Raw genomic sequence first — 60,368 nt, 5'->3', positions numbered from 1 at the left:
ATATGGGATCCCGGGGCATTCAAGGCGAGGACTTTAGCCGTTAGACCACTTCGCCGGGCCCAAACTGCAAATTTTTGTTTCAGAAATTTAAAAGGCAGACAGACAATGGGCCTTCCATCCACCGGTTCATTCTGCAAATGCCTTCAATAGTTGTGGCTGTGCCAGTTCAGAGTCAGGAACCCAAAACTAAATATCTACTTCTCCCATGTGGGTACAGGTACCAAAGTACTTGGGCCATCACCTGCTGTCTTCCAAGGTCTACGTTAAGAGGAAGCGGAGCCAGTGCAGTCCCAGGCAGAGCAATGGGATGCTGACATCCCAAACAGCATCATCACTGGGCCAGATGTTGCCCTGCCAGTAGTATAATGTGGTATGGCAAGCTTGTTATTTGATGTGAGGCTTATGGAGTTGCAGATCAGGACAGCTACTACCCTGCTACAGTCCTCAAGTCAGAGCCTGGCTCATTTTGCAAGCCAACTTCTTCATGCATTTTGGGAGGTGGCAGATCTCAATCGCCAGTGTGGGAGTCCCAAATGGAGTTCTTGGCTCTTGGCTTTGACTCGGTCCAGCCCTCCTGGCTTTTGTGGGCATTGGGGGAATGTGAAGACAGATCTGTCTGCTTTTCAAGCAACACAAATACATAGGTACAACAATCTGAAGCCATTTAAATAATTGTTCATTTACCATTTCTAAATGTTTGAATCATCCTACACCAATTTATTTTATAACATCTTTTTTGTAAGCATAGTAAGAACTTTCTATACACCAGGAAAACTAGTTCACCGATTTAAAAGGACAGGTAGGATGAGGAGGCCCTGGGCCCAGCGGCTTGGCCTAGCACCTAAGGTCCTCACCTTGAACGCCCTGGGATCCCATATGGGCACCGGTTCTATCCTGGCAGCTCCACTTCCCATCCAGCTCCCTGCTTGTGGCCTGGGAAAGCAGCTGAGGATGGCCCAAAGCTTTGGGACCCTGCACCTATGTGGGAGACCCGGAAGAAGTTCCTGGTTCCTGGCTTCGGATCGGCATAGCATTGGCCGTTGCGGCTCACTTGGGGAGTGAATCATCGGACGGAAGATCTTCCTCTCTGTCTCTTCTCTCTGTATATCTGACTTTGTAGTAAAATAAAACAAAAAATCTTAAAAAAAAAAAAAAAAAGAAAAGAATGAGGAGGCCCATGCCAGTTCTTGGGCATTTGTCACATGGAACAATTCCTGATGAACTGGTCAGAGCTCCAGAGACTCAGGTAAGTGCTTAATGAGAGTATAGCAGGACAGCATGGCATCCCAGACAATGCAGTATTATTACCAATGTAGTTTTAACTCTCAGAGTCATCCTGATCTGGCTGACTGGCTCTCAGTGGCTACAGGATGGCTCTGTAGGCCAACTCCTGTTCTCTAGCAAATGGCTTGTTTCAAGGCCAGTGCTACTGCTGGGGGCCACGTGCCCTGAACTACTTTATATAGAACATCTTCCCTTAAGACTATCCTGGAGCAACCGAATTTCCCAGAAGCACAAACTGAATAAAGCAGCAGGCTTTTGAAATGCTTTATTAACATGAACAGGGGGGTAGGGAAGAGGAGGGAACCAAGCCATGCCCTTATCTCTCCACAGAGCTGTCACTGCAAGCAGCACAGAACATCCTGGCTGCTGCTGCGGCTCGTCAGCCTCTGCACTGTGGAGCGGAGATGAAGGCGAATACTCGTGACAACTCCAGGGCGACTGCAACTGCACATTACCCAGGAAGCTGCAGGTAGGATGGCACACATGCGATCTAACAGAGGGCAAAGCAGCAGTGTGGCATGGTGTTATGGATGCTGTAAAACCTCGGCTGATGCCTACAACTGAATTTTCTAGTATTTATGGAATAACTGTCACCTCCACACTCACCCACTACACAGTACCTGCAGGCTCATCACAATACTGTTAGCAATAGTTGTTTCATTAGCTGCTCATCACTTACACAAGTTTGGCTATGCAGGCATGACTTGTTTTTTTTTTTTTTTTGGAAAGTTCAGTTGAACTTGGGAATTAGGGCTGAAGAAATGGGCAAAAGGCTGTGCTTTCAAGAAGCACAGCAGAATAGATGGTAAGGATTGTTTTGGAATAGGCAGAAAGGTAGGGTAGAACGGCCACTCTTAAAATCACTTTTAGGTGCTTAAAATCCTCTTCACAGACATGATGATGTGCCTGGCACTGATGCCACACACATCCAGCAGCTCGCTCGGTCTTCCATCCTGGGGCAACCCCACTACTGCCAGCTGGTAAACGACAATGCTCGCTTCCATGGCGACGGCAGAGGAGACGGCTTCCCCGATGCCACCTGGGGAAAACCAGGGGAGTTAGGGTCCCTTCTGGAAGTAGTTGTTAAGCCTAGAAAAGCCCCAGATGCAGAGGCCTGGGAATTTGCTTGTCCCCAGGGCAAAATGTCTTCACTCTTCATTGATTCATGTCCAAGTGTAGGGAAAGACCAGTCCATGGGTTGTATAAGGCCCATGAAATCATTTGGTGTGTCCCTGCCAAGGCAGCTACAGGTTGGGCTCAAGACGATGCATGTGGCACAGCAGGCTCATTTGTTAGGTCACTTTCCACGGCCCTCAAATGCCTTTCCCAAGGTCCAAATGGCCCTTGGCAGGAGAAATAGTACCGCAGCCCCAGCCCCCAAAGCAGCCCTCGTCTGAGTGGCCCCATGCTCAAGCAGACATTCCCCACCTGTCGCTGCTCCCTCCCCCTGCGGCACGGGCTGCTGCCCCCCATCTGGGCTCCCTGGACAGGGCTGTCTGTGAAGCCCCCATGCTGAAGACCACGAGGCCCGCGGCAAAGACAAAAGCAACTACGGACCAGGGCACGGGAGAGGGAGCGGCAGGCCAACCTAGGCGCTCATGCCTGGCCCCAGCTGGAACTCTGCCAGGCACTTGGCAGAGGGTGACCCTGTGACAAGTCCCCAGTCATAGCCGAAGGGGCTGTCTCTGGTGGGTGTCCCTGAACAGACACAGTCTTTTGGGGAGGAGCCTGAGGGGTACTGGATGAATGCGAGGCTAGCAGTGATGGCCCAAGTTCAGCCATTTTCCAAGGAAACACACGTTCCGCCCAAAAAATCCTCCAAACCACTCGAGACGCTGGACATACCCTCTGCATAGTGATCCTCCACTGTGATAATCATGCCACCTGTTGCTTTTGCATTGGAGATGATCGTGGCAGCATCCAGCGGTTTAATAGTAAACAGGTCGATGACACGGATAAAAACATCTGGAAGAAAGGGATGGGCCTTTATCCTAGTGACACACTGGAGTGCTCTGCCTTTGATGCTGTGGGTTTCTGCCAATAGTCCAACAGGCAATAGTGATGGTTTAAGAACTTGGATTTCTATCGTCCACATAGGAAACCTAGACTACACTACTGGCTTCGACTTCGCCCTGCTCACACCGTTATGGACACTTTTTATAATCGGATGGGAGCTGTGTTTCTCCAATAAATAAAAATTTTAAGTGCTAGTTGAAAAAAAAAAAAAACCTGGAGAACAATAATAACCAGCCCGCTGGTTGAATGAAGCTGACTCAGAGCAACCCAGACAGGAGACCTAGAGTGAGTATCCAGTTGCTAGCTTTAGACTGGCTCAGGCCCTGCCATTGTAGACGTTTGGAGGGGTTGAACCAGACAGCCTTTCTTTCCCTGTCTCTGCCTTCCAAATAAAATAAGCTGCTTTAAAAAATTATAAAACCCTTGTTAAAAGAGTATGTAGGTATAGAACTAGAAAGACCAACCAGAGCACACCAGGTAGCTGGAGTCCTACATTTCCCTAGCTTGACTTCAATGTTGACACACAAGCAACTCACCTTCTTTAGAAAGATCTTCAGCAGCCATTAAGGCCTCATGCAGAGTAACTCCAGCTCCAATAACTGTGACCTTGTCATTGGCACTTTGGCGGATGACCTAAGGAAACACCAGTAAAACAAAATGCCACAATTACCCCATATACAGCACATTTCATAAGAGGACATTCAACTGCACGCCCTTCTCCAATCCCAACATTCTCACTCTTTAGTAATTCACTGTAAGCACATACTCTGGCCTAGCAGGTACATCACATGACATATCCATAACCCACACAGGAGTGCCGGGAGTTAATACCTGTTTCTTTCTCCTGACTCTAGCTTCCTGCCAATGCAAACCCAGGGAGACAGTGACAATGGTCCAAATAACTGGGTTGCTGTAACTATGGGAAGCCAGTTCCCGATCCAGCTAGCCAAACCTTGACTACTGTGGGTGCTTGGGTGAACCAGTGAACCAGCATATAGGAGCTATTTCTGTTTCTCAAGTCAAAAAATGAATTCTTCATTAAAAAAAAAAAAAGAATCAGCTGGTTTTAAAATCTAAAACAAACTCTTTCCAATAGGCCTTATTTCAGATTTTGCAAATGGAACCACCTTTCCTCTTGACTTACAGTGCTACATTGCTAAGATTTTCTATGAAACATATACAGAATGAACCTTTAACAAAAGGGAGGACGGGTATTCAGCTCGCATGTTAAAAGGCCTGCCAGCTCTTATCACAATGCTTGGGTTTGAGTCCTGGCTCAACTCTTGGTTCTGGCAATACCTTGGGAGGCATTCGGTGATGTGCATGCTGCTGGATTCCTGCCACTTACATAAGCCACCTGGATTGAGATCCTGGCTCTAATCTCGTCTAGCCTTGGTGGTTCTGATCATCTGAGGAGTGATCCAAAGGATGAAAACAGCTCTATTCCACTCAAATGAATGAAATATGCAAAAACATTGGTATAAACTGTGGTAGCTGCTTAGCAACACAAAAAGGTAGACTTCAAAGTAGGATGTAAAAGGCAGAGGGTCATACTAATAATGTGTGACGCGCAGCCTAGAGCATGAATTTATGTGCACAGATGCACGCTTCAAAAACTTAATGGAATTCACATACAGATGAAACTGCAGGAATTACCAGGGGAATAGGGACTGTACTAGGGCCCTGGCAACAAGTTCTGTGCCAAGCACCTTGCACTGTAAGCTCACAGCACGCTCAGAGCCTCCTACTAAGCTCTGTGCAGTTGTGTGACAAAGGTGACACGCCGTACCGCCTTTCCTGTAGCTCAACAGAACCCTTGCTGATAATATATAACCTCAGGGTTTGTAAGCCCTCTTGTTCTCTGAAGATGTCCTAGCTTTGAAGACTGCACATGGGGGCCAGTGTTGTGGTGCAGTAAGCTGGTGCTTGGGACAGCTACATTCCATATTGGCATGCATGCCAGTTCAAGTCATGTTTGCTCCACTTACAATTCAGCTTCCTGACAATGAGCCTGGGGAGGTAGTGGATACTGGTATAAGTACTTGAGTCCCTGCCACCTACACGAAAAACCAGGATGAAATTCCTGACTCCTACCTCTGGCCTGGCGCAGCTCTGGCTGCCACAGTCATTTGGAAAGCAAATATGCAGATGGAAGACCTCTGTGTTTTTCCCTTTCCAAATAAAACAAAAATGAAAGCAGTGGCTATGCTGTAATATTGCACATTAAAAAATACTGATTGCACTGTACCATGCTCTTACCAAGGCAATCGGGGCGTAAAACCTTCCTACACAGTATGATGTCAACTATACAAGAGTATACACAGGTGCTTAGGAAAAAGCCAAGACATACCAACATTTCTGTGAGCCACATTCTCTGGGGGGTTAAGTCAAGCCTTTCATATCCGCCATAGAATTTTCTAGTTTTCCCCATACCTGGCTCAAAAAGAGAGGCAGTGCAGGAGGTGGACAATTTAGTGGGCTCACTGCTTGGGCCTGAATCCTGCTCTTGCCACTTGGGAGCTATGAATCCTCTAGCTGATGGCCTGGGAAGTGCCAGGCAGTGACAACCTTGAGCAGCATGCCTGGGGGTGAGGCTGTCTCAGCAGGTACAAAGTGGCCACATGCGCTTTCCCTTTGTACCTGGACTCAGTTCTGTAACATCTGAAACTAACAGATCTATCATTCACATGCACGAATCACGCCCGAAGACACTCAAGTGCCTTCAAATTGCTACTGCTTTAAGAGGCTGAGAAAAAGGCACATCGGTTGGCAAGCAGAGAAAGATAAAGGTCAAGCAGAAGCTTATACTCAGTATCTCTTCCTTAAAGTAGGCCAAGTTCACAAACGCTGCTTTGGAAAATGAGAGCAGAAACAGGAAGACGCAGACTACTGCAGGGACAGCCAGCAGAAAGTTTAGAGCAGCCGTCTGTGTGTGGAAAGACACTGGCCCACGCTGCAGAGCCGGCCCTCACCTTGGCCTGTCCGACCTTGAAGGTTTCTTCTGGGTTGTAAATCACTGCAGTTTCTGGTTGGCTGGTGCGAATGAAGCACATTCCCTAGATGAAGAACAAAGCCACAGTTTAGAAACCAAACTGAAATCTTGAACTCAGAAACTTTGGAACAGTGTGAGGCAAGAAAAGCCTAACAGTTCTTTTTCAAACTAAAAATGGAGTAGATACTTTGGGGCGAAGGATGAGCATTCCAACCTCAGTCACCTGACTGCAACTGAGCCAGGCTGCGTGCGAGCAGCAGAGTGGAGCAGCACAGCGTTCCTGTGACTGGCTCAGGAAGGGCTTCCGCAGAACAGAAACACAAGCAGGGATACGGCCTATGTAAGCTAGAAAGCCCAGAACACAATGCGGAAAAAATTCCATTTTTGTTACACTAATGACATTCATCTTCAAAGACCTCAGATATCGGAATATGAAATCTGACCCTATATCCAAGGAGAAGATGTGAACACATTAGCACCCTGAACACAAACACGTAATGGTGTACTAGTGAGATGTCTAGCTAAACGAACGCAGATTTAGATATGCACTGTAAACCAACACCCCAACAGGGAAATACTGTTTCTGCTCACTCCCTACTATAAGCCAATTTTCTTCAATGTCATTTTGATGTGTAATGTAGCTGCAGGAAAAGGTACAGACCCTAAGCTCAGCATGCCAGAACTTTTGCCAAGGCAGCAATGTGTAGGCATGACCCAAATGTGGACACTATGTCCCCTGCCCTGAGAGCTCCTGCAGGCCACACTCTCCACCTGTAAGAAGTAAACGCTACTCTGATTTCTACTAGTTAGGTTGGTTTTGGCTCTATGACATGATAAATTCATGAAACAGTTGCCCAGACCTAATAAGTAAAATTAAACAAAACAATATTGGGTCCGGCGGCATTGCCTAGCACCTAAAGTCCTCACCTTGCATGCCCGGGATCCCATATGAGCACCGGTCCTAATCCCGGCAGCCCCACTTCCCATCCAGCTCCTTGCTTGTGGCCTGGGAAAGCAGTGGAGGATGGCCCAAAGCCTTGGGACCCTGCACCCGCGTGGGAGACCTGGAAGAAGTTCCTGGCTCCTGGCTCCAGACTGGCTCAGCTCTGGCTGTTGTGCTCACTTGGGGAGTGAACCATTGGATGGAAGATCTTCCTCTCTGTCTCTCCTGCTCTCTGTATATCTGACTTTGTAATAAAAATAAATATTAAAAAACAAAACAAAACAAAATGGAACAATATGTATAGTGTGGGGCTACTTATTAAGACGGGATCAGGGCCGGGCATAGCACTTGGGGTGGCTGGATGCCCTACAGAGTGCTTGTGCCTGAGCCCTAGCTCTGCCTCTGATTCCAGCTCTTGTTAACATGTGACTGTTAAGTACTTGGGTCACTGTTGTCCACTTGGGAGACCTGGATTGCCCTAGCTGTTTAGCGGCTTTAGTGGGCCTCAGTCTTGGCTGTTTCAAGCAATTGGGAAGTGAACCAGACGATGGGGGTATCTTTGTACTAATATATATATATTTCAAAATCAAAGAAATATTTCTATGTTGTTAAGTGCTTAGAAAGGGATCTTGTATGACCTGCCCTAGTTGCGCCCACGTTCCAGTGCAGGGGTGTGGGTGGAGCTGCTGGAGGGGCTGGAGAAACAAAGACTACATTCCCTAAGCTAGGATTCTGGACACATTCCTTTCTGTCCCTCTGCCACCCCAGGGCGGCAGGCTCTGGGAGGTGTGTGCATGATGCCTACCGCCACATTCCATTTCGTTCGATGGCAAGAGCGGACAGTAGCTTCTTGACCCCTGCCTGGAGCAAGTGGAGTGTGTCTTATGTCCCATAACCCAGCAGCAGCAGCTCCAGCTCCACCAGTGAGTTAGCAATTCATCCTGAGCCTCGCCTGGAGCCCACTCCTAGGACTGCAAGTATTTTTCACTAAATCTCTTTATAGTTCAGCATGCTGAGTGTTCCTGGTTCTTGCACTGAGCTCTCCAAGACTGTGGCCGCCAGTTTTGTTCAGGATCCTGCTGTGTCATTTGAGGTTTTTATGATACAAATATGCACACATAATCACTTGTTTTGTGAAAGTTTTAAAGTTCTTTTCTAAAACAAAAGAATCCTGCTACCGTATTTTCTATAACTGTAATGTTGAGAGGCATCAATCCGGTGGTGATGTAAACTAGGTATTTACATTTCCGTAAATACCTTGGTGTTGGCTGCCAGACAGACAGCATGTTCGGTGGAGACAGCGTCACTTGGATAGAAAATAGTGCAGTTGGGAATGGCTCGGAACATGGCCAGGTCCTCCAGGGCCATCTGTGAAGGGCCATCTTCACCTGGGAAAGGCACAATCCAACAAAATTACGAGCATACAACAACTCTCACCCAGAGCCTGCTCCCACCCATTCACCGCTGAAGGTCAACTGCAGAACCCTAAGAAATAATCCAGTGCCAACAGGGCTGTGGCTCATGATAGCTGGCTTATATGCACATGTCTCTCCCTTGAGATCTTCCTGCTAACATCTGTGGGTATACAAACCCTTGGCCAGCCAACAAAGCCATCTCTGTGGGTTGGTCACTTGGCACTCCTGTCCAATCAGACTCCGCTCTCTCCCCTGGGGGCTGGTAGCCTAGGACAGTGCCAAGTCCCAGGCCCTGTCTTGGTCTTCCAAGGGTTCTCTCAGGCTCTGTCCTTCCTCTCTGCTTTTCCAAGCCATCTTGTTCATTTCTGAAGGCCTCTGAGTAATGGAGTGTAACACACTTCAGCGTGCCCTTAGGGTTTGTTCAGAAATGCTACGTGAAGACAAACCTGAATGTCGAGCAGCAGCTCAACAACTTCCAGCTCACAAGGGACGAGCACTGTGCGTGCCACTTTGCCCAAGAGCCGTGCATCATCTGACACCTCGCTCCAGCAGACACTTGTGCACTGACTCCAGTCCTTGGCAGCCACTCTGTGTCAGGTCCAACTGCTGTCAGCTGTGGTGCTGCTCTGCCATCCACTCTTTCTGTTTCACACACTGAGCCTGGCTTTCTGCTCCAGCCAAGTCAGATTACTCAGTGTCATTCCCCAGGAAGTTGTTTGCTCCCCATCATGCATCTCTGTGGATTCTGGCAGCAAATGCATTTAGAGGGCATCTCAAGCAAGTCGTCTTTCCCAGGAGCTCATTTCTGTCACTCATTAATAAGATCCCCTGACCTTTCCAACTGTTCACATGGTATGGGACCCTCCATTTTCAGCAGTGTGAGCCTTTTTCTCATTTTCATGTCCACCCTTGAGTTCTCGGCTCTACCAGCAGAGCATACCTGGTTCCAACTCTCAGCTGTCCAGGGTTCCCCTAATCAGAAATGTCTAGCCTATCCTACAAGGTCAACAGCTGAGCACGGTGGCCATCCTGACAGCGGTATTGACTTGTTCTGACCTAGCCTGCCTTGAGGGCTTTATCCACCCCGTCTGCTCTGAGGCTGTCTAGCTGCTCCAAGGTTCCCTCCCTCCCCTCTGTGCATGCTACTGCTCTCATCCCACCACCGCCACACTGAGGGCGCAAAGGAACCCTGGACCTCTGTACTACCCCTAACCCTCTCCAGTAGGCAGTAAGGTACAGAAGAGGCATGAAGGACAGACAATTACTTCCTGGTGAGCACCAGAGTACACTAGTAGTCACTTCAAAAGTTGAACATTTTAAAACCAAATGTAGCTTTAAAAAAAAAAGGAACTCAAGTAAATTTAGACAAGTTATCACAAGAAAATCTTTGTAAGCAGAGAAGCTATGAAGATGACGACCTTTACAACACATACCCACAGACACGCCACAGTGGGAGCCAATCAGATTGATACTGGTTTCACAGAAGGCTCCCGTGCGGATCTGATCAAATGCTCGGGTCAGAAAGGCAGCAAAGGTGCTTGCAAAAGCAATGGTTCGACCACGGGTGGCACAGCCCAATGCCACACTCACCTGCAACACAAATGAAGTTAGTACATCCCTGCTCCCCGTTTAGACTGTGTGGTCCCAGCATGACAGACTCTGCACTTACCTAACTGTTCTGTCCTTCCAGCCTGTTTCTTCCCCATTCTCTCAAGCTTTCTGCACCTTTCTTCCCCCACTCTTCCAGTTCAGGGGAACCCTCATGCCTCCTTGGAGAGTAGGAAGGGAAGTGGCAGTCTGTACCCACCCCTGCCTGCCCTCCTTTGTGCATGACTGTGAACCTCCCTAAGGGATTCATCCTGAAATCTCACCCTTCTCTGGTTTGAACAATGGCGTCACGTCTTTCCACTTGCACCGAAATCGCCAGCATCCCATCTCTGAATCACTCCATTACCAAAGGGACAACAGCGCGTCTCATCTCCACTCTCCCACTCGGCCTTGGCCCTCTTCCAATGTCCCACTATGATATGTTGTTCATCACAGAAAACCCAAAAAGCTGTTCAGTCATTGTCCCTGCTTTTTTTCACTTTTTCATAAGCTCACTACTTCATCTCGGTTGCTATCCCGAGGAGGGACCTTGAGGCTGCCACCTTAGCTGGCGTCTCATGTGACCTTCCCCAGTAGCACTTGGCACTACAACCACCTTTGCCTTCCTGCAGGCATTTCCCCATGTTTTTGTGATATGGCAAGTGGGCCAATCCTGCTGCCTTGCTGTATCTGCTGGAGCGTGCACTTCTTTCCCATGGACTACTGCAGGGAGCGCTCAGGACTCCATGCTCCCTTAGTTTTGACGCTTCTGGAAAGGTGCAATGTGATACTGGTTCTCTGATCTGCATCATGGTAACGACTTTTACTTTCAACTTACCTCCCCTTGAATGCCACACTCATACACTGCAGTGGGCTTCACAATGGAATCTGAATTATCACTGAGGGTGAAAAAAAAAGCTTTCCAAGTGGGATGTGGTCATGACTTGTTTCAAAGTCAAAATTCACGACTCCCTATTGACTTGGTTCTATGTTCATCTGCCAGAGAAAGGGACAGTGGCTTTCTTTCCTACTTTCTCCTAAGACACCTTCTATTGTGGCATTATCTGGTTAAGCTACCCCCTGAGACACTCGCATCCCATATGAGCACTTGTTTGAGTCCTAGCTGCTCCACTTCTGATCCAGTTCCTTGATAATGAGCCTGGAAAAGCAGCAGAGCATGGTTCAAATTCTTGGGTCCCTTTACCCACATGGGAGACCTACAAGAAGGTCCAAGCTCCAGCCTGGCATAGCCCTAACCATTTCAGGAGTGAACCAGCTAATTACAGATGTTTCTTTGTCCCTTCCCTCCCCTAACTCTTTCAAAACAAAACAAACAAAATATCAATACAACCCCAAAACACCAGACCTGGTGCAGTAGCCTAGTGGCTAATGTCCTTGCCTTGCATGTGCCAGTATCCTATCCTCTGGTTTGTATGCTGCTCACTCCATTTCCCTTCCGGTTCCCTGCCTGTGGCCTGGGAAAGCAGTCAAGCATGGCCCAAAGCCTTGGGACCCTGTGCCTGCATGGGAGACCCAGAAGAAGCTCCAGGTTCTTGGCTTCGGATCAGCTCAGCTCTGGCCGTTGCAGCCACTTGGGGAGTGAACCAGCAGATAGAAGGATTTTCTGTCTCTCCTTCTGTCTATAAATCTTACTTTCTGATAAAAATAAATAAATCGTAAAAAGAGGGCAATTTATTCATGATGCTGTTGAGAAAGTCAAGAATGTAAATGACTAGCGGACAGATCCTTTTGCAGCTCATGTACTTGCCAATTGTTTTCTTTCAACAAAATCGAAAGAGAACCTTACGGTATTGTCAATTCTATGAACAATTTTATCAACAATTTTATTTTTTCAAACATTATCTACCTATTTATTTCAAAGGGTGATCAACAGCTGCTGCTGCACTGCCCCAAATGTCCCACAGTGGGGCGGGAACTCCACCCAGGCCTCCGCTGCTGGGCGGCAGGACCCCAGGCCTGGAGCAGAGGTGCAGCAGGGAACGAGCCGGCGCCCTGAGCCGGGACGCCTGTGTCCCAGCCGGCAGCTCGACATCTGAACAACTTAAAATCAAAGCTCACCGGAAACTGTGACTTATAATTGGCAAACAATTCAAAGAACTGAGTGGCGAAACTCCCTTTCTCATCTGCTTAAGAGGGAAACAGAAACACACAGATCCAAGAATGTCAAAACTGTTTTCTACCAAAAGATAGACTTTTTTGTTTCACATGAACTTTTTCAAGTGTCTTGGTACTTACACAAATAAGATTTCTAAGCATTTAACATCATTACGATGAAAAACAGGAACAGAACATAAGTCATATTTGATTCAAACCAAATATATTTACCCACTGATGTGTGAAGGTACTTCGGAAAGTTCATAAAATGTGTGTATTAGGAAACAAACTACATGGATTTCAAATTTCCTATATAAAAAATAAGATCTTGGGTTTTTTTTTTTTTTTTCCCCAATTTGAGAGGAAGGGCTGGAGAGGTAGACACAGTGAGAAAGATCTCGTCTGTCGGTTCCCTTCCCAAATGACTCCAATAAGCACACCAAAGCTGTAAGCTGTGGGCCAAGTCAGGTCGCCCACGGATGGCAGGAAAGCAGACACTCAAGCACCCTGCCACCTTCCTGCGTCCATATGAGCAAGGCAAGTATGAGATGCAGGTGTCTTTACCAGCGATGCCCCAATAGGTAGTCTATATTTTAATTTTTATTGCAAAGTCAGATATATAGAGAGGAAGATCTTCTGTCTGCTGATTCACTCCCCAAAAAGTCACAATGGCCGGAGCTGAGCCGATCCCAAGTCAGGCGTCTGGAGCCACTTCCAGGTCTCCTACCTGGGTGGAGGGTCCCCAGGCTTTGGGCTGTCCTCAAGACTGCTTTCCCAGGCCACAAGCAGCGAGCAGGGTGGGAAGTGGAGCTGCCAGGATTAGAACCAGCGCCCATATGGGATCCTGGCACGTTCAAGGCGAGGACTCTAGCCACTAGGCTACCGTGCCAGGCCCTAAAACTTTTTAAAAAGATTTTTTTTATTATTAGAAAGACAGATTTTACAGAGAGAAGAGATACAGACAGAAAGATCTTCCACCTGCTTGGTTCATTCCCCAGGTGCCTGCAATGGCTGCAACTGAGCTGGTTCCAGGCCAGGAGCAGGAGCTTCTTCCGGGGTCTCCCACATGGGTGCAGGGTCCCAAGGCTTTGGGCCGTCCTCCACTGCTTTCCCAGGCGACAGGCAGGGAGCTGGGTGGGAAATGGAGCAGCCAGCGCCAATATGGGATTCTGATGTAGTGCAAGGCAAGGATTTAGCCACTCAGCTGTCACATGGGATCCAAGATATACACAACTTTGAAGAAGCTATCAATTTATGTGCATATTTTTGTCGCAGACAGGAATGACAGGATGATCAAATAAAATGCTTTAGTGCATAAAGGAATGCCAGAGGAAAGGGAATAAGAAGAATTCGAATAGAAAAAGGGATTCAATTTCTGAGAAACAATTGTCTTGGTAGAATCTTTAATTCAATAATTTAAATATTAATTGAATACAAAAATGTTAGTATGTAAATGATTACATCCTTTGCAATTACTTAAATTTGTGATTAAAAACTTTGGGGCTTAAATTGTGACACAGCAAGCTAAGCAGCCACTTGCAGTGCCAGCGATGGATACTGGAAGACTGGTTCGGCAATCCAGCTGCCTGCTAACACACCTGTAAAAAGCAGAAGATGATCCAAGTGCTTCAGTCCTTGCCACCCATTGTCCAAGACCAGGACAAAGATCTGGGCTCCTGGTTTTGGCCTGGCTGCTGAGACCATGGAAGATCTCTGTATCACCCTTTCTTTGTGTTGCTCTTTCAACTGAGTGAGCAAATAACTATTCAGCAAAGAGAAAGGCTGCTAAGAGAAGCGATGGCTGATGCAGAAACACGTCAGTACGTAGCTAGAAATGACCTAATTCTCATCTTCCCTCAGGACCGTGCCCTTCCGCAGTCCTGCCAGGCTTGTCACTCGCCGGAGATGACACCTTTCTCGTCCTCTGTATCATATCATACCCAATGCTGCCATCTCAACGGCCAGGGAGGCAAACACAACACTCACCATATTTTGCTCAGCAATGAAGCATTCAATGAAGCGCTCAGGGTGTTCTTTCTTGAAGATTTCAGAGAAAGTGGCGTTTTTGGTGTCCCCATCTAACACAACAACTCTGTCATTTGCATGGCCCAGCTTGGCAAGAGCCAAACCACAGGCTTTCCGAGTAGCCACCTACAAGAAAGGAAGCGTGCAGTCCTATGAAACGCAGAAGGAAAGTACCATTTTGTAGATTTACAAGTTGTCACCAATCTTGAGAAAAGGTAGAGTTGGGATTCACAAAGATCTTTTTCAGGATCATAGACATGAATTACTAGCCTACTTAAAACCCATACTTGGTTTATCGGGTACCAATTTCTCAAAAACATCTTCCACATAACTGATGTGGCACTAACTTGCTCTAAATTTGCATTCTTTTTAGTTAAGATCCTCCCATCTCTAGTTGTCAAGCAGGTAATATTCCGTAAATTTCACATGCTCATGGTTCCTGCTGTTACATTAACTAGAATCTCATCTATGACTTTACAGATGGAATTTATTTTAAATATCTATTTCAAATAAGTTTATTGTCTGTCCCATCTACATAAGTAATTATTAAATAGTTAAAATTTATTTTCCAAAATACAAATGCCTGAGTGCCTTTTTTTTTTTTTTAAGTTACAGAGCCAGGGACCTGCATATGGCATGGTAAGTTATGCCACCCTGTGCGATGCCTGCATTACATATTGCAACGCTTGGTCTCAGTCCCAGCTACTTCGTGCTTCCAATCGAGGTTTCTGATGATGCATCAGTGAGGTGGCAGATGACAGCCCAAGTTCTTGGGTCCTGGCTGTGGGCTGCCTTCAGCCTCACCTCACTGCGATTGTTGTAGGCATTTAGGATGGAATTCAGCAAGGGAAGCAGAGAAGCCATCTCTGTCTCTTCTTCTCTGTTACTCTGCATTTCAAACAAATACTTAAAACCATATACAATTATGAAATGGATCATATTCATTGCAAAACCAAAATATATAATTTTACAATCATGATATCATTAATAAGGAATTCCTTTAGGATAGTCTTTGTGACTGGACTTGATTCACAAATTTAGGGGAGAGCTGGCATATTTACAATGTTAACTTTTTAAAAAAATTTATTTATTTTTATTGGAAAGTCAGATATACAGAGAGGAGGAGAGCCAGAGAGGAAGATCTTCTGTCCGATGATTCACTCCCCAAGTGAGCCGCAACGGCCGGTGCTGCACCGATCCGAAGCCAGGAACCAGGAACCTCTTCTGGGTATCCCACACGGGTGCAAGCTCCCAAAGCTTTGGGCTGTCCTCAACTGCTTTCCCAGGCCACAAGCAGGGAGCTGGATGGGAAGTGGAGCTGCCGGGACTAGAACCAGTGCCCATATGGGATCCCGGTGCGTTCAAGGTGAGGACTTTAGCCGCTAGGCCATGCCGCCAGGCCCTACAATGTTAACTTTTTCATCAAAAAACAAGGTTTAGCAATCCATCAACTATTACACATAGAATTGTCACATGATCCAGTGATTGTACTGGCCTTGCCCAAGCTAGGGGCCAGGACCTTCACCCATGTCTTTCACGTGGGTATAGGGCCCCAAGTACTTGGGCCATCCCTCACTGTTCATCCACGCACATTACCAGGGAGCTGGATGGGAGGCACAGTAGCCGGCAAGCCGACTGGCACCAACAAGAAGTATTACTATCACAGGCAGTGACTAAACCCACTGCTCACAACGCCGGCCCTGAGCTGGCCCACTCCTAGTTGTTGCATGCATTTGGAAAGCAAACCAGTAGATGGAAGGCATCTCTATTACTTTGCCCTTCAAATAAGTAAATCTTTTTTTTTTTTAAGATTTATTTTTATTGGAAAGACAGATTTTACAGAGAGGAAATACAGCACGAAAAATATTTGTTTGCTCACTCCCCAAGTGGCCGCAATGGCCAGAGCTGAGCCAATCCGAAGCCAGGGGCCAGGAGCTTCTTATGCATCTCCCACATAGGTGCAGAGTCCCAAGGCTTTGGGCCATTCTCTACCACTTTCCCAGGCCACAGGCAGGGAGCTGGATGGGAAGTAGAGCCGCTGGGACATGAAACAGCACCCATATGGGATCCTGACACTTACAAGGCAAGGATTTAGCCACTAGGCCATTGCTCTGGGCCAAAATAAGTAAATTAAAAAAAAAACATAGATAAGAGATGAAATGCTTATATCACTGGTGCCGGCTGCACTGGCTGTGCCACAGGGCCTTCTCTAACTTCCAAGAAGGGCTTGAATTATTCTGCCAGATTAGTAATGAATAATTTCACCTTTAGACATGAAAGGGATAACAGATTTCAGTTATCTGCAGCTATAATCAACCTTGTCTCTCAAGCAGCCCTATGCTGAGAAGAGAAGGTTTTATAACAGGAGCTTGGGGCTGATGTGGTACACAAGCTGGTCCCCTGCCTGTAGAGCCAGCATGCCGTCTGAGTGTCAGATCGAGTCCTTTACTAAGACTGATTCAAGCTTTAAGGTTTTAAAATCAATATTCATAAGCTCCCCCTTTGGGCTAGCTTTGTCGCTTTTTGGCTTCATAAACGAATTGGGATGGCATTTTTGCTCTCTATATTTGGAAAGGTTTAGAATTGTGTAGCAATTACTGCTCCTTAAAGGTTTCAAATAAGTCATTGTTATAATTTTGTGAACTTAATGCTCTGAAAATGGGGCTCTGATAGTTTTCTTAATTTTTTCTTATGTGTTTCTATTTTAGTCAATTTTTATTTTATGGATTCCTAAGAAAAAGCCCCCTTTAAAAATTTTTCATACTCATTAGCATGGAATTGTATGTGACTTTCTTTAATTCTTTGAATGCTCACTGCATCTCTGGTTACCCTGCCCCTTGCTCATCTCCCGGGGCCGGCAACTTCGGCAGCTGAAAGCTAAACACTCAGGAATCCTCTCCCCAAAGACACTCTGCTGTGCCCTATGCTAACGAATGATAATTGTTTTCAGATTGGCTACACAAAAATGAAATTCTACGCTATCCTGCATTGTAACTTCAAAAATATCCAGTCCTAATTTGGGCAAGATTTCAGCCTGAGCTATTTCCAAATTTGGCATCACAATTAATATTGCAACCAATATTCATCCTGATTGATCTATATGCATTTCTCTTTTTTTAAATATTCATTTTCGGGGCCCAGCACAATAGCCTAGCGGCTAAAGTCCGAGTGTTCAATATGCCAGGATTCCATATGGGCACCAGTTCTAATCCCGGCAGCCTTGCTTCCTACCCAGCTCCCTGCCTGTGGCCTGGGAAAGCAGTCAAGCATGGTCCAAATGTGGGAGACCTGGAAGAAGCTTCTGGCATCGTATCAGCTCAGCTCCAGTTGTTGCGGCCGCTTTGGGAATGAACTACTGGATGGAAGATCTTCCTCTCTGTCCCTCCTCTTCTCTGCTATGTGCCTTTCCAATAAAAACAAATGAATCTTAAAAAAAAATAAATATTTTCATTTTTTCATCTACTTGAAAGCAAAATAGAGAGATGTCTTCCATCCACTAAGTTGCTCCTCCAATGTCTGAAACAGCCAAGGGCGAGCCAGGCCCAATCCAGGAGCCCAAACCTCATGAAGGTCTCCCACATGGCTGGCACTTGATCCATCATTACTGCTTCCAGGATGTGTTAGTAGGAAGCTGATGTGAAGGCAGAAGTAACTGAGACTGAAACTGGCACACTACTGTGGCATGTGGGCGATCTAGGCAGAAGCTTCACCTGTGGCACCGCAACACTCCTCTTGTATCTGTTTCTGCAGGATGGCTGTAAATTCTGCTGCTAACTCTAAGGGTATGAATGGATAAAATGTTAACACAATCAACGCTGGGTCTGGCACTGTGGTCCAGTATGTTCAACCACCGCCTGCAGTGTCAGCATCCCATAAGTACTGGTCTGAATACCAGCTGCTCTGCTTGCCATTCAACTTCCCATTTGTATGCCTAGGAAAGCGAGACAGGATGGTTCAAGGGCTTGGACTCTGACACGTAAGAGACCAGGACGGCATTGCAAGCTCCTCGTTGCAGGCTGTGTGGCCAATGGGAACAAATGCATGAAAGAGATGAGACTCTCTAACTATGCCTTTCAAATCAACATTGTAAAAATACACACTCAGAATTTCCTCTCTGTATTTCTGATCTGCCTTTCTAATAAAAGCAAATAAATCTTTTTTTAAAAAACATGGAACAACTGGCACATAAACCAGTGAATATGTGGGATGCTGGCACTACTGGTAAATATTTAGCCTGATAGGCCACTAGGCCACTGCCCGCCCTCAGCTCATGAACAGAAACCCTGGATCAGAACTGTAGTAGCTGGAACTGCAACTGGCGCTGTGACACAGCACATTGGTGTCATAAGCAGTGGCCTACCCCTCTGCAGCATAATTCTAGACTCATTACTCTTTTTAAAGAATTATCTTCGATAAATTGCCCTGCTTGCTGGTTTAAACACCAAGAGAGGGCTCAAAAGACCAGCCCACTCAGGCCCCCCCGTTTGTGCACACTCAGAACTGTGGCGGTTTTATACACAGCAGCTATCAGGCCACACTCATAAACAGCAATGGAATAGCCGGGAAAGTCAGACCTAAGTGTGAACGCAGATAAAAAAAGGGCAGAGCTAACGAGAAGGGGGAATCCACCTTTTGCTGCTTGTAACCATTAACTGTCACACAGTCGAGAAATTGGTTCCTTCAGAGAAAATCAGAATTAAGGACTCCCATACATTTTAGAAGAAAATGCAAGCAATGGCTATTCCATTCTCCACCTTATTGCTTACCTGGTCGCCAACTTTGTAAGCAGGTGAAGAGCTCATTTTGACATCCGAGATACTGATTTGAGGGATGTCCTCAATGGGGGGTTTCGGCTCTAGATTCGTGTTGGTCTGTATCTGGCTCTCAATTAACTTGATTATCGCATCTGCTCTCTCTTTTGGCACTGGCTTTCCATACCAACTTTCCGCATCTTCGACATCTGCGACAAAGCAAACAACAGCCATTTCTCCCATAAAGATTTAGAGAGTCTTGTAGGTCGTCTAAACACATCCTGACATTGAGGCAAAGGGAACCAGAATGGCACTGTATACAGAATACACATTAAAGTCCTCCAGCTTTTGACGGGGCCACTGGCCTGGCATACTGGTGAATGGAGTTAAAAAGTGGGAGAGACAAAACTGGAGAGATGTAGAGCAGCCTATGGAAGGTGGGACTTGTGGGCAGACGAGGAGTGGAGTTTATGCAAAACACTTTGGAAAGTCCTCAGAGGGTCTGTGTGAGGGAACCCTAGTGGACAATACTGTGGAAGATGTGTGCTAGCAGTGGGAAGCCATTACAACTCAGTGATATGGTGTGTGCTTGCCAACAGTCATTGGTAGGAGAATCTTTACACAGGTAAGTACGGGGTCAGGTAATAGAGGGAAAGGAGTCTGCTAGCACACCAGGGATATACCAGTGTAAAGCTGTGTTTTGGGAAGAGATACAGAACAATTTCATCCTAAAATGTTTATATAGCCTCCCTTCCAAATGATTATTTATTTGAAAGGCAGGAGGAGAGGAAAAGAGAGATCCATCTGCCACATGCTGGCTCACTGCCCAAATGCTTGCAATAGCTAAGGTTGGACCAGGCCAATGGCAGGAGCTGTGATTGGCTGGGATTTGAAAGCAATCAAATAACCAATCTTGAGTTGAAGGTGCCCCCAAAGCAGCAGCTAACCTGCTACGCCAAACGTCTGTTCCTAAAATGTCTATATTTTAAAATACAAACATTTGCATGTGAGATGAACACTTTGGATGGATGTGCAAGGAGTTACTCTTCCAGATCCACAGCTGCCTTTCTCACAGGTGACACTTTATTCTTTCCCATATTCTCTGTCCTACTTGGACACATATATGTGAACATGCTTCTAACCCTACAGCTGCTGCTGCACACAGCACTTCCTCACTGTGCAGACCACTTTCCGAAAGCCCCTCGACTTGGTAAGCTTATTCCCTCTCTCACTGCTTATTTGGTAACCAGATACAAAGTCTAGTGAGAGCAAGAGGGAGAAAGAACCTTTATAGCATCCACTATAAGCATTGTCACTGTTGACTTTTAACTTAGTGGCCTGCCTGCCTGTCTACACTCTTCTGCCTCCTCGGCTGCAGGGACAGAGACAGATGTTTTAAATAAGCAACAGGAAAGAAATACTTACTTGGCATGCCTCGGCCCCTGAATGTCTTGGCAACCACAGCAGTGGGCTTGCCTTTCACTTGAGCTGCCTTCCAGAACACCTGGCACAGTGCCTCCACATCCCGGCCATCCACAACGTAGGTATTCCACCTGTCAATGGAAGGGCATTTAGGTTCCATGACACCAAGAGGGATGGCAGAGAAAGCAGGTAAAGTAACAATGGATGTGATTACCCGAAAGCCTCACAACGTTTCTGGTAGATCTCCATGCAGTGCTCCATAGGCAAGATGCCGCCATGTCCTAGACGGTTCACATCAAAGATTGCCACGAGGTTGTCCAGACTGTAGTGGGAAGCGAAGGCCATTGCTTCCCAGACAGAGCCTTCAGAAGGTTCACCATCTCCCAAGAGGCAGAACACACGGTAGCTGGGGTAAGCCAACAATAGATCAGAGCCTGCTGGGGGACTCACGTGAGCCACTGAAGCCAACGCATTTGGGAAGAGACAGATGAGCAGAGAAGCTGCTGCTCCTGGCTGGCAGGGGCCTGGGGGCACAGCCTCATCGCAGGGTCCACATGCAGCTGCTGCAGCGATGCCGTATTAAGCACTCAGGCCTCAGGAGTCAGCTTAGGGCCTTTGCTACACTAGCTGCCAGCTAGTTTCAGGTCCTCTGCCCTCTCTTCTTGTGTACAGGCAAGAGGGCAATTGGACAGAAAGCAGCTCGCTTGAATCCATCCGCAAGCAGCATCCCCATAAGACAGAACTGGGAAGGCACTGCCCTTGAGACAGACCAGTTTCCGACAACCCGGTTTGCATGCTTCAGAGGCACCCAGAGAGCCCAACAGCCTGCACAAACATGCTTTCTTCACTACTGGAACACTTGCTAACCCCAGTGTCTCCAAACACAACTGTCTCACCAAACTCATAACCTACATAGCCACTGTGGTGGAGGCAGGGCAGTTCAGAGGTCTCTGGGTAGGTGCCTTACCTTGCCTTGTCGAAGTACTTGCCATTATATGCCATCCCGCAGGCGGCCCCCAGTCCTTGGCCAAACCAGCCTGTGGCCACATCAACAAATGACAGTCTCTGAGAGGAGAGAGAGGGCCTCGTGAGCTTGGGAACAGCTGCAGGACAAAAGCCTCAAATCTACGTTTGGCAGGGCACACACACTGCTCCTGCAGTCCAGGGAATACCCCTGCCACCCTGCTCCATGAACTGCCATTCACCATTCCCATATGCATCCCAAGCCTGAGACCCGTGTTACAAGTGGACTACACAGCAAGCCAGGGGTGACCTAGGAGTACACGAGATCCACAATGTGGCAAAGGCAAGTGGAACTTTGGGAATCCAGAGGAGGGAGTCTATGTGCGAGGCAGAATGTGTTAAGCTTGATCTTTGCCATTTCACTAGGGCTTCTATCGTAGCGCTGTAACAACCCGCATGTGCAACCTTTTGCCGAATGCGGGTTCTTGAGTAGAAGCCACTGACAGTGAAGACTCCTGAATTCTCTGGTTGTCAAACTCAGGCCAACTGAGATCTGAGAAGTGGGCACCCAGAAGCAGTGCCACCAGAAGGAATCATTGTCCACTTCCACTTACCTCCTCCCTTCACTACCATCCTGCTTGTCTGCCCAAGGTTACCACTGTCACACAGCGGGAAGCATATCATACCAAAGCGCTGTCCCACAAGCCCACTCCTAGGCTTCCGGAGACAGTACACTGACTCAAAAGCTTCTGCTGCCACCTTCTTGGCCTGGTCACAAGCCCGCTTTGCCTGTGTCACTGTAGCAGCCTCCTTCCTGGCCTCCCTGCCTCTCCCCATAGCCATTTTCAGTGTAGACACCAGGGGAGGCTGTTCAAACTGCAGGCAGCTCATCACATCAGAACTGTTTGAAGGCTTCCCACTTCGTGCTTCCCCCAAGCATATCTTCTACCCACCTCCCAGCGCTTTTGGGTTTCCCTGGCTTCCATGCTACCCCTTGAAAACAAGGGGCACATTCCTGCAGTTCCTTCTGCCTGACTGTGGGCATAGACACTCACCTCTTACAAACCTCTGCGGAAACAGGCATCATGGTCTTTCTGGCTCATTCACTCTCTCTGAACTAGTACCCCCTTCCTCTCCCTACATTACTTAGTTCCAATATGCTTGGCCCCCATCCAACACACTCTTTACATATTTCCTTCCCATCTGTCTCCACCCCCACCTCTATTAAAGCATCTGTTTGCTTCCAGCACAGGCTGCTGTGTCCGCCATTGTAATATATACACAAATAATGCTTCTTTTTATATCATTATATTTTTGACAATCTTTACATAGTTAACTAGGGCAAAAAGGTTCAAGGGCTATAGGAAAGTGGGAAAGACCATTATTTCCATATTGTTTCCCTCACGTATCCGAGGTAAATGGGGATAACAAGGAAGAAACCCCACCCAGTCTCCCACCCACCCCAGGTCCCTGATGTGGGGCATGCTCTGAAGGTCTTGCTCAAGTGGTTTTGATAGTTCAGCAGTTATGAATCGCTGTCAATCTAGAGGCTCAGATGGCTCTCTTTTCTTGCTTCCTACCCTCTACTCTCCCTTGGGCTCTTCTGACCTGCCCTGGGATTCTCACTGTGCTCAGCAGGCTTTCTGGCATCTCTAGTGTAGCTGACTGCCACAGTCTCTGACCACGTCCCGAGCTGTCTCCCTCCCTATGGTGGCCACCTCACTCTTTCTAAATAAGCTCTTTTAAAAACCTGCTCCATGCTGTGCAGGGTTTTAGAGCCAAGGGCTTACATGCCATGGGCCAAGACTGGGCTCAGTACTCGAATTCTGCTTCTCCCTGGCTGTGACGTGTGGGGGCAAGATCACCTCATCCAAGTCTCACTGAATGGGAACGTTGGATAGATCAACCTCCCACAGGATCGCCTTAAAAGACTGGGGGGATGTCAGCATGATGCCTGGCGCAGCACAAGTGCCCCGTGTGGGTTTCCCCTCTAGCTCTCAAGAACTCGTATGCAATGGTGGTGGGAGACACAACCCAGAGGAGTGGAGTACTAGGCTAAAGATGCAAACAACGGGTTACAGCAAAGTGTGCTTCAAGAACAAGTTCACACGAAGCCCTTTTAGCTAGCTCACAGGCCTGCTCAGCTGAGGAAAACAAAAGAATTGACAAAAGTGAATCAAAGCCTCGGAGGTAGGGGGAGGGACCAGATACCCCAAACCTTTCTCCCCCAGCAGCTTTCACCATGACAACTCCACTAAGAGGCTCAAGAAGGCAGTCAATGGTCAATGACAACTTTAAGCCTGGACAAAGGCCTCCCAACACAGCACTCCACATGGGACACCTTACCCCACAGTCGCCAGTGCCTCGGAACAATGGTGAAGGCCCTGACTGCTCTGGTCACAGTGTCCCTTCTCTGTGTTCCTAGTCAATGGCAGGGTGCACTACACTACTGGCATGCTTGCTCTCTTCAGATTTTATCTGTTGCCACAAGCTGATGACATCTGAACAATGCTTCGAGTGCGACTGTGTATCAGGAAGGCTCTTTATTAGTCCTCTCAAGCTGATAATCAGAAAGCATCAGTTATGTGACAACCCACACATTCTTCTTTTTAAATCAGAAATCTGAACAGCCCTGTTATGTTTGTATAGCCCAATTCTACCATTTTTTATTGTAACAAAAATTCAAGTTTATAAACAAATTATAAAACTAGTACAATGAATTCCCATTATACCCTTCATCTCAGCTTGTCAACTGTTACCAGTGGCCCACATTTTGTTTCTCTTCACGTACGTAAATTTTATTCAGTTTTCCATGTGCTAATATTTGAATTATCTTATTTTTTCCAAAGTATTTGAGACTGTACCCAGACACCAAGACAAGGATCAGAATTATGAGCTGCAGGTTTCTCAGCCACGTCAATAGCCTGACTCTCTTTAACGACCTTTCCAGTTGGACAGGTCCTCTACGAGGCAGGTGTAAATGGTTTTGCTTCAGCCAGACCAAAGCTACTGTGTCCCGCTGCTTGTCCTTATCTTCACCGCTCCTTTTCTTTCCTGGGCCCCTGTATCGTGGGGTACACGGTGCTATATCGACTCGAATACCATAGTGCCCGATCAGCACCAGATGAGGGCTGTAGAGAAATGGCAGAAAGCCAGCTGGCAGTATGGGCTGTCTCCCCAAGTCACTTGATTCTCCTTAGTCTCAAGCCAGTCCTTTCCACTGATATTGGCTGCCTCTGCTCAACTGGTACAGACAATGGCAGTAGCACGATCCTGCCAAGGGGAAGCTTTAGTGCTAATTGTGGCGAGGCAGGGTACCACCAAAGGACAGAAAATCAGCTGACACAACCCAGTGAAGAAGTAAGTTTTTAATTTCTTCCTGCCAGGCATATCAGATGGTTCCAGGCACTCCTCATTGGAACACCTTCTAAGCCTTTATGATGCAAAGAATTAAAATGGCAAGCATGCTGCCATCTGGTGGCTCTTTTTTTTTGAGAGGCAAAGAACAAGAAAGAAAATCTGTCATTGGCTGATTCACTTCTCCAAATCCCTAAGCAGCTAGGCTCGGATTCTGATCCAAAGCCAGGAGCCAGAATCTTGGCAAGGACACCCGACTGAGCTGGGACATGGCACGGGATAGGGGCTTCCCCAGACATCTCAACTGCAATGCCAAACACCTGCCCCAGTCTGGTGGCTTTAAAAATGGGTTTCAGAAGCATGAGTGCAGACCGTGAGCTGCTCTGCCAGCATACCTTGGAGAGGATGAAGCGGTCGTTGGCTGGATGCTCTGGGTCCACCTGCTTGTACCTCATGGTGTAGAAGAAAAGCACAGACATGATCTCAGCAGCGCTGCTGCACGCAGTGGGGTGGCTGCAAGGCAGACATAGCACAGGTCACTTTTCCCAGGCTAGAAGCAAAGGTCACCTCTCTCAGTCTGCTTCCTGCCAGGGGTCACAGCCTCCAAAGTTCACTGCCTTGAAAGCATTAAAGTTCAATAACCACAACTTCTCCTCACTCAGAGCCAGATGTTACTAGACAAAAGAGTGCCATGTACTTGAAGTAAGGTCACCCCAGGCCTTGAGGACTCTTTTTTCAAGTCATTCATGCTAATTCTACATACTGACACAATTTCAGGAGCCACTAATCAGAAACGCCATGAAGACCCCATGCTATCACCTAAAACGAATTAAAAATTTTTAAATTTTTTTTTTGCATTGGAAAGTCAGATTTACAGAGAGAAGGAGAGACAGAAAGATCTTCTATCTACTGGTTCACTCCCCAAGTGGCCTTAACAGCTGATCGGACCTGAAGTTAGGAGACAGGAGCCGGGAGTTTCTTCTGTGTCTCCCACATGAGTGTAGGGTTCCGCCATTCTCGACTGCTTTCCCAGGTCACAGCAGGGAGCTGGATGGGGTGTGGCTCAAGTGGGATATGAACTAATGCTCATATGGATCCTGGCACACAAGGTAAACACTGCACACTAGCCACTGAACTGCCCCTTTTTTAAGATTCATTTTTATAGGGGAGAGACAGAAAGATGTATAAGCAATTTTAAAAGGCTAAGTTTATTTTTTAAAAATTCATAACCCAGACGCCTTTTCCAAACACTACCTTTAAAATTTTTTTTTAAAGATTTAGTTTTATTTGAAATTGAGACTTACACAGGGAACTTCTATCTGTTGGTTCATTCCCCAAATGGCCACAGTGAGCAGAACTGAACTGAGCTGATCTGAAGTCAGGAGTCAGGAGCCTCTTCTGGGTTGCCCATGTGAGTTTACAGTCCCAAGGCTTTGGGCCGTCCTCGACTGCTTTCCCAGGCCACAATAGGGAGCTGCATGGGAAGTGGAGCAGCCAGGACACAAATTGGTGCCCATAGGGTATGCTGGTACCATGGGCAGAGGATTAGCCAGTTGCATTACTGTGCTGGTCTACCTCCTTGAACTTTTAAAAGTCCCCTGAAATATGAGAAAACTGGGAGAAACAACTGGAAAAAGCAAGGAATGTGTAGGAATGAGGAAATACACAAATCAGCAAACAAACAAAAACAAAAAACATTTTAAGTATAATACCAAAACTCAGAGAGACAAAAGTTGTGGCAAAGGGAAGTTTATAGTGGTAAACTCATTTTCAAAAAAAAAAAAAAAAAAATCTCAAGGGCCGGGTACAATGAATTAGTGTTAAAATCCTTGTGTGCCGGGATCCCATGTGGGCGCCGGTTCTATGCCGGCAGCTCCACTTCCCACCCAGCTCCCTGCCTGTGGCCTGGGAAAGCAGTCGAGGACGGCCCAAAGCCTTGGGACCCTGCGCCCACATGGGAGACCCGGAAGAAGCTCCTGGCTCCTCAGCTCCGGCCATTGTGGCTTCTTGGGGACTGAACTAGCAGATGGAAGCTCTTTCTCTCTGTCTCTACTTGTGTTTGTTTTATCTGCCATTCCAGCAAAAGAAATCTCTTAAAAGAAAAACAAAACAAAACAAAAACGAAACACCTCAAATCCTCAATTAAGCCAAGGTAAAGAACTAGGGAAATAAGTAAACCTGAAGCTACCGTAAAGAAGATTATAGAGAACTCAAACAGAAACTCAATTCAATCAAAAGGTGGTTGTTCACAAAGAGCGAAAAGGCACAACTCGGCAAAGCCGAGTGAGGTGAGCACAGAAAGTAAAATGAGACTGTCAGCAACATGGCGGAGTCGAGGTTAGGGTGAGCAGCCCTGAAAGGCGAGAGCCGAGCAGCAGCAGGCTTGCGGCGCCCGCTGGGGAGGGCTTAGCACGCGCCTCGGCTGGGGAGGAGGGCGGGACAACGTGACGTTCCGCTCACGGCGGATACAACAACTCTCGCGATACCAAACGCAACCGGCCATTTCCGCCCCACTCTCGCTCGGCCACCATCTTGGCTTTTTCCCCTCGCCTTCGGTCCTCTTCCTAGCAGCGCTGGATCCCTCCCGCTCCAGGAACACTGTCCGTAGAGAAGGTTCAAAATGGTGCTGTCACAAGCAGTGACGCCCCAGATGGTGGCAGAATTCTAACAGTAGGGGAAGGGCAGTGTCGGTAGAGGGAAGGCAAAGGCCTGGCCCCGGCTGTGCCATCCTCTCAGACTGGCATAAACTGTACCTCCCTGGTGTTCATTCCCAGGCTCCAGAAGCCCTAACGGCCCCCTTCCCAAACTGGCCTCATCGCCACCCCCCCAGGCTGCCTGCCGTTCAGACGGCTTGCGATGCGGGGACTCACCCAGAGCTTGAGGTGCACATGGCCCTGATTGAATGGATGCGCAGACGATTGGCCATGTCCTGCAGCACCTGTAAGGTCTTCTCATTGGGCTTGCCATTCTCGGCCACTGCAGAGCTGCCCTCAGAGTCGGACATGGCGCCAGCAGCTCCTACCCCTTCGCCGTCCACCGAGAAATGGCACCTGGCGGCCGGATGGCGTTGTCCCATGAGCCTCTGCGAGGGGATCCCTCCGCGAGGGGAACAGTTCTTCCGCGAGGGGAACAGTTCTTCCGCGAGGGGATCCTTCCACGGCCTCATTCTCATTCCACCAGTCACCGATTGAAAAGGATAGTGAACGCAGGTGCTTGCCTAACATCCTACAAAATAATTCCATGTTTTTCCTGTGTATCTTCCCTTGTGCTATTAAGTCCAAAAAGGTGCTCTGTGTGACTGGGTGGGTGCTCAGTCTCCCTGTGAGGTGAAAAAAAGTGCGTTTCTACAGCGCGGCAATTGCAGTTGAGGCGAATCACTTTGTGCTTTAGCTACAATGTTGACCTTAGGCCGCGCATTAGTCACCTACTAAAAAATGACGCGCTGAAAGTTCAAACGCGCCTGATGGCCCCTCCTTTCTCTCTGCCAACCCACCCGCAGAGGACGAACGGGTTGCTCAGCCGCAGGCTGCTGTCCACTCTGTGGCCTAGTGCAGCCTCTATGCATGGTTCTTTCGCTTTCTAGAAGCTTTTCGTAAGACAAGGCCCTTATAAACTGGCGTTAGCCCAATGACAGCCGCTAGCTTCACCAATAAAACTGTAACGAATGATCACAAATACTGGATGTGACCTCCTTCCGCCTGAAATAGCTCTCCTCCAGCCAAACCTGCTGACATGAACACTGTGTCCATGTCAGAGCCGTCTCCTGACACTGCCCTCCCCCGACCAGCATGGCCGTCCAAAGCTCTACCTCCACAGCTCTAGGCAGCTTCGGCCCATTGGGAGCCCGGATCAAAGCATAGTACCGAAATTATAGCCAGCTCACCACTGTCCATCAGGGAGAGAATGAGCCACCAAAGACCTTTCTAGAATGCCTCAAGGGGGCAATTGTGAAGTTCACTAATTTAGACCCAGATACATCGGAGGGTGGAGCGATCCTCAAGGACAAGTTCCTTGTGCAGTCTGCCCCAGATATCAGAGCCCCACAGTGCCACCTGAAGGTTGCCAGACTCGCTCCCATGCCCTTCCTGGGTGAAAGGATGCATGCATATAAACCAAAAGACTGAACTGGGGGAGGACTGCGTGCTCATTTCCCAAATACTCCTCGAAACTGGGCGTTGGTAACTCTTTATATTTCGAGAATTCTGTTGGATGAAAAAAAAAAGATTTAATGACTGATGTACAAATTCCCTTGTCCCTTTACAGTTGTACATTTTTGTCCATATATTGTCATTGGTACTTCCTCCTGTCTTAGCTGGCCCTTACTGTCTTTGCTATTTTTATATTTTTCCCGGATTTTAATGCAATTATTATTTCAGTTTACTAATTTGTACTAATTTACATGTTATATACATTCAGCCTTTAACAAAGATAATCCCAGTTTTTTCTGTTTGTTGCTTTTCCAACAGCGAAAGATATACTTTGCTTTTAACAAAAAGCAAGCAGTTGAATCAGAACCTAAGTATTAATTTAAAAAAAAAAAACTTACTTATTTTTATTGGGAAGTCAGATATACAGAGAGGAGGAGAGACAGAGAGGAAGATCTTCCGTCTGATAATTCACTCCCCAAGTGAGCGTAACGGCTGGTGCTGAGCTGGTCTCCAACGCGGGCACAGGGTCCCAAGGCTTTGGGCCGTCCTTGACTGCTTTCCCAGGCCACAGGAGCTGGATGGGAAGTGGGGCAGCCAAGACACGAACCAGTGCCCATATGGGAAGGTGGTGCCTTAACTTTGGACTTTTTTTTTTTTTTAAATCTCTGAACAGAGTCGAAAAAATTGATTCTCCAACATGTTGGTTTGAGTCCTGCTTGTCTCTTCTCCAGTCAAAAATTACAGGAACGTTCATTGTTGTGTCCTTCTGGCACTTTTATTATTTTTTTGTTCCTTATTCTGTCTGGACTTTATTATTTTTAAGAAGATTTATTTATTTTTATTGGAAAGTCAGATATACAGAGAGGAGGAGAGACAGAGAGGAAGATCTTCCTTCCAATGATTCACTCCCCAAGTGAGCTCAACAGCCAATGCTATGCCAATCCGAAGCCAGGAGCCAGGAGCCTCTTCCAGGTCTCCCACACAGGTGCAGGGTCCCAAGGCTTTGGGCCGTCCTCCACTGCTTTCCCAGGCCACAGGCAGGGAGCTGGATGGGAAGTGGGACCTCTGGGAAACGATAGGCACCATATGGGATCCCAGCATGTGCAAGGCAAGGACTTAGCCACTGGCTACCACGCCGGGCCCTGGACTTTACTTATATGTAATGTAAAGTACCACTATAATTAATATTTTTCAAGTTGTCTGTTTTCCCAAAACCATGTTTGTAGTATTAAAAAAAAAACTTAGCTGTTCTTATACATGTTATTTATTTATGTACTGGAAAGGCAAAATTACAGAGATAGAAGGATAGACAGAGAGAGAACCACTGATTCACTCCCCATAATGCCTCAATGGCCAAAATTGTGTCAGTCCAGAGCCAGGAAACAGGAGCCTCTTCTGGTTCTCCCACATGAATGCAGAGGCCCAAAGTCTTGGGTAATCCTCCACTGCTTTCTCATGCCACCAGCAGGGAGCTGCATGGGAAATAGAGCAGCCGGGACTCAAATTGGTACCCACATGGGATGCTGGCCTTGCAGACTGAGGCTTAGCATGTTTTGCTACCATGCAGGCCCTTGTGTTTTCTTTCTTTCTTTTTTTAAACATCAGAACTTTGATTTATTAAAATTATTTATTTATTTATTTGAAGGCTTAGCAGACACACGCAGAGATTTCCCATGGCTGGGTCAGGCTGAAGCCAGAAATTAATGACTCTATATAGGTCCCCCATGTGGGTGACACAGGTACGAGCACCTGGGCCACCTTCTGCTGTCTCCCAGATGCATTAGCAGGGAGCTGGACTAGAAACAGAGCAGCTGGGATTCAAACTTCCACTTCAACATGGGATGCTGGTATTGCAGGTGACACCTTAATCTACTGTGCCACAACGCCAGCATCAGTTTAAGCAGGGCCAGTAAGGTTTTCTGTAGAGGGCTAGGTCATGTTTTAGACTGCTTGGTCTCTGTTGCCACTGCTTATCTCTGCCACTGTAGCATGCAAGCACCACAGGCAGTATGTGAATCTGTGAGTGTGGCTGTGTTCTGAAAAAAATATTTCTAGGCAAACCAAAATTTGAATCTCATATAATTTTCACTTGCTAGAAAATATAATTTTTAAATTATTTTCAGGAGTTTCAAAATGCGAAGCTCATTCTCAGCTCACCAACTTTGGATCAAATAGTAAAGTAGTTCTCTGAGGTTTATTAGCCAAAAAGAAGAGCTTGTGGTGTCCCCAAGTATCCATTCCCAAGAATAAACTACTTTTAATATATTTTTAAAAAATTTTATTTATTATTATTGCAAAGTCAGATCTGTAAAGAAAAGGTGAGACAGAGAGAAAGATGCTCTGTCTGCTGATTCATTCCCCAAGCAGGCTCCCACGACCAGAGTTGAGCTGATCCAAAGCCAGGAGCCAAGAGCTTCTTCCAGGTCTCCCACGCGGGTGCAGGGTCCCAAGGCTTTGGGCCGTCCTCCACTGCTTTTCCAGGACACAGGCAGGGAGCTGGATGGGAAGTGGAGCTGCTGAGATTAGAACCAGCACCCATATCGGATCCCGGTGCATTCAAGATGAGGACTTTAACCACTACGCTACAGTGCCAGGCCCAGATTTATTTATTTTTGCTGTAAAAAAGCAGATTTACAGAGTGAAGGAGAGACAGAAAGATCTTCCATCTGCTGGTTCGCTCCGCGGACAGCCAACATGGCTAGAGTTGAACTGATCTGAAGCCAGGAGCTCCTCCAGGTCTCCCACGCAGGTGCACGGCCCAAGGCTTTGGGCCGTCCTCCACTGCTTTTCCAGGCCACAAGCAGGGAGCTGGATGGGAAGTGGAACAGCTGGGATATGAACCGGCACCCATATGGGATCCTGGCACATGCAAGGTGAGGACTTTAGACACGGGCCCTATTGTCTTTGAAATTTATTTATTTACTTGAAATGGAGAGTTACAGAGATAGATGGAAACAGAGAAAGATCTTCCATCCACTAGTTCACTCTCCAAATGCCTACAACAGCCAGGGCAGGACTCAGCTGACATCAGGGACCTGAGGCCAAGTCTGGGTCTGCTATGTAAGTGGTAGGGGCCCAAGCACTTAGGTCATCTGATGGAGCTTTCCCCCAGCACATTAGCAGGGAACCAGACAGGAAGTGAAGCACCTGGAACTGCAACTGGCGCTCATATGGGATGCTGGCATTGCAGGCAGTAGCTCATGATTCTGCACTACGATAGCAGCCCCTGAAAATGATTTTAGTGGAACCTAATAGTTTAAAACTTGAGTGTAAAATTCTAGGCTGGAAAGTTATTTTCTCCAAAATTCCAAAGGTATAGCTTCATTCTCTTCCTGTGGATGGTCTTTGATAAGTCTGAAGGTATTCTGAGGTCTGATTCTTTGAATGTGATCTAATTTTTTTCCAACAGTTATTCTCTCAGCATATTGAACATATCATACAACCATCTTCTGGGTTTCATCAATGCTACTAAGAATTCATCTTGCATTCTAAAATTCATGGTTTTAAAGGTAAGTGGTATTCTTTATCTAGCTGCTTTTAAGATCTAGTGTTTAGCCATGGACCAATTTCTGATTTTCTTGCTTGAAATTTATTGGGCTTCCTTTCCTCCCCTTATTTGAAAGAGAGAGAGAGAGAGAGAGAGAGAGAGAGAGAGAGAGAGAGAGAGAGAGAGAGAGAGAGTGTTTCCATCCACTGGTTCACTCCCCAAATGGTTGCAACAGCTGGGAGTGAGCCAGGCTGAAGTCAGGAGCCAGGGGCTTCATCCCGGTCTCCCATGTGGGTGGGCTGGGGCCCATGTACTCGGATCAAATTCTGCTGCCTTTTCCAGGCCTTGAGCAGGATGCAAGTACAGTTCTTACAGAACTGAGCCACCGCAGCATGTTGGGTTAGTCTTTGGTGACGACTGGTGGGATGGGATGTGCAGCTACCAAGGAACTGGTGTGACCGGCCTGTTAGCCCAACCTATTCTGGTCTGATTCCATGTGCCACAGACAGTAGAAACCTTCTGTCCTGTGTCTCTGGGGGCAGACAAAGCACTGCTCCCCCTTGCCAGACCTCTTATGAGCCTGGAAAGGAGAGTGGTTACCTCATACCAGCCCCAGGTTGCAGGCGAGGGGTAGTACATCCTGGGGAAGGGGGCCTTGGATTGACAGGTAGACGGATAGGAATGCATGTGGTGGAAGAGGTGTGGCTTCCAAAGCGCGACCCTAAACTGGCTACCTATCTAGCCCATTTCACTCCCCCACCTCAGAGATTTCCGCCCCCCCCGCCCCCACAGTCTATAGGGTTGCTGAAAGTGCAGACCCATCCCTTCTTCTGTAACTACTTCCTGCAGACTAGGGACGTGGGCCTTGGCTGTCTCAGCACGGGGCGACAGGCAGCAACACTCCTGGACCAGCTATCTCTCCCTATCTCATCGAATGGAGCCTCTCATGAGTCTGAGAATTTCCAATCAGTGCAATGCCTGGGGGCTCCACATGGACCTTGTTACTTTGAGAAGTCGTTGGCTCTCAGACAGAAAGTTTATCAGCCGAATGAGAAAACAACACATTGCAGGTGGAGTGGTCTTTAAGAAGGGAAGATTATATTTTATTATTTCCCAAAGGCTGGGTGTTGGTAGATTGCCCCTGTGCAGTTTGTAACACCATCTAGCCTGTGCATAAAGACGTTCAGCGACACTTTTGGTGAACACACTACCATTAAAATAGAGGTGGACGATTCGATTAATCACTGCACAGGCTCCTCCTTGCTCCATAAGTATACATTCTAAGGCCTGTCAGTTGTCTATGACAACTTTACACTGAGCGTCTACAGGCTTCATACGTGTTCAAGAGGCTGCCTGAAGTGTGGGCCAAATTACCTAAGCAATAGTTGGGTTTTAAAATTAGCTTCACGTGACATATCCATATCCTCTAGCACTATATTAGGGCTCACTAGGGAGTTCTACCAGCAGCAGCTTCCAGAGAGGATCAAGAGAAGCGGGACCAGACATGTCTGCCTTAGAGAACAGCAGCCTTGATGTGATGGAAACAAAGCCTTTGCTAATTTTTTTTTTTTTTTTGCCTTTGAAGAGGTATTTGATGCCTTGCATTTGTTCACCGGAATAGGCAGATTGATCTTTCATGTGCACATGGATGTGCTCTGGTCCTTTGCACAGGAGTGTGCAAGGGAGGCGGCCCAACATACAATGTGTGAGCTGACGTCAGGGCACACACTCATGGGCTCTGGTCCTCAAGATTTGAGGCTCTGGGGCATCCGAAGCCATCCAGATATGGAAGGATGGCCCAAAGTCCATCAGTGGGACCAAGAGCAAATCTGATAAAGGTAGGGGCTCCTGGAAGGTCCAAGTGACTGGCCTGAGAGATACAGTGGGGCCACAGGCAGCAACGCCCCATTTCAGGCCCTCTCCCAGCTAGGCCAGCCACAGCCATGGAGTCAGAATGACACCTATGTGCACAGCTCAGACCCTCTCCCAAGGTGTGTGTTTTGGTGGTGGGGAAGAAGGAAAGAAGAGAGAGAAGGAGGGAGGAAGAGAGGGAGGAGAAAGAAAGGCGAGACAATTGTATTCTAAGATTTATTTATTTTTATTGTAAAGGCAGATCCACAGAAGCATGAGAGATAAAGAGAAATATCTTCTGTCTGCTGGTTCACTCCCCAAGTGGTGACAATGGTTGGAGCTGAGCCGACGTGAAGCCAGGAGCTAGGAGCCTCTTCCAGGTCTCCCACGAGGGTGCAGGGTCCCAAGGCTTTGGGTCGTCTTCTTTTGCTTTCCCAGAGCACAGACAGGGAGCTGGATAGGAAGTGGGGGAGCTAGTGCCCATATGAAATCCCAGTGCTTGCAGTAGAAGATTAGCCGGTTGAGCCATTGTTCTGGGCCCAAATTTTTTATTTCTTTTGCTCATTTGTGGCATTCTGAGTATGCAGTCCAGTTCTGTTTTGTGAGTTACTAGCAGTCTCTAGCCATATTTAATGTTCTTCTAAATATATCTTTTGAACATTTTCAAAGTCTATGAAATTATGAAATCTGGCTTATGTTTGCAAAGGTATAGAAAACATCAACATATACTTTCAGGACTAAAGCAAGGATGAGCACCCAGTTCACTGCTCCTCAGTGCAAGCACTGCTGCCTGCGCATGTCCTCGCTCCAGCTGCTTCTGCCTCCGTGTGCATACTGCTGCACACTTTCCTGTCTGTACGCATCCCTTTATGATACTACTTAGCTTTTCCTGCTCTCGAAATTTGTATAAAAGGAATCAGGCAACATCACTTTTCTGTTTGGTTTCTTTTGTCCAACATTATGCTTGTGAAATTCATTCATGTTTTTCCAATGTGTCATTTATTTTCATTGTTGAATTGTAGTCTTGATGGGGAGGTGAGCTGTTTCCTGTAATAGAACATTAGTGTACATGTCTCCAAGGGATGTTGCTTACAAATGCAGTTTCTCGGTCCTTCAGTATGCATGTCTTCAACTAGGTCATTCAACCAAATCACTTTCCAAAGTGGTGACCCCCAACCACCCTTCTGCAGTCACGATTAAGAGTTCCTCTTGCTCCATAGCATTGCCAACACTTGCCTACATTTTGCCAAGTGTGTGGTAATACCACACTGCTTTCAAAAGCAAAATGTAATTTATGAACAAAATGCATAACACACAGTTATCTACTTACACTGCCAGATAATAAACTGTGACTTACCATTAAAACAGCATTTTAAAGAAAGATTTATTTTATTTCTATTTGAAAGGCAGAGCTACCAAGAGAAAAGAAGAGACAGAGAGATCTTCCATATGCCGGCGGGTACTGTAACCCGGCATGGTCTGGGCTGCTCCTTGCCTTGCTTCTTGCACTCTCCTGTTGGGTCTGTGTTCCAATGAAGGAGTTTCCCAAGCTCCTCCATCCAGCCTCCTCCCAGTGGCAGTTCTTGCACACACCAGTAGGTCATCCGCGCAGGCTGACTTTGTCCACCTCCTGTCCCGGCGAGAACAGTGGCCTTGCTCAGCTGGCCACACCCATTCTGGTTCTTGTTGTTGGGTATTGAAGCCCAGTGATACCTGGTCCATGCTCAGACACAGCTTTCATGTGGTTCAGTGGGAGTTAATACCTAACCAAGCCTGTTATACACCCAATGTAGCCCTCACGAGTGCCAGAGGGCTGGAGTCTAGCCCAGTCTGTCGCTCCACCATCCCAGTGCACACCCGTGCCGGTGCAGTCTGTAGCCATGTCCAGCCATGCCTGCTGCTCTCAATCCTACTCTCGCTCTCACCAGTGGGAACCCCAACCCAGTTGGGGCACCCTCTGAGCTCCCCACAAGGCCTGACACCATCCTCAGTTCCAGGAGGAGTCAGAAGACTGCAGTTCCACAGGGGTGAGCCCACACTGCCTCACAGGTTCTGCTATCAGACCCACTTCTCTCACTCTTGTTCTCCCTCCAAACCAATTTGATGTCAGCCCCCTACTTACATACACATGTCATGGACTTATTTATGGAGGACCCTCAGCTGTAATTCCTAACCTGGGCACAAAACCAGGTTATTGCTCACTACCACCTGTGTGATCCTGTCATCCTCCTGTAAATTCTGATCCTCAAACTGCCGGGGTGGCATGTCACCAGGTGTCCCAAGCGGCTTCACCTAGTACCTTTGGTGCTGGAGGGAGTCATTGAGCCCAGCTGCATGCACCCGTGTGGGTCAAAAAACTTCCAAGACGGGTGGTTCTGGAAGCCCGCTGAGCGTCCCTTCCCCTGGGGAGCCAGTGTGCTCAGCTGCGTGTACCTGAGCCGGTTAGAAAGCCTCCAAGCTGGGAATCCTGAAGGCCTAGCGCGAGCTCCCCTCCCCCACGGGAACCACGCAGTCCAGCTGCATGCAACTGGTCCATTTACACATGCAAAGTAGAAACAGAAAGGCTCCCCTGGTCTGTCCCCACTTCCTTCTTCTAGCACCTTACCCTGCCCTTCTCTCTGGCCCATGGGTTTCAGCTCTGCTATGTTGCCATCTTGGCTTGAGCAGCAGGCAGACAGGACCTCTGAGTGGTCTGCAGACCTGCTTCAGGACTGCTTCAGTGACGGAGCCAGGACTGGGACTGGGCTCTATGTCAATGGCAGTTGTTATTGCTTACCATGTTAAGAACACAGTGTTTGGTGTCGTGGTAGACTTTTCTACCACAGACTGTTAGCTCCATGAGAGCAAGGACTGAGTCCGGCTGGCTTCTGTACTGCATGCTAAGTGCTCAGGAGGAATTCACTGAGTGTATGATCAAATAAATGAGCCTGTTAACATGTTAAATTTCTCTTCCTATTCTTCTTTTTTCTGGAGAATAACAATAAGGCAGAGCAAAAAAGATGAATGGGAATACTTGTGTTCCTATTTTTAAAAAAGATTTATTTATTTATTTGAAAATCAAAATCACAGAGAGACAGAGAAGGTCTGCATCTCCAAGTTCACTGCCTAGTTGGCCACCATGGTCAGGACTGGGCTAGACTGAATCCAGGAGCCAGGAGCTTCAACCATGTCTCCCATTTGGGCATTGGGGGCCCAAACACGTGGGCTATCATCCACCGATTTTCTCAGGCCGTTAGGAAGGAGCTGGATTGAAAGTGCTATAACTGGGATATGAACTAGTATCCATATGGGATGTAGATATTGCAGACAGTGGCCTCACCTGCAATACCACAACATTGATTCCTGTTTCTCCCTCCCTTTTTAGAGAAAGATGATTTATTTTTCTTTGAAAGGCAGAGTTACAGAGGAAGGACAGACAGATGTTCCATGTGCTGGTTAACTCCCCAAATGGCTACAACAGCTAGAACTGGGCTGATCCAAACCCAGGAGTCAGGAGCTTCTTCTGGATCTCCCATTTGGGTGAAGGGGCCCCCAAAATAAGCCAATCTCTATGGCTTTCCCAGGCCATAAACAGGGAGTTAGTTCGGAAGTAGAGTACCCAAGACTCACACTGGTCCCCTATGGAATGCTGGCAGTGCAGGCTGAGGCTATGCTACTATGCCACAGAGTATCCCCCGCCATCTTCCCTATTTTATAACAACAGTTTTATAGATGAGACTGCAGGGCCCAGCACTATGGCCAAATTAGCTAATCCTCCCCCTCTTACAAGTGCCAGGATCCCATGTCCTTGCTGTTCCACTTCCCATCCAGCTCCCTGCCTGTGGCCTGGGAAAGCAGTGGAGGACGGCCCAAAGCCTTGGGACCCTGCACCCGTGTGGGAGACCTGGAGGAAGAGGCTCCTGGCTCCTGGCTTCGGATCAGTTCAGTTTCAGCTTTTGCGGCCATTTGGAGAGTGAACCAGTGGATGAAAGCTCTTTCTGTCTCTTCTTTCTGTAAAGCTACCTTTTCAATAGCAATAAATAAATCTTAAAATAGATTAGCCCAACAATTGATAATTCTTTTGTAGAAATTTTTAAATTTAAATTTTATTTTTAAAATTTTTATTGGGAAGGCAGATATACAGAGGGACGACAGAGAGGAAAATCTTCCATCTGCTGATTCACTTCCCAAGCGGCCACAGTGGGTGCAGCATCGTAAAGCTTTGGGCCATCCTCAACTTGCTTTCCAAGGCCACAAGCAGGGAGCTGGATGAGAAGCAGGGTCTTCAGAACACAAACAGGCACCCGTAAGGGATCCCGGCGAGTGTGAGGCAAGGACTTTTGCCACTAGGCTACTGCACTAGACCCCATGACTGATAATGCTTAGAAGAGAAAATAGAGGAATGCTGTGCAGAAGGGGAGGTTCTGGCCGTCTAAGGGGGTCGTGGGTAGGTGTGCCATAAGGGATGGAGTTAGTGCTGACCAGAGGGGTGGTGTTCTGCAGGCTGAGCTCCACTTGCCCTGACTGTGCTGGGCCACCTGGAAAGCTCCTGTGGTACACACATCCACATGTGTCAGGACTTCTGTGCAGTAAAGCTGTAACATTTGCAATTACCTTTTGTGGGTTATTTTGATTTCTTGTTTCCCAATGCAGGCAGAATACAGCGAGAACGCAATTGCAATGCTCCCCTCCAACATGCCTTCCTGCAGATCTTTGACCTCCAACATGGAGGGCCCCAGTGGTCAATCCAGTCTCTCAACTGGGGTGCCGGCCCGCAGCCTAGAGGACAGTGTCAAGCACCGCATCCTCTACCTGTCAGAGCAGCTGAGGGTGGAAAAGACCAGTAGGGACCAGAACACCATGGACTACCTGAAGCTTGTGTCCAAAGCTGACCGGCATCAGGCCCTGCACATCCGACAGGCCTTCGAGAAGGTGAACCAGCGCACCTCTGCCGTCATCGCCCAGATTGAACGAAGGCTCCGTCAGTGCCACCAGCAGCTACAGGAGCTGGAGGCGGGGCACAGGCTCAAGGAGCCAGCACTGAAGACAGAGAGCAAGAGCAGGCTGCACAAGTGCGAGGCCCTGAGACGGGGCAAGAGCCAGAGCCTGGCAGTCAACTGCCATGAGGATGCCAAGAACTGTCTCTTGGGCTCTGCGCGGGGGAAGCTTCCAGAGGCAAGACATGGGGCCCACAAGCGAAACGTGATCTTACAGCAGACCAGGGAAGAACTTAGGGACATCAAGAAGCTCCCCAGCAGCCTCCAGGTGGCCTGTCGGAACCTGAAGGAGCAGTACCTGACGGACCTGCAGGTGTCACTGGAGTCCCTGCAGGAGGAGAGGAGCAGGTGAGGCAGGTCTTTCTCACACCTTGGTTCCGGGGCGGAAGCAGGCCAGGGATGCCCCACCACCTCGCCAGTCTCCTCTGTGGGAGGGAGGGGGCTGAGACAGAGGGGAAAGGACTGTGGTGGCACTTGCCTTGTCCCTTGCCAGCAAAAAAGGCTACAGCTGGTAATAGGTGGGCATAGCCAAGGTAGTGGGACACTTCTGACCATGATGGGGGTGCTGGGCTAGGTAGGTCTGTGGCATCTGGCCCTGGTTAGGGATGTGTTGTGCTCCAGTTCCATCTGTTGGGAAGCTTTGAGTTGGGACCGCAGTTGCTCTCCCAGCCCCGATCGCTTCACCTTAAAGCGGGGGCACAAGGTCAAGTGTCCTTTGGAATTTTTAAAACTGATGGCCTTCTGGTGAGTGTTTTCTCCACATCTTGATGTGGCTTCATTTTATTCTGTTTTAAAAAGATTTATTTACTTTTATTGCAAAGGCAGATATACAGAGAGGAGAGACAGAGAGGAAGATCTTCTGTCCGATGAATCACTCCCCAAGTGGCCACAATAGCCAAAGTGGAGCCAATCCGAAGCCAGGAGTCAAGATGCAGGGCCTCCTGTGCAGGTGCAGGATCCCAAGGTTTGGGCCGTCCTCCACTGCTTTCCCAGGCCACAAGCAGGGAGCTGGATGGGAAGTGGAGCTGCCGGGATTAGAACTGGTGCCCACATGGGATCCCGGTGCGTGCAAAGTGAGTGCTTTACCCACTAGGTATTGCGCCAGGCCCAGCTTCATTTTATTCTTACGAGACTACGGCTCATTCAATTAAAAGAAAAAGAGGGACACAAAGTCCTTCCAAAGGACCTTTCCCATTTCTGCCACGAACCTTCCTGAGGGCTACACCTCACCACTGTCTGGTTAACTAGCACAAATCCAACAGTTCCGCAAGTGAGGGCAGCTAAGCCAACCCAAGCCTCACCATTTTCATGAAAATAAGAACTCTGCAGTTTTTTAAGTTCCTAGATGTATAAGGATATTTCTTTCAGTTGGTGGAAAGGGAAATAAAAGGCAAGTTCATTTGGGTGCAAAAAGTTTGGAAATCCAGGTCTAGTCTTTGTTTTTCTCTTAATACCCATTTCTTTAAAAAGATTTATTTACTTATTTGAAAGGCAGATTTATTGGGTGAGGGTGGGGAGAGGGAGGGAGAGAGAGAAAATGAATCTTCTGTCATCTGCTGTTTACTGGTTCACTTCCCAGATGGCGGCAGTGGCTGGGGCTGAGCCGGGCTGAAATCAGGAGCTTCAGCAGGCCCACGCAGTCCCCATGTTTCAGGCACGTTAGCAGGGCACTGGATTGAACCAGGGCCCATACGGGCTGTCAGTGTCGTAGGAAGCCCCTTACTCTCTACGCCACAACACAGCCCCGTGATGTGCACTTTCAGGAAATTTTTGAAGGCTCCTTCCATAAATGAATTCTAAATTCAGATTTATGTGTGCTTCCTGTCTAAGCACATATTTATTAGAAATTATTCATTTATAAAAATTACCCTGATACACATAAGAATTTCCTGAGAATGGTAATAAGAAACAACCCTCTTACCTCTTCTTGCCTACACCAACAGTTTGGGCTGACTTAGTCTCGAAGTGTGACCCAGTACACTGAAGAGCAAGCATTTCCAGTTTGGGACAAGATTAAAAAAAATACCTGTGAGCCTTCTGAATACTTATGACATCAATAAGGGAACTAGTTCTAATGTTGTGGAAAAAATACACTCCAATGACATTTTTGAGCCAATGCCAGCCTACTCAGTCAGCAGGGAGCCGAACAGCAACATTGTCTTTGTTCATTTCACGGTCATCAATTATTCTCTTTAGCGCCTCCATCACACTTTTCTATATATAAGCCTCTTTTCTGATCATGACATCATTTTGGTAATTGCTATTGTCGGCACATCTCAATTTCCTGTTGGGTCGACTTGTCCTTGTGATTCATGCAATAGTGTGAAGTCATTCTCCATGCTTAGGAAAAAGCACAGTTCACTGATGCAGTCTGCAGCTGCACTTATGTTATCCATATGTTCTCTTTCCGTTTTGATTTATGTATTTATTTAAGAGAGTGGAGAGAAACAGAGAGACAGAGAGAGAGGCCCCCATTGCTAGTTCACTTCCCAAGTGTCTCAATGGCTTGGATTGGATCAAGCTATACTTGGGAATAGGAAACTCAGCGTGTGGTCCCCTGTGTGGCTAGCAGAAAGCCATCACTGCTGCTTTGCAGGGTCAGCATGAACACCAAAGTGGAGTCAGGAGCCAGAACTGGGGATCAAACCAAGGCACTTGAATGTGGGATGCAGGTATCTTAAGCCATGTTGTAACTACTAAGCTAAGTCACACCGGCCCCATTCACAAACTTTGGCAGTATCCACATGTGAGATTTAAGTTAGTTTTAGGGGCCTGCAGAATTGCCTTTTAACAATTCCATCTCATCCCATCTTTTATAGCCTGAGTTTTGGTGGAGACGTTGAAGCCATAGCAGCCCTCAAATTTGCCATATGCGTGCTAGTTTGAGTCCTGGCTGTTCTGCTTCATATCCAGCTCCCTGTTAATGCAACAGAAGATGGTCCAAGCGTTTGGGCCTCTGCACCCATGTGGGAGAGACTTGGACGAAGCTCCTGGCTCCTGACCCCAGCCTTGCGCAGATCCAGTGATTGTAGCCATCTTGGGAGCGAAGCAATCCGTGAAAGATCTCACTCTAAATATGCCTTTCAAATAAATAAGCACATCTTTAACAATACCTCTACTTGCATGCGCCAGGATCCCATATGGGCACTGATTCTAATCCCAGCTGCTCCACTTCCCATCCAAGTTCCTGCTTGCGGCCTGGGGAAAGAAGTAGGGGACGGCCCAAAGCCTTAGGACCCTGCACCCAAGTGGGAGGCCTAGAAGAAGCTCCTGGCTTCAGAACGGCTTAGCTCTGGCTGTTGGGGCCACTTGGGGAATGAATCAGCAGACAGAAGATCTTTCCTCTCACTCACTCACCTTTTCTCTGTAAATCTGACTTTCCAATAAAAAGAAATGTAAGTAAATAATCAAGTGCTGCTGCTCCTTAGCGTCAGGAGCACCACCGTTCTCTGGTTTTCCTCTTGCTTGCTTCTCCTCCTGCGCTTGACCTTTCGCAGGGCTCATCCCTTCTCCCTCGGTGTCTACCTGCAGCATAGCAGGCCAGCGCCCCAGATGGACCACCTCACCCGCCGCCTGAAGCATACCTCACAGGCGCCGTTATCGCGATTCATTCTACCGTGCATTCTGTGAAGGACTACCTGCCAGGTGCAAGCAAGTGCCAGAGAGGAGGGGCAACTTGACCTCAAAACCAGTGCTCCTAGCCACTTCCCCACCACCTACCCATTTCTTCCTTGGCCTTGTGTCCTTCCTGGGACCCCTTGCTTTTCATCTTCCATCTCTCTTTCATGAGCAGAGTAGGGAGTGGCAGTTTCCTGCCACCTGTCATCCCCCTCCACCCAGAATAGTTCTTCCCCTGTCACAGCTTCTACCTCTGCCACCTTCCTCGGGGACTTTAGGGGTCAAGTCTTTCCATCACCAGTCTGCCATCCTGGGTGCTTTCTTGGAGTCTTTCTTTCTATGAGTCAACATGGTCTTCACTTCCCAATCACTTCTGCCCTCCTATTCCCCCAGCCTCCAGCCACCTGGCCTCGGCCACTCCATGCCAAGATCCTTGAATGGATTCCTTGTCGACAACCAGCTGACACTCTACCTCCCTTACTTTGTTTGATTGTGCAGTCATATTTGATGTGCAACATTTCACCATTCTACTTCCTAACATTTGCCAATCTTGGCTCCCATGGCTCTGATGATTCCCTTACACCTGGGCTTTTCCTTGGTTGGCTTGACTCTAGTCTCTGGTGCCTCCACTTGCAAATCTATTTCAAGTGAGATTGCCTGTCTTAAGCACACCTGCCCATACCTGTGCTACTCAACCCCTGCTGTAGTCGTGCGCACACTTTCACTTCTTCAAGTTGCTGGCCATTAGCTTCTAGCTTAATCTACTGAAAACCAGTTCCTGGAGAATATCAAGAATATATTCCCAGTGCTAGGGGCTGTGCTAGGGGCTTAAGCCACTGATTTGGGCATCCACATCCTCTATCATAGTGCCTGGGATCAATGCAACTAATCCAATGCAGCTCCCCGCTCATCCATCCTGGAAGGGTGCAGGTGATGGCTCAAGTACTTGCATTCCTGATCCTTATATGAGAAATCTAGGTGGAGTTCTGGCTCCTGGCTTCAGCCTGGCCCTGCCTTGGCTGTTGTGGATGTGCGTGGCCATTCTCTCTCTTTTTCTCTCCTTGTGCGTGTTTGCTCATCTGTCTATCCCTCACTGTCCCACTCCTTAAATTCCTGCAACAGCCGTCACTGGGCCAGGTCAGAACCTAGAGACTGGAACTCAGTTGAGACCTCCCTTTTAAAAAAGAGAATTTTACTCCTTTGAAAAATCAGTAAAGTTTAGGACAATCTGTTTTGGAGGGAATCTTAATATCTTAGGGATATTTGGGAAGGTTTTGATGAGCTACCCATTATTTCATTTTTGTATAGAATTTTCCAGAGGGTTCCATTTGCCTCTGTAACCAGAAATATTGGACAGACAGGGGTCCTTAAGTCATACTGGAGGGAAGAGCAGTGGACCAGAGAGGAGGGGGAGACCGAAGAGTTTCCTTAAAAAAATGTTGTTTAACAGCTTCTTATTCAAGAATATCTCCATATTGATAAACAATCTATTCTCTGACTTCATGAAGAGCCAACAGGCTCTTGGGCATTGTCTTCCTACTTACATGGAAGCCCCAGCCAAGAGAAGCTTCTTGAACGCATGTGTTTGCCTGCTAGACACCGCAGCACCCATTGTGTCTGTGTGGAGGAGCACCAGGGGCAGAGACAAAGGGAGCATTCCATTCTTTCTTTTTATTTTAGGAGTTTTAAAAGAATTAAAAATACATATTTATTTATGTTTGTTGGGAAGACAGAATTACACAGAGAGAGGAGAGGGTGTGTGTGTTTCTAGTTTACTTTTCAAATGGCCACAATGGCCAGAGTTAGGCTGATCTGAAGCTGGGAGCCTGAAGCTTTTTCTGGGTCTCCCATGTGGGTGCAGGGTTCCAGGGCTTTGGCCCACCCTCCACTGCTTTCCCAGGCCACAGACAGGGAGCTGGACACGATGTTTAGCAGCCAGGATATGAACCAATGTCCATATTGGTTGCTGGCTCGCAGGCAGAGTAGCAGTGTACTATACCATGGAGCTGGCTCTGGGGAGCATTTTTGTTGAAACACTATTAGGAAATGACTTTCGAAGTCTTGGCTTTCCACAGGCAGGCAGTGAGCTTCTTGACAGCAAAGGATTTTTTTAGAGAAATAAAATTCTAAAAGACTCACTTGACGTTCTCTATACCCTTCCCAATCTCATCCCAGTCCACCTCTCTATCTCCCTCTGCATGCATGTTGTTTCCATGTATTTAAAAAAATAATTTCACTGTTTATATATTTCTATATACGACAGGTGGCAGTGTTTTGCTTGTGGTTTTTTTCCCATGACTATTGAGATGTTACTTGCATGTGATAAAAAATACATCTTTAACTGTATTTCAGTTATCTTTATTAAATTTACTGAGTTGTACAATTATTTCCACAATTAACTTCTTGGTTTTTTTCATAATTGAGACAGAATTCATGTCCTATAGAATTGAGCTGTGTAATTCAGAGGCTTCTGTGTGCAGACTTTTCACCTATCCCTCAAAGCTATCACCTTTCCCAAAAGAAAACCTGGCCCCAATGTGTGCTCGATGCCCATGTCCCCAAACCCCACCCATCTGCATACATGGGCCCTTTGTGACTGTGAGTTTGGGCAACTGTTTCTACAACTTCTAGGCCATGGCTGTTTTTGTAAAACTGCTACTCTACAGTAAGTATATGTAAAATACGTGTGGCTATGTGTGTGTGACTGATGCAGGTTTGGGGAGGGGTGCTCCTAGGAGTCCCTGAAGGAGAAGACAGGCCATGGCTACTCCCAGGTTGAGAGGAGAAAGGCAGCATTGAACCCTAGTCTAGTACAGAACACTCACTGTAAGCTTGGGCTCTGAGCAGGGTCCTGAGGGAGGAATGCATTCTCTTTTCATTCCAAGGCGAGCAATGATGGAACGACAGGTAGATGATCACCTGCAGGGGCACCTGGATGAGATTTACCATGTCAAGCACACCCTGGCTGCCACTGAAGAGAAAATGGCCTACCTTTCCTATGAGAGAGCCAAGGAAATATGGGTGAGAAGCTGCGGTGGGCTGCAACATCCTCTGAGGCCAGGGGAAGGCTGGGAGAATGAGCAGACAAGCTCTGAAGGCCCCCAGCCTGAGGCTAGCAGCAAATCCTCAAGCCATCCCCTCCTGAGAGTTCAAGGGCGAGCAGTGCCCCGTGTCAGCAGTTGCTTGTCTCTTCCACCATTCAGCTGAGTTGGTTTGGAGACTTGGGCACTGCAGTTCTCACTCCCCAGGGCTGTTGCTGAAAACCAGCCCATAGTCTGTGTCTCAGAGAGCTGCTGCTTGCGTCCGCGGAGAGCACAGTTACAACAGGTGCTCTGGGTTGGGAGACGAGGGTTGGCAGCTCTGTGCCTCCCTGTTTATCCATGCGAAACGAGCCAGCTCAGCCATGTCACTTGCATGCCCCCATCTGGAGTGCCATGGCTGGCTTCTGTCCTACTTTGTGCTGAGCAGCTGTGTTTTGTCACCTGCAGGAATTCTTGGAAATTTTCAAGAGCCGAATATCCAGGCTAGAAACCCTTGAGAAAGTCACCCAGCTAGAGTTGGCGGGGAACCTTAGAAGACGACCCAAGGAGTTTTTGTTCCGATTCATGAGCCTGATCCTCACGCTGACCAGCATCCTGTTGGTCCTGGTCTCCAGCATGTGCGCATGCTCCCTGTCACTGGTCAACTCACGCCTGCGCACGTGCACCATCATCGTCCTGTTTGGGCTGGGGGCCCTCGTGTGGCAGAAGCGACACACCATCCCCACCACAGACTGGCAGGCATGGATCCCCTCCAGATGGAGACTGGACTCCAAGGATTCCAAGTCCCCATAAGATGGACCTTCGCAGGTTGCCTTAGATCGCAGGGTCCCTCCCCTTTCTGGGGATGAAGAGAGCCCCAGTGAGCATCCCACCCCGCCACACTTTGGCTTTCTGATTGCTTAACCATGGATACAGTGAGATGGGAGCCTGGGCCCACACTCCCACACTCCAACTTGCCTCGATACTGTCACACCCCTGTAGACACCAGGGTTGGGCAAGATTAAAGTCTGCCACGCGCTGTTCTCTACTCTGTCTCCCTTACACCCGAGGCTCAGGCAGCCCCAACGTGCGGTGGTTTTAGCAAAGAGAAATGAAAAGTGTTTCACAGGGCTGGAGAAGGAGGAGGGGACAGCAGGCAAAGCCCCTGAGGGCGTGGCAGGGAGGAGGCGGACATCATGCGGGTGCCACTGAAGAGACGGATGAGGCCTCAGTTTTGGAGGCGCTGGAGAGCTCAGAGCTGTCCTCGACCTTCTTTCCAAAGAGCTGCAAGATGCAGTTTCGAAACTAGAGGGACAGAAATCATCACTGAGCAGGCCAGGAGGGGCCTGCGTGCCACGCTAGAGGTAAGACCGCCACGTGCCCTACTGTCCCCAGCTGTTTCTTGCATGCGATAATGGTCATGTCGCATGGCGATGCTCATGGTGACTGTGGTGTGTTGAACTGTGTCATCCCAAGGGAAGGGCTTGAGTGCTGGCCACTGGAGCCTATGAATGTGTCCTTATTTGGGAAGACGAGAACACTCCAAAGAGTTCATGGAAAATGGCATGAAGCACTAAGCTTATTTTGGTGCAAAATTTTTTCATCCCTGATGGCTATTCTCACAGTGTACATTTTTCCATGTCCCTTGTGGAGACCCATTGTGCCCTTTGTAGGTGTAAGTAAGATGTGCGGCAGGGTGAGGTCAGACTACCATTAGAGTGGTGAAGAGAAGCTGCCTTGGGCAGAAAGGGAGAACGCCACTGAAGATGACAGCAGACAGAGTGCAGGATTACACTGCAAGTTAAGGAAAGGTGAGAACTGGGAGTGACCAGCAGAAGCCAGCTCTAAGGCAGGGGTGTGGAACCACTCAGCCTATAGTAGCTTGTTATGACAGTCTTGGGTACTGGGATGGGGATCAAAATGGGGTGTCAGCTGTGGTACCCACCTCTGCAAAACGTGGCATGAGGCTCAGAGTCATTTGAGTTCAAAGGAATGCAATTACCACCTTGTTTCTAGTCCATGAGTTTTGGGACCAGGTGAGCACCGGGTACCCTTGCAGAATTTGTTTTTCCATTTCTCAAATTGTGTCTTGTGTTATCCTGGAATTAACCACAATGTTTTGATAACCCAAACCATAGATGTTGCCTAAATATTTTGGGCCTCTTACTTCCTCTATTTTCAGAATTCTCCCAAAGGAAAATAAAGGAATAGTTTACATGAAAAACATCAGAAAGGCCTAAGCAGCAGAAGTGACTCAGCCAAAGAGCTGGCAGCAGCCAAGGCTGAGGAATGTGTTCACCAAAGTCAGCTGGGCACCCACTTCCATGCCAGACCTGGAGGGATGCTGCAGGCAACAAGAACCAGATGCCCAGTGTCTTTCCCAGTGTGCAGATAGCCGAAGCCAAGTTCGGAAGGTCTCCCAGTGCAGACATGGGAGGGGAAGCTTCGGAAAGCAGGAAGGGAAGAATCGGGTGAAGGAGGTAGTTGACAGTTTGGGTTTCTGGTGGCTGACACTTGACTTCCAAAGACATCTTCATGACAGACAGAAAGTGAGCATGGATATGCCCACCACATTATTCCCAGGAATTGAGGTGCAACCTGTGCTGCTATTTGAAAACTGGCAAGATGTTTGCATGCCTGAAGAATTCCTTAGCCCACTCAGCTGCCTGAGTGATTTGGGAACCCAGGTAGGGCAGCTGTAAGATGGATAAGCAAAATAGAACCATTTGAAAAGGCTCTGGTGAGATGGGCAGCCCTTGTGGGCATCTGCAGTCCCCAGCAAGTCACATGGCATTTGCACTTTAATGAAGTGTCCAGAATCAGGAGATGATGAACCTCAGGAGTCCACCCAGAATCTCCCAGGAAGGCCTCAAAGTCATGGGCAACTTGCTGCTGAGGCGCAAGACGTGGGTTTTACAGCAGTTGCCATGAAGTAAGACCTTGGAAGAGATCACAGTATGTGCCCCTGGTACAGCCAAGAAGGGTCTGTTTTTGCTCTCACAGAAAAGCAGGTTTAAAACATTAGGGTTTGCAAACAGGAAGACGATGACCGAGAGAAGAATTGAGCCTGTAAACCCCAGAGGAGCATACTTTGGGCCAGTGCAGATCTGTGTAGGAAGCCCTGCAGCCTGTGAATCCCAGGAGAGCCCTAGGGCCTGTAGGCCATACTCCAGCACACAAGTGGGCTAGGCTAAGATCATCATTGGGTCCAGAGGACATGCCTAAGCCTTCTGCTAGTGGCTGTGTGCATCACTTACTAAGCCTCTTCTTGCAAGGTCATTATCAGCATCCCCCAGATGTTTTGTGGGCTCCTTCTCAGAGATGCAATTCCAAGTAGGAGCCACCCATGCATTTCCCTGTGGTCTATTTCCAGTTCATGCTCCTGACAGTATTACTTACCTGCCGGTTCATAAAGACGTAGATAATGGGGTTGTAGATGGTGGCACTTTTGGCAAAGTAGGATGGTATGGCAGCCACCAGAGGGTGGAAGGCATAGCCAGGGTGGGCGGTAGCAAAGCATGCAAAGAAGGTGTAGGGGCCCCAGCAGAGGCAGTAGGCAAAGACCATCACCACTACCATGCGCGTCACTTCCTTCTCAGCCTTCTGTGTGGACTCTGATTCTTTTTGCTGCTTGGCCACCTAAGAAAGCAGCGACAGAGCATGCAGCTGTCACAAAGGGCTCTTGTGGGCAGTGATGAAGAGAGGTGGCAAGAGCAGGGCAGCCCAGGAATGGGGAGTCCTGGGGGAGGGGCAGCCAGCAGCCAGCTCTACCTTAGTCAGAACTCAACCTGCCTTCAGGGACTGCCTATTGCCTTTGGGATCACAAGTAGCTGGCTCATCTCACTCCTCTCATGCATTCCCTTACTCAGAGCCCTGCCTAGGCTCAGTGGAGGCCTCAAGGGATCACTGGATAAAGAGGTAAACGAGAGAGGTACCAAGATGGACAATGGGGTTGGAGGTGTGTGTGTGTCCAGTGGCAATGCCAGCAGTGACTTGAGTAGCCAGAATCCAGGCATGTGGGGAGGGATCTGACCGCAAGTAGCTGAGTGTGGGTGAAGAAGGGCCTGTACTGGCTGGAAGCCCAAGAGTGTCTGGTCAACAGCCTTAGACCATGCTTCTGAGCTGGGAATCCAGCAAGCTAGAGCTAACACTCATGGGACCATGTCTGAGCACCTGCCAGAGCCAGTTATGGTGACTGTGCTGTGTGGCCAGGCACCTAGGGGAGCAAGCAGCAGCCTTCAGCCCAAGGCAGGAAGGTGCCTAGAGTTGGTCCTGAGCCTGTGCCCCACCCCCCGACAAGCGCTAGTGACTACTTGCTCTCTGACTGAGGGCTCTCTGTCTCTGTGCCAGCCAACGTCTTGGCAATTGCAGTGCGGTGACTGGCAAACAGGTGACTTTTGAAAGGAGTGCAGAACTCCCAGCATCCAGGACCCCCGCCTCATCTCCTTGGTGTGGCAGCACAGTCTAGGGGTGCTTTCCAGGTTGGGGGGGAGGCGGACAGGCAACGGCCCCATTAAGGGACAAAGAAACTTAATATTTCTTTCCAGGTCTGGTATCGTCAGATCTCGGGAGTGCCAGGGACTGGCCAGGGTCAGGAGAGAACCCTGGAGGAGGCTTTGTCCCCGTGTGCACAAAGCGGGGCTCACCGTCCGGATGGCCAGCCATACTTGCAGGTAGCAGAGTACAATGACACTGAGTGGGATGATACAGCACGTGACCATGAGGACCATCATGTAGGACTGCACGCCAGGGTACGAGGTGCCGCTGAACACATCTGGGCCACATGAGGTCTTCAGGCCATACGGCCAGTACCTGGTAGGAAGGGATCCCCATCCCAGCATGTTACTGACATGGCTGGGTTGGCTATTTGGTTCATTTGTTTGAAATGAAGGTGAATTCACATCACATAAATTTCGCCATGTGAGAGTGGAATTCAGTCCATTCCCAGTATTATGTACCTCCATAACGTTTGCATCCCCCAAAAGGAAACCCTTGGTCACAGCTGTGAAAACCTGGCCCATACCTGCTCTGTTATTGTTGAGTACACATCCTATACAATTTACTGTGATGTCATTGTCAGTGTTGTGTGACTGTTGCCCATGATCTGGTTCCCAGGAGGAAGGGATAGCCTCTCTCTGAACACCACCCCTTCATGGGGTTGTCCTAGGAGACTGCAGCACGCGTTGCCATGCTGTCCCTCAGACTACCCTGACCCTCAGACACACAAGCCATTAACTCAGAACTCTGTGGTTTTTCGCAAACAGCTGGGCTAGGATATGGCTGATTTATGGCACACATGTCCTTACAGCCTAGTATGCAGTGCCAGTGATTCACACAGCGCTGCACACTTGGAGGCCTTGGAGGCCTAGCAACAGGAAGTCATGTGCCCAGAAACCACAAAGTCTGATGCACCCCATTTCATAGCAAGCAAACCGCCTTGCCTGCTCCCTTGCATCCTTACCTGCTCCAACCGAAGATGGGTGGGGCTGTCCAAACAGCCGACCAGATCCAGGAGAAGGCGATGCCTGCCGTGGCCAGCTTGGCGTCAAATCTCACATTGCCAAAGGGTTTGCAAACCACCAGCCACCTCTCCCAGGAAATGATGGCTAGGGACCAGAGCCCCGTAATCCCTGCAGGGAGAGCAGAAACACCAAGAGGCTAAGGTGAAGCAAGACATGGCTGGCCTTCTCTTCTCCCCTCCGCTCCCTTCTCCATTCCTCTCCTCCCAGGTCTTCTCCACTTCCCCTCTTTTCCTCTCCTCTCCACCCCTCTCCTTCCTCATCCCCCTGCTTCCCAACCCCTCCTTCCCTCCTCTCCCTTTGCCTCCCTTCCTCTTTTCTGTCCGCCTTCCCTTCCCCCTTCTCTTTTCTCCTTTCTCTCCTCTGCCTGCAGAGCACGAGTCTCAGCTCCAAGTTTGGCCGCTGAGTTTCTTGCTGCCACCACTGTGGAATCCTGAAGCTGGGGACAGAGAGCTCAGGACCCTCTGCCCACCCTGCAGGACCTTCAGCACAGAGGCAGTAAGAAAGAATCACAGCGATCTGACAGCCCTGCACTTGTTCAGCCACAGGGGCTATGGGCACTTCCGCTCCCTTGGCCCTTCTTCTGATGTAGTTACAAACACCTGGTGACACAACTGCACCGAGGTACTGTGGCCCCAGGCCTGATCCAGGAAATAGGCTTGAGATCGCTCCCACACTCATACACATATACACAACACAACACAACACAACACACACACACTTATTTACACATACTTGCACATACACTGCCTGGCAGGAGAGATGGCTTCCCTTGAATTCAGGGCTGTATGACTTGGAGCAGGTGGAGAAAATGACATCTTTTTTCCCCTGACCACTAACAGACACTTGCTACTGGCTTCTGTGATGGACACGGCAGTAGCAGCAGTGCCCATGACTTGCTTAGCCTGAGGAGTCATTGAGGGCTGTATGTCATAGGTGTGCAGACATTCAGAGGTCTCCTTTGTGCCCGTCACTATGGGGAAGCATCAGTGGTTGTCAGGTTGCAGCTCATTTTATGCTTTGCTAGAGAACTGTGTTGTTAATCATTTTCTGAAATGATTTTAACAAAAAGAGTATGGCAGTTATTGGTATTTCATATAGAGTGGCTATTTAGCCCCACACCGGAATGCCTGGGTTTCAGTCCAGACTATGGCTCCTGGCTTCCGCTCGCTGTGACTGCATCCTGGCAGGCAGCATGCTCAAGTGCTTGGGTTCTTGCCTCCCGAATTGAAAACTTTCACCAAGTTCCCAGCTCCCAGCTCCAGCCTGCCCCAGGCCTGGCCTTTGGGGACATTTGCGGGGTGAGCCCTCTTCCTCTCTCAAATTATTACTAGATGCAGTTAAATATTAGAAATATTTCCTACATTGGTAACCAATTTTCAGTATAATTGGCTGCCTTAGTAACCTCATGGATTTCAGTTTATGAATTTGTAACCTGGCTTTCCAGCAGGCTAAGGGCATCTATGACATCAAAATGGGTGCCAAAGTTCTGGCTGTTGAGTGTGATATTCAAGACCAGAGAGCGGGGCCTGCCTGCCCGAGGTCTGCTCAGTGGCACCTGGTCACTTGCTTGCACTCTGTACCCTTCTGAAGCCTCTCTGGCCACCAGTGACTTCTGGCTTCTCCTCACCCCTCCATTTTGAGCATCCTGATGAGGGCCCCATGTGGTCACCCTCTGGGAAAGGTCCCATCCTAAGCACAAGGCCTGGCATGCTGGTACCAACACGTTACTGATGGGACTGGACTTTGGCTGCAGTGTGTACAATGGTCTGCTGCAAGCTCTGCCTTCCCCTGGGAACAGCTGACACAGGAACTGAGACAGGGTGTGGCCCAGATCCGGGGGGGGAGGGGCATTTTGTCATAGTCCCATACTATTCTGAGGTTGGCTCGCAGTATACCCGACTACTCCCATGACAGTCACAGAGCCCCAAACTAGCTGTGGCTCAGCAGAGCCTGTTTTAAAAATTGGACTGTTTGATTTAAAGTGGCCATGCAGATGGAAGCTTCCAGAATCTTGTGATACACCATCTTGCTGTCCCTGTGATGACCTTGGCCCAGCTTCTCTTTGGGAATCTGTCCACGTTGGCATTTGGGCCTCACACATGCATACCGCACACACATGTTCTTGTGCTGTGTGTTTTTACTATGCACGCCTGACTGGGTTTCCTTAAGCCCAGGGTCCCAAGCAACTTACCACACAAGGACACGGTGTAACCCTCCACAACACACAGAGGGTGGCCCAGCACGAAATAGCCAAAGAACTGGTTTGCCACGCTGATGGTGCTGGCGATGAGGGTCTCTGCTAGATCAGCCACCGCCAAGTTCACCAGAATCCAGTTTAGAGGATGCCGCAGCTTCTTGAACCTCATGGTGGCCACCAGCACCAGCCCATTGGTGAAGACAGATGCAACCACCACTAATATCATCCAGGCGGTGGTGAGGTGGTACACCCACCTGGGGGCGATGTGATAATTCGGGCCTTCAAAGGGGCCTGGAGGCGAGAGGCACAGGGTAGAGAGAGCAGCCCGGCTCCAGCGTCCTCCACCCCTGCCAGAGGATGAACACACATGCCCACGCTCTGTCAGAGCCTCCCTCTTGCCTGCCCCTGCCGACCCTGCTGCTGCTGCTGCCCTTGCCTTTGCCACCAGCCCCTGCCCTGAAGCCAGAGACCAGTGCCTGCTGGGTCTCCATCAGCTCTGCTAGGTACTATTCCCCATGTGACTCTCCCTCTTGGGGGAACTGTGTCAGCCCTGAAGAGGCACTCATGGGCTCCTGATTTGGGAGCCTGCTGCACATCTTACTGCTGCGGCAACTTCTGCTGACATGTTGGGTCCCCTCCCCTCTCGCTCCTCCAGATCAAGCCTACTACAGATGAGGTCAACGCTAACCTTCAAGAAGCATTGCCAACAACCCAGCTAACACCACCTCAGCCTCTTGGCAAGACCATCTGTCACCTCACCGCCGTTACAATTCTGAGCCCCCAGGTGACATCGTCAGAAAAGTGAGGTCTTTCCGAGGGGACTCAGGTCCTGCAAGTGGAGCAAGTGGAGCCCCTAGGAGTGGGAGCAGTGCTGTTAGGAAAGAGGCGCAGAGAGCTCTAGAGCCTTCCTTCTTCCAGGAGTGAACTCGGCAGGAAGTCAGTGCCCTGCCCCCGGAAAGAGGCAAGGCCAGACTCCCAACTTCCAGAATGTGGCATGGACTGCACTATGAGCCAGAGGGCTGACTCCCCTGCCTTTGAATAGAGTGTCCAGCACAGCAGGCACTCAGGGAAGGAATGCATGGGGTATGAATCAAAGTGGGTATACCCTGAGGTCAGACCATGGACTTCTAATCTCAGACATGTCTCAGAGTGAGAGCATTTTTGGAGACATGGTATTCGCAGAGGTGATCTAGTTCAAATGAGGTAATTAGTGTGAGCTCTTGTCCCATAGGGCCAGTGTCCTTTTAAAAGTGGAAGTCTCGGGTCCCCTGCTGTGCTGTAGTGGGTAAAAGTTGCTGTCTGCAGTACCAGCATCCCATATGGGTGCAAGTTCAAATCCCAGCTTCTCCATTTCTGATCCAGCTCTCTGTTTCTGGCCTGGGAAAGCAGCAGAGGATGGCTCACGTCTTTGGGATATTGCATTCATCTGCAAGACCCAGAAGAAACTCCTGGAGCTCAGTTTTGGATCAGCGCAGCTCTGGCCATTGTGGCCACTTGGAGAACGAACTAGTGGATGGAAGATCTCTCTCTGTATAACTCTGCCTTTCAAATAAAATAAATCTTTTAAAAATGGGTTTAATCAAAGTAAAACAAATTTTAATTCCTAGTTGAACTTTATCAAAATATAAAACTTTAAAAAGAAAGAAAGAAAAAAGATGGGAAATTTGAAGACACACAGAGGTATGTACATGGAGATTGACCATGGCAGAGAACAACAGAGGCGATTCCACAGCCAAAAAATGCCACGGGTCACCTGGCAGCCTAACAGCCGAGGACTGTGAACCCCGATAGTCACCCTGTCACCAACCTGACTCTCAGACTTCTGGTCCCTTTAATCAGGAGTCAAGACATTCCTGTTGGGCAAGACAAACTGGCATGTGATGCTGCTTTATGGCAGCCACAGGGAGCTCACACAACGCTAAAGCCCTGCGGAGGGCAGCTAACTCCTTTACTCCAGGGTGCAGTGGCTGTCCCTAGCTCCTTGTGTTGGAAGTAACTTTTTGGACACTACTTGAAAGAGCTGCAAAGTTCAGACACTGCTAACTCCTAGAAGCCACTGTGGGACACTCACGTCCCGTAAGACTGCATCTGCCTTCGGTCAGCTGGGTTCTGTTCCGAAGCCCAGTTTCCTGGTACAGCACATCCTGAGACGCAGCAGCTGCCATGACTGTGCAGGATCCATGTTGAACTCCACGCCTGGTCTCAACTGCTGTGGGCACTGGCGAGGGAAGCTGCACACCAGGGTGTTCCGTCCTCTCTGTCTCCTCAAATAAATCAACCGTGTGTGTGCGCGTGTGTGAAGGCATGTAGGGAAGAGTGGGCAGAAAATGTAGACTTCTTTGTAGACTATTATTTGGAACCCTGTATATATTTTGTTCTGTAATAAAATTAAATTTAGAAACAATCTTTAAAAAGAAAAACTAAAGAAAAAATGAACTTGAATGCATCCCAACTCAATGAGCAAAGTCACATAGAGAGGAACTGTCCTAAGAGACTGGAAAATGCATTAGTGTCTTCAGACATGTGTCTGTGAGAGAAAGTCAGAAGCTACAATTAGATGATATCAGGTGATTTGTGGCCAGCATGCTGGCTCAACTGGCCAATCCTCCACCTCCAAGCCCCGGCATCCCATATGGGTACCAGTTCTAATCCCAGCAGCCCCACTTCCCACCCAGCTCCCTGCCTGTGGCCTGGGAAAGCAGTCGAGGACGGCCCAAATCCTTGGGACCCTGCATCCGTGTGGGAGATCTGGAAGAGCTCCTGGCTTCTGGCTTTGGATCAGCCCAACTCCGGCTGCTGTGGTCATCTGGGGAATGAAGCAGCTGATGGAAGATCTTTTCCCCTGTCACCTCTGTAAATCTGCCTTTCCAATAAAAATAAATAAATCTTTAAAAACTAATTATATGATGTTCTAATTCTACCCAAAGTCCGGGAAAACAATCGACCTTGGCAAAGCACACTCACAAACCCTGTGCTCTGAGCGGACCTTCAGATTCACCACCACTCCGTCTATAGAAGAATGATGATGAACAAGCTCAGGGCACGTTAAATGGCATCAAAGGGAAAGCTCATGCAAAATGTGGGCAAGGGACAAGGACTTGCTGTCTTCAAAAAGTAAATTATGAGGCTGGTGTTGTGGTAAGCTTCTACCTACAATAGCAATCCCACTTGAGTGCCAGTTCAAGTCCTGGCTACTCCACTTCTGACCTGGTTTCCTGCTAATGTACCTGGGAAGGCCCTAGAAGATGTCTTGGATACTTGGGCTCCCGTACCCATGTGGGAAACCCAAATGGAGTTTCAGGTTTCTGGCTTTGACCTGGCCCAGCTGTGGTCGTTGCAGTCATTTAGGGAGTGCAGAAGCATGTAGAAGACCTCTCTTTCTATTGACTCACAGAAAACCTCGCAGTGGCCGTTCCAAGTGACACCCTCTCTCCCTGCTGGGATCTCACAGTGAGGTGCAGGCAGTAGGAGGTGGCTTTTTGTGTGGGAAGCTGAGGTGATGCAAACCAGTGGAGGTGAGCAGACTTCCCCGCGATGAGAGCTCAGTACTACATGCAATGGTGGCGGGGCCCAAAGACAGAGTTAAGGAAGCCTCCTGGGCATTGTCAAAGCTAAGGAGACCCTCGTGGGTGGCAGGGCAGCAGAGGAGGGACTTTTCTAGGGAGGGGGTGTGGCCAGCGGCCTCCAGTGCAAGGTCCTTGCGCTCACCTCTGGTGACATTGCTGTTGGTGTAGGTGAAGATGCTCGCCTGTGTGCTGTCCTCGTGGCTGTGCTGCGGCTGCCTGCCCGTGAGCCTCTGGGGGTCCCACGGCTGTGACATGGCTACGGACAATCCTGTCTCGTTGCCGACAACCCTGGCATACTGCTGGGGGACATGGCACTTTATAGCAGCTTGCGGGATCAGCCCAGGCCTCCTCACCTTAGAAGCTCCCAAACCCCTTGCCATCTAATTGATCTCTTAATTGGGCTGGGACTTAGACCTTCTCCTCGTCCCCATCGTCATCCTCATCCTTGTCCTGCCAGCGCTACTTCTCTACTCCTAAGGTCAGCCCTCAGGAGCAGCTCAGATGGATTATTGGGCCCCAAACTTGGAAACTTCCCATTTGGTTCACAGAGGTGCTGCCGGGAGCCACATGGCACTGGGTCCTGTCTGCATAGCTGAGCTCTGGGTGCGCCCTGAGCTGCCTGGAAAGTAGAGGCCTTTGTAGGGCCAAGTCTGGGGCTTCAGGCTCCTTGCAGGACATGCCAGCTCAGTGGGCCCAGCTGGGTATAGTTTGCGCCGGAGGGGCTTCTGCCTCAGGGCAGGCTCCCACTCCACGAGCTTCTTGCTTCCAGCGCACTGTCATCCAAGCAGCGGTTTCAGCCACCAGCGGACCTAGGCACACATCGCCACAGCCCAGGCCACCTGCTAGCAGCTCAGTGCCCTCTTCCTCTCCTGGACCTCCCCTTGCATCACCTTCGTGACTGAGTGTACCACACAGGCCGCTATGCTGAACGCATGCTTAGCAGAGGCACTGGTGGCCTGCTGCAGGCCCAGTTTTGGTTGCAGGCCCTCTCTGGAAAGCACACACTTCTCCCAGCCTCAAACAGCCCCCCCAACACTTGGATCCGAATCCCAGCCGCTGCTGGCTGCTTCTTTGCATGGTGTGTTAAGCTCGCAGAGGCAAGGTGTGGGCATGTAACCTTCACGTCCTCTTGGGCGTGCTGGGCTTCACACTCGAGATTCCCTAGCTGTCAAGCTCAAGGCTGGTACCCTGTAAAGCCTCAGCGTGTCCACATACAACAGGAATGGTTCTTGGCATCACTTGGTGCCTGCACTGTGTTGCCCGTCAGGCTAGCGGTTCCACACGCAGCAGAAACAAACTGTCTGGGCCAGCACTCTGCCTGGGCTACCAACCACCCAGAAAGCTGATTTTGCTGAGAGAGAAGGACTGATTCAGGCTATCATGTGGGTGAAGATCAGCAATGTCATGCCGAAAGCAGGAAACAGTGTGCCAGGCACGAAAGGCACCCAGTGTGACTCCATCACGCAGACTGAGCAACCCACTCCGCTCAAACAGGAAGCACTGCAGTAGCTGCCAGGACACGGGAAAGAGCCGGGAGTTTACTGGGTGCTGAAAGTATTTTAAAATGAAATTGTGATGACACAACTGCTGTGGGAAACAGTGTGGAAACTCTTGCAAAACCTCATCAGGGAGTGGTAGGCATTACTCCGGCAGCTGGGACTGTGCGCCATGTCAGAGGGCATGGCTTTGGCTGCCTGACTCTGCCCACTGAATCCAGCTTGTTACTGATGCAGACCCTGACTCAAACAGGTGCACTCCTGCCACCTCCACAGGAAGTCTGAATCGAGCTGTCAGCATCAAGCTTAGGCCCAACTCAGTCCTGGATTGTTATAGGGATTTGGCAAACGAACCAGTGGATGGAAGATTCTCTCTCTCTCTCTCTCTCTCTCTCTCTGTTTCAAATAATCCTAGAGGGCCTGGCACAATAGCATAGTGGTTAAAGTCCTTGCCTTGCGCACGCCAGGATCCCATATGGTCACCTAATCGTTCTAATCCTGGCTGCTCCACTTCCCATCCAGCTCCCTGCCTGTGGCCTGGGAAAGCAGTGGAGGACGGCCCAAAGCCTTGGGACCCTGCACCCGCGTGGGAGACCCAGAAGAGCTTCTGGCTTCGGACCGGTGCAGCACTGGCCGTTGCAGTCACTTGGGGAGTGAATCAATGGATAGATCTTCCTCTCTGTCTCTCCTCCTCTCTGTATATCTGACTTTCCAATAAAAAATTAAATAAATATTTTAAAAAATAATAACCTTAGAAATATCTAACAAAACAAAATTACCATATTATCAGACATTTCTGCTTGTGAATCTTAGCCACGTGACTGCAAAGCAGAATGATTCACAGTGACTCAGACAGGTTGCAGCTACCCAAGCTGATGCAAGGATGGCTGAAATGCGGTAGCGATGTACAGTGGCATATTATTAGGTCTCAGGAAGGAAGGGGGTCAGGACCCATGCTCCAGCATGGTGATCCTGGGAGACAGAATGCCCAACAAGACAAGCGCATGAGTCCTCAGGCACGATGTCCTTTACAGGATGAGCCCTGAGGACTCAAACACATAGGGAGGAAAACAATAGGTGCCAGGGACTGGCGGGAGGCTGTGACCGGGTGATTCAGGAGTACCCGTTCCAGTTGGGAAGAAGGATCATGGAGGATGGCTGCAAGGCGAATGCACTTAAGGTTTCTCCACCCTGCAGTCAAAATATCCCATTTTATGAGCCCAGTGGGATGGCTCAGTGGCTAAATTCTTCTGCTTGCATCCACCGGCATCCCATATGGGTACCAGTTCATGTCCCAGCTGCTCCACTTCCCACCCAGCTCCCTGCTTGTGGCCTGGGAAAGCAGCAGAGGATGGCCCTAAGCCTTGGGATCCTGCACCCACATGAGAGACCCGGAAGAGGCTCCTGGCTTTGAATCAGTTCGGCTTCAGCCGCTAGAGTCACTTGGGAAGTGAACCAGTGGATGGAACATCTTTCTACGTCTTCTCTCTGGAAATCTTTCCAATAAAATAAGTAAATCTTTAAAAAGAATATCCCTTTTTTTGTGTGTTTGACCACAGCCCTATGAGCTTCAGAGGCAAATGGCGGAGCAGCTCTCCGGCCTGGCCTTGGCCTGTG

General features: G+C 48.7%; 3 protein-coding genes across 4 annotated transcripts; 1 reads left to right on the top strand and 2 right to left on the bottom strand.

Annotated features, from left to right (window-relative positions):
• Positions 1-1,635: 1,635 nt before the first annotated feature.
• On the bottom strand, positions 1,636-27,874 carry TKTL1 (transketolase like 1). Of its 2 annotated transcripts, none has more exons than XM_040974706.1 (13): positions 27,741-27,874; positions 25,266-25,383; positions 21,518-21,615; positions 20,765-20,956; positions 20,554-20,681; positions 19,144-19,337; positions 14,339-14,503; positions 10,084-10,240; positions 8,493-8,623; positions 6,273-6,356; positions 3,837-3,933; positions 3,130-3,249; positions 1,636-2,323 (listed from the first exon to the last, which is right to left on the bottom strand). In XM_040974706.1, exons 1-13 carry the CDS (start codon positions 27,872-27,874, stop codon positions 2,151-2,153), a joined length of 1,791 nt encoding a protein of 596 aa, XP_040830640.1. In that variant the 3' UTR covers positions 1,636-2,150. The 2 variants fall into 2 exon arrangements, with proteins under 2 accessions (XP_040830640.1, XP_040830641.1); XM_040974707.1 differs by having other exon boundaries at positions 25,266-25,365.
• An 11,108-nt stretch (positions 27,875-38,982) lies between these two features.
• On the top strand, positions 38,983-46,783 carry TEX28 (testis expressed 28). Its single transcript, XM_040974705.1, has 3 exons — positions 38,983-39,680; positions 45,836-45,971; positions 46,439-46,783. Exons 1-3 carry the CDS (start codon positions 38,983-38,985, stop codon positions 46,781-46,783), a joined length of 1,179 nt encoding a protein of 392 aa, XP_040830639.1.
• A 288-nt stretch (positions 46,784-47,071) lies between these two features.
• LOC121152571 (medium-wave-sensitive opsin 1) lies at positions 47,072-57,527 on the bottom strand. Its single transcript, XM_040974704.1, has 6 exons — positions 57,398-57,527; positions 53,684-53,980; positions 51,432-51,600; positions 50,617-50,782; positions 49,370-49,609; positions 47,072-47,275 (listed from the first exon to the last, which is right to left on the bottom strand). The coding sequence occupies exons 1-6, from the start codon at positions 57,507-57,509 to the stop codon at positions 47,165-47,167; spliced, it is 1,095 nt and encodes a 364-aa protein (XP_040830638.1). The 5' UTR covers positions 57,510-57,527; the 3' UTR covers positions 47,072-47,164.
• Positions 57,528-60,368: the final 2,841 nt, after the last annotated feature.

This window comes from Ochotona curzoniae, unplaced genomic scaffold, assembly GCF_017591425.1.
Source record: "Ochotona curzoniae isolate NIBS_2020 unplaced genomic scaffold, NIBS_Ocur_1.0 contig_2469, whole genome shotgun sequence".
In the NCBI taxonomy this organism is placed as follows: Eukaryota; Metazoa; Chordata; class Mammalia; order Lagomorpha; family Ochotonidae; genus Ochotona; species Ochotona curzoniae.
Note: the sequence above shows the minus strand (reverse complement) of the source record. Positions and strands in the feature narration are given on the sequence as shown.

Excerpts from the sequence above, each read along its gene's own strand:
- TKTL1 (XM_040974706.1), bottom strand. The coding sequence starts at position 27,874 with ATGTCCGACTCTGAGGGCAGCTCTGCAGTGGCCGAGAATGGCAAGCCC. Across the intron at positions 20,957-21,517 it reads AAGTACTTCGACAAGGCAAG|CTACCGTGTGTTCTGCCTCT; the intron begins GTAAGGCACCTA and ends GGCTTACCCCAG. Across the intron at positions 20,682-20,764 it reads AAACGTTGTGAGGCTTTCGG|GTGGAATACCTACGTTGTGG; the intron begins GTAATCACATCC and ends TTCCATTGACAG.
- TEX28 (XM_040974705.1), top strand. The coding sequence starts at position 38,983 with ATGCAGGCAGAATACAGCGAGAACGCAATTGCAATGCTCCCCTCCAAC. Across the intron at positions 39,681-45,835 it reads CTGCAGGAGGAGAGGAGCAG|GCGAGCAATGATGGAACGAC; the intron begins GTGAGGCAGGTC and ends TTTCATTCCAAG. Across the intron at positions 45,972-46,438 it reads AGAGAGCCAAGGAAATATGG|GAATTCTTGGAAATTTTCAA; the intron begins GTGAGAAGCTGC and ends TGTCACCTGCAG.
- LOC121152571 (XM_040974704.1), bottom strand. The coding sequence starts at position 57,509 with ATGTCACAGCCGTGGGACCCCCAGAGGCTCACGGGCAGGCAGCCGCAG. Across the intron at positions 53,981-57,397 it reads CAACAGCAATGTCACCAGAG|GCCCCTTTGAAGGCCCGAAT; the intron begins GTGAGCGCAAGG and ends TCTCGCCTCCAG. Across the intron at positions 49,610-50,616 it reads TATGGCTGGCCATCCGGACG|GTGGCCAAGCAGCAAAAAGA; the intron begins GTGAGCCCCGCT and ends CTGCTTTCTTAG.